This window comes from Parus major, chromosome 3 (genome assembly GCF_001522545.3).
Source record: "Parus major isolate Abel chromosome 3, Parus_major1.1, whole genome shotgun sequence".
Lineage (NCBI taxonomy): Eukaryota > Metazoa > Chordata > Aves > Passeriformes > Paridae > Parus > Parus major.
Window position 1 is genome coordinate 97,473,120 of NC_031770.1, and position 72,089 is coordinate 97,545,208.

Below are 72,089 nucleotides of genomic sequence, written 5' to 3' on the forward strand. Positions count from 1 at the left end.
AAATGGATAACATAGAAACAGGCAGGGCTTTTGGTGGCATGAAAGGACATCTCTAGCTAGCTAACAGGGATAGCCAATATATTCCTGATCCTAAGTGCAATGATTTTAACAGCTGGTCTCACAAAATAGATCCCATGATTAATACATTTGAAACAAACCTGAGTTGCTAGATTAGGGCACTCTGTTCAGCAGTGGGAGCATTCATTAAATTGCACATCAGATACCCATTGTCTGAGCGTGGTCCTGATAGTCACATTGTAAAGCTGATTCTCTAATATTCTTGGGATGCAATGTACTGAATTTTTTTCATCATTTCCTCTACATGTAAACTGATCTCCTGCGTTGAAGCAGTACTATTTAAAACAAAAGGGTTTGATTTATAGCCAGTCCCCAGCCTCATAAATCACACCTGCAGTGTGGTGCTCTGAGCTCCCTGTGTTCTGCCAGCATTTACGTTTTATAAATGATTTGGGTTTACCTCCCATTGTGATGGAGACTAATACAATTGCATTCTACTCTCCCAGCATTCACTCTTGCTGTTGCTCATTATTCCCACTGGGAATTCAGACCTAGTTTTTGCAAGCTTGTCGGGGGGGAGGGGAGCGGAGGTGGTGTGGGTTTGGGTTTTTTTAAATTAAAGAATGTTGACTTAAAAATTTATGTTTGCATTCTGTAGCTTTTTCTATCACTAGACATACTATGCAGTGGATTTTTTTCCTTCCCTATTGACTTTGTTTATATTTAGGCTCCCATTTGCTAAGCTAATGATTTGGAACTTAAGCAGGACAGCAGCTTGAAATGTTCAATACACAGAGTATTTGACCTTCAGAGTAACCCAGGTATGCAGCCTTTCTAAAAACTTCATAAGAAGCTTAAATGAACATTTAAAAATAAGTAAAGAATGAAAAAATAATGACTTAGCTCCCCAAAAGACTAAGTGCAAAGATTTTATTTTTAACTCTCAGAATCTAGTGAAATGCTGAAAAGATGCCTATATAATACTTTGCAATTATGTTTAAAGCTCTCTGTACTCTATAGCTCTAAAGTATATTAAAACGCTATAACAGTTCTAGTTGGCTAAGCACAGTTCAGACACTTGGAGATAACAAGACTTGCTCCTTAGAGCTGACAGCCTAAAGTCTTGATGCAAGGAATTATTCCTAAGTCATAGCACCATGTAAGTGAGATTGATGGGATTTGTCTCTATGCCTTGATTTCCTCTGTATCAAAACAATCAGTGGTTCAATTAATGACTATCACCACTGCCTCTTTTTTGGTTAAACACTGCTATTACTGTACCCATAACCAACAGAGAACCAACTGTAGCTTGAGATTGGTAAAAGCCACAAATTTAAGTTACACTTCTGTCACAAATAAGCAATACAACTTCATTTCTGTTTTGGAGCCCAGTCTTCTGAGTATTTAAATTGCAGCCTGTTATTTGATGAGTTGAAAAATTTAGACTTGAGATTTGAAAGGCTGCAGTACATGTCAATGCATGCTGAGATAAAACTTAGACCTAAATTGTTGCAAAAATATTTCTAAAATTAATAATAGTTATTCAGAAAAGCTACTCCATTTCCAACATAATCTAGAGGTGGACTGGTATGTAGACCTGTTCCAGTTCAATGAAGGATTAAGCTAAACACTGCTATTAAAAGTAGATTAAGTGAAACCAGAAGACATTTTGATTCCTGAATTAGAACTGTCCGCACATGCACTTATGATTTTTGTGCTTTAAATGCAAACCTTACTTTCATCCAAATGTCAAATGAAGGCAGCAAGCCTTGAGCTATTGTGCACATTGTCTGAAAATTCATATAAAAAACTTGTATGAAAAGTAGGATACTGAGGTTCATAGTGTAGGCATAAAGATAATCAATTGTAACAATTCTTGCTAGGTAAAAACCAGCCTAATTTTTAGAACCTCTACTGTCTTTATTTATATGCAACTGATTGTGTAAAAAACAGTGATTCTGACAAGTGCTTACAAAACAGAAGTTAGTAAATTCACACATTCTGAACAATTGCTTTAATTCTCTAGCAGTTCAAAATTATACTTTATTCTGGATTAATTACTGAGAAGTAAACACCAAGTTTGTAATGTCAAAATTTGTTACCTCAAGTTTAAATTTCTTGGGTTTATAATCAAAATATGATAGACCCATGAGAAGTGACAGTAACTCTGCAAATATTGTCCATTTGATATTTTATCTTATTGCAGGAAAAGGTAGCAAAAACACTGCATGAACTTTTCCCTGTATTGCAATTATTGTTTGATCCACAAGTTAGTTTTACCATCAGATTTAGCTGCAGTAAAAACTAATCATGTAAATCCTAGTACACATGCATAAAGTTAAATTACATCTTGCTGTGTAGCCTTGTGTGTGTAGCTCCATACACAGTAAGTCCTCTACTATGATTTGTTTTATGAAACATCTTCATACATATATTCACGAAAGAGATCCAGGACCATGAGCTTCATTCTGAAGTAGCTTCACATGCAATCACATCCACTGAAATATTAGAGAATTTTATTGCAGGTTTGGTCCACTGTTATTGCAAGTCCATTTGATCCAGCTGCATAGTCATGACATATAACATATCCATATACATTTGTTTCAAACAATCCTAAAATTCTGATACTTCTTCCTGAAGGCAATGTCTTTATACAAGGTACTATCAAAAAAAAAACTTCCCATAAAAAATGTTTATGTTAAAATAAAGAGGGTGTGGTTGAATCCAAAAAACCTGCTCCACCATCAAACTTCAAGTTTCAAGCTTGATTTAAATATTAGAAAAAAAGAAAAAAAAAAAAAAAGTTATTGCCATCTTTCCACTAAGCAAAAAGGCACTAAATGTTCCCCAACATCTTCAACGAATGAAGCTCATTTCAGTGAATGTAGCTATGTTTCAGTCAATAGCTTTGTTTATAATATGAAGCAGAAACTAAAAGCTATATCTAGAACACTGATAAATTAATCCAATCACCTCTCAGGTATTGGCACAATCAATTAAAAGGAAATTACTAAATTTATGTTTCCTAAATTTCCATTTGCACACACAACAGCAGTAGCTGAAAATGTGCAGTTTCATTTGCACTCAGTTTTGAGTTCTTCATAGACATTTCTGTAGACAGGTATCTAAAATTTTGCTGGAAATTTGCTCTCCTATGATTCCCTACATGCTAGGATTCTTGACATAGTCTATCCATCTGTTTTCTGAGTTAATCCTTATATAATAAAAAGTCTTGAAATCCACTATGTTATCAGAATCCAAATGTTTGTTCCAAATGCTCCTGTAATAGAGCTGATATTTTGAAAATACATTTGAATATCCAGGTCTAGCAAAAGAGGACTGCCTATTTCCACTTCTGCAGCTCATTTACCCCTGGGAGAAGTCAATAAAGAAAATTTAACCAAGAAACCTGCCAAATAAATATCTGATAGATCCATTAATATATAATAATAATCAATAAAGAGGGCTTTCCTGGAAGTGAATGGCTAGCTGGAGGAACCATTAACTGTGAGAAATTTCCAATGCAGAGTGCAATCTGATCCTGAAAATACTTACTCATTATCAAAACCTATTCTTACAAATTAATCTTGATTTGGGTGAACCAGATGTAACATCCTGTTTAAGTACCATTACATACCTATTGGCCCCTAGATACACTAATAAAGTAGCATTTTTAGACCTTTGTTAAGTTTTGAAAATACTACTTATAAAATTACTTTAAAAGAATAAAAAAATGTTTCCTTCTTAAGAGCTTCTTTAAGTTGAGTTCTACATTCCCATGGATACTCTGCATTGGTCCTATAATGGTCTTGCTTCTGCACAGCAGGGAAACAAGACTAACCCCCAACATTTCCACAGCCTTAGAGCACCTTCATTAGCTAGGTGCTGCTCCAGTGCTGCCCAGTGGAACACACCTTTTTTTATCTTTTTCATTCTGAGAAAGAACTAATTCTTGGTCAAGGCCCCGTAGCTGATCTCAGCATAAAAAAATATGCAACTGTATAATTTCTCCCTAATACACCCCAGGTGCATTTCTCTGGCTAGTTCACACAGTGCCGAGTGGTTGCAAATTAGTTATCATTATCCTAGTTCATTTGTACAACACTAAGTATCATCATCGACCTCCCCACCAGCAATATGAAGTTTTCCGTTCATTCACAGCACCCTGTTTTCCAGAAGAATTCTTAGGACAATGGAATGGTTGTCAATGTAAATAACAATCAAATACCTCTGCTCTAAAAAAAATTACTTATTCTGAGATGTTGCATGAATCCCATATTATCCAGCTGTGAGGAATGACTCTCTGTGCTAGAGGTTGTTCTGCTTTCTTGTTCTTTGAAGAAGATGATCATTGTGGTCCCCAGATAAGTCTCAAAGACATTTTTAAGGAAAGTGATTGGCAAAGAGAGAGAGCAATCTTGGAAGAAAAAGAAGATATTAAAAAAGATAATTTTATTTAGATGCAAAGGAGGCAGAGAAGAGTAACTAGTGGAATACACAGGTTTTCATCTCTATATCAATACCTCAGATATAGCTGAGGTAGTCTGATCAGATGTGGTGAGTCTGCAAATGCTGCAAAACATCCAAGAGGCAGAGATTATTAACAGCAGCATTAGAAATGCAAAAGAGGGAAAATGGGGTTAAATTAATATTAGCTTTCAAAATAACATTAAAACATCTCAAGAGAGAATACAGTTAAGAGAAATCCTATCTTCAGGGTGAGGTGAACTAGTGACCTAACAGATGTTTTCTACAAGATGTTTTCAGATGAGTAACAGGTCTATTGCTGCACTCAGGGCAAATTAAATTTTCCCTAGACTAACGTCTAAGATTGCTGCTGGTCTTTGTAACATTCATCAAAACTCCCCTCTCATCTGTTTCATAAAAAATTCATCACCTGTTTTCTAGGTTCAGAATGGCCAGCAAAGTTCAATGTAAAGTTCTTTCTAATTAAAATATTATTGTTAAGCTCAATATGATAATCACTACTGAATTCACACTTTAAGGTATTCCAAGTGATGCTGCATCTCAATTACTGTAAAGATAGTCTCTGCATCCTGCACCACCACCATCAACACCATTGGTGTTGCTGTTTAGTGTCTTCTTTCAAGTTTCACATAGCCTCCTCAGCCTTGTTGCTACTATCACCCAAACCAGTACATTGGACTCTGATAGTGCCTGTGCTTTCAGGATACTGTGCAGAACAAACCACTGTCATGGCCAATATCTGGAGAGCAGTGACACTGCTAGATGTGAGCTTGGCTCAGTGGCCCCATTAGCCCCATCAATACACATCCAATGGCCATGTGAGCAGCTGTGCAATGTAGCAGCAGTCATTTCAGAAGAATCATTGACTGACTTACTGCACAGACACAGAACTGACAATTAAATGAACTAACAGCTTCAGTTTGCTTGGCGTGATCAGTTCAAGCTACAACGCATTCATGACTGGAAAAGTTAGGAGCAGCATGACCAAGCCTAAACCACAGCTTCCATTTTCTGACACAAAGTCTTCCAAGAGAGAGTTTTTCTGTCAAGGTCAAATAAAGCATCTTAAAAATCGTTTTCATTGGTTAGTCTTAAAGGTGCACTTTCTGACACAGGAAAAAATATTTTGGCTGAGAAAAGTATGGAACAATTAAGTGGAGCAGCTGCTTAGTGGGCTGAGGATCCTTTGCCCTGAGGAAACTCCCTGCATCTGGAAGGGAGTCTACTGAGTATTTGTATATAACCCATACCTGGGTCTGAGTTTTTGCTGTCTCACATAATGGGTATTTATATCCATGCAAAGACTGAAACATGGTCACTCTGAGCAGATTTTTACAGCCACTTTGCAGCCCACAGAGCAGGACTGTGGAAAACACTGCAGATATTACATGCAGTAAAACTTTTATTTACAGTATATTTTTCCATGCTCTTCCTAATCCACTTTTTTTCCTTCATTCTGGATACAGGAATGGTTTATTTACTTTTCATATCTGTATCCTGTCTGAAAAAGATACATCACTCTTTAAAACTGATAAAAAACTAAGTGACACTGAAGTGGTTTTGTGAAACTTATCCAAGTTCTTCAGTACAATTGACGTGTTTTCCTTTTAACATAGATATGGCAGAGTTGAATAGACTCCCTGGAGACTCCACAGTTATTTTCAGTAGCAACAAGAGCCCATCCCAAACATAACTTCCAATCTGTCATCCCTCCTTGAACACTAAAAAGAGCCTCTTCCTCTTATAATGCACTAGCCAACTCTGTATAACAATAACATCTCCAACACTCCAATACCACCTGAATTATTTTCTTAGATATGTATTCCAATGCCACAATTGCTCCCATGTAGATCAAGTCAGAAGGATTGTACACTGCCTTTTTCCAAAACCTACCAATATGGGAAGTTCCACTGGGAGATACACATTTCTGCCAGGAGCAGCATATAGCATCTTGGAATTTAAAAAAAAAAAACCACTAAGGAGGAAAGGATGCAGACAGAAGGAAACAGAGATTTAATACAAGCTAGAAAGTCTGGGGAGTCCTCTCCAAAAAAACTAATTTTTAAAATAAAGCACCAACTTAGTAGTAGTTCTACGTAACAGAAAAAGTTAAAGGTAAAAACAGAGAATTTACACTTTGTTTTGGCCAGTGACTCATATTTGTACAGGCAAACAATTAAGAGCATTTCCCACCATTAGTCTTTTAAACCATTAGTATAGTTAGAGGATCTCTACAGTTTTGGCAAAGTTATGGTTATTGCGGTAGAAATAGCTTTGATTTTATGACAGTAACTCTCTGTACATATTCTCATTAAAGTCTTAAGCTTCAACAATAAAATTTTCATGGTGTTATTATTTCTTGTAGGACTGCAAGACTACTCGAAAGAAAATAAAACAATTAAGATGCACTGTTTGACTGTGATCACTCATTCGAGCAAATGCCTCATTTACAGAACTTATTCACATTTCTCATTCTCCAAGTTTATGTAACAGTGTGCTCCCTCTTTCCCAAAATTTGCATGCAAGGTCAGAAAATTTCTCCTGCTAGGAACAAAGTCCTACCCACATACATATTAGAACCTTTTAAATATTTTTTTCAAAAGGAGATGGGTCTTGGGATAAAACATGAGACATGAGAGGCTGAAAGACTGCATACAATTCTCTTGTGAAGCAGGAGACATGATGCTCTGACAGCACAGCCAGCCCTTGAGCATTAGTGTAGGTCTGCAACCCAACCTGTGTTCAGTCTTGCAGCACAGCTGCAGTCCTGGGGGGCATTCCCCCGAGCCCACAGCGCCAGGCTGGTCACTGCCTCTGACATCCCTGGCACCAGCCCTTACACTACTCCTCGAGCCCCAGCCCCGCTGCCAGGGGCTGAGCAGCCACAGCACCCAGCACAGAGGCACTGTGACGGCACCTGGAATGGAAAACAGGATCTGAAGCTTAATGTGCCCTGGCAGACAACAGAGACAATTAAAACCAGTGATACGATGTGTGTGCACCTATACAGAAATCATGGCAAAGGAAGAGAAATGCAGTCCTGCTATCTCTGCTCAAAGACCAACTTTGTTGGGACTGTATCAGTCAAAAAGTAACAAAGACATAGTATTTTGCTGTCTTAAGATATTTCTCAGTTCCATGGCACATGCATTCAAAAGATAACAACTTTGGTTTCTTATTACTATGAATGCATTAAGCACAGCATCAAACGTATTCCTGAAACCATTTTGTTTATCTTCTGGCATTGAATTTGATATGACTAGAAACAATTCAAAATTTGTTAAAATAATTTCTAAGCCAAATATTATCATCATCGAAGTTCATACAAGCGTTCTTGCCCATGCAGAGGAAAAATAGGAATATCATATTATATTTGTCATGATTATTGATAGTAAAACATTTTAGGACAGGTTGTAAGAACAATTGAGGATGGTAAGGAATGGTTGTATAATTAAATTTCATAATTGACCAAGTGGATTTAAGACAGCAAGTACATAATCTCGTTCTGGTTTTTAAATTATTATTTACATGGACTTAACTGTCCTTTATTAAATAATGTCATATAACCACTGACCAAAAAAAGCAATTGATCAGTTGAACAACATAGGAAGGTTTATCATCTGTATGCAACATTGGAGACTTTTTGCAGTTTGAGTACCTAAAGTGCCACTCAGAAAAATGTGTTGCCAAAGGAAATTAATTAGAATTCATTTAGCTGTCTCATTCTAGGATTGCAGTTTAATATCAAATTCTCCCTGATGTCTTCCTATTCCTATTGCTCAGTGAGGCCAGACAGGAGGTTCAAGGGACAGGTAATTTATTTTGCAATCAGTATTGACTTCTTGGTCTACAGTTTATCATCAGTTTTATTTTTTCAATGGGAGCAGTAACCAAACAGAAGACATGACTTGGTGTCTGATCAGCTCAAGAGGCAATTCATCCTCTGACTACTAAACACAATATAGAATATTAAGAATCAACTTTTGCAAGCACCAGCTGATAAAATCTTTGTTACAAACTGATGTGAAATGTACATCCCCAGTGTCCCTACTAAAAGCCATTTACTAGTGTTCATCCTACTTCCTGGAATCTTCACACTTCCTCCTGGGAGAAAAAGCCTCAATACAACCTTTCCTCCTGCACGCTACAAAGCTTCACCACCAAGAACCAAAACAGTTCTCTCACCTATTCTCTGCTGTTAGTTTCTTAAAAGTGGCACACAACCAACTGCTAACACCAAAAGCAACATTCCCAAAACCAAGACTGGATAATAGATTTTGGTCAATGCCTTGAGGCCTTTGAATAACAAGATGTCATCAGCCTTGATCAGGCAGCCACAGAATCAGTCAAGAATGGCTGGCATTGGAAGGGACCTCTGGGGGTCATCTGACCCAAACACCTTGCTTAAGAAGAGCTACCTGAAACAAGTTGCCCAGGACCATGTCAAGATGGCTTTTGAATACCTACAAGGACAGAGACTTCAAAGCCTTCCTGGGAAATCTGAGAGTGACCACATTCACCATGAAAAAGTGTTTGCTGATGTTGTGATAGCACCTCCTGTGCTCCAGTTTGTGTCTGTTTGAGCCCGTAGCCTGCTAGAAAGATGACCGAGAGAAACTACCTGGAAACTACTGACGAGTTGGAAGACAAGAAGGCTTTGCTAAATGAGAAGATTTAAAACATGTCTATGCACAATTATAGGCTTGATACATATAAGGACCAGTTTTTCCACTTCTTTAGTGGTCCAGTTATAAGCTTTGTGATAAGTGACAAGCTCAAATTGCAACCTTCCTGCTCTTCTGTCTCTATCAAAAGATAAGCCTCACTCTCTGCAATGATGGGGACACATAAATTACAGTGAAACTTCTGCAAACTGTCATCTGGAAAGTGCCAAGAGGTCTGATTTTCTTCATTGCAGAAGCTTTGGGTAGGACTTTAATCTTTGGTGTGGGGTTTTTTTTCTGGTAAAATATTTGTTTAATGCTTTTTAAAAGATTTTACCCTTTTTTTGTGGGCATATCATCAAAGCATATTAGTTTAATACCTGCTATCATTCATTTACTGGAGAAAAATCATTAAACACATGTCACTTCAAAACTGAGTGACATAACATGAAATTGAAATGACCTTTATTTTGGCACACTAGTGCACTGAGTTAGAGTATTACGAAGTCCCAAGTGTTGCCTGATTACAAATGCCAGACAGACTACTAGTATGGCTCTAATGTGCTCAGAGATGGTGCAGCCTATGAGTGACTGTAACTAACTGGAAATAGTGCATTAGCTGTGGAGGAAGATTCACAGTTTACCACCGGGAAAAGTCACTACTTCAAGAAAATAGTTTAATTTATGTTGGATATTTGACCAAACAGAAGTGGAAATTTTGCCCAAGTACTCACTTTTGTTAGATGCTGTTTCAGTGTTGGGCCTCCTGTCTTGCAATCCATAAACTTGCATCTTGGGTCTAGGATACTTCTTCCCTTCCATATGGTTCTCACACCAAGTCTGTAAGAGTGACAGCTGAATGAGTCACAGTCATGCTTAACTTCAAGCACAAAGGTGTCTAATTCTAAGTCTTAAAAATGCACATGACTGCATCATAAAAAGCCACAGGCTGCAACACAGATCTTCAAAGCACTGCCAGGGAGCGCACAGATGTGTACGTCAACCCTCTGCACCCACTGCGCCATTCTCAGGACTCAGCATAGTCAAACAGGAGTCAGATTTCCACTCATTTCCTGAGGTTGTTCAACAGCATCTGATGAATGCTGTGGATCACTAAGATTCTGTCCCCTGGACCTTTTAACATACATTCAACCATCCCCTCTCACATCAGGGGACTTCTCCTGAAGAGGTACAGCGCTTCAAGACAAAGACGTCACTGATTCTCATATCTGTTCCAACAAGGAACACCACAGCTAAAGCAGTTGCAGTGTTTCACTGTGTCCAACTGAGGTCCTTCTCCTGAGGCCTAACAACACAAAAGGCATTTTGTAATAGCTCCCTTTGAAATCAAATTAGCGATGTTTCAAGGCGTGACCCGTGAAGGGCTGCTGTCCAGAATGGACATGTGTTTGACAGATACATGTTCCACCTAGCCGTCCTCTTCAAGAGTACAGATGGAATCAAGATGTGTGAACAGAGCTCCAAAAGGGGAGCCATGGGATATCAGGACATACAGCAAAGCATTCTGCCTCAACACATAAAAAGGAAATAATATCAGATACAGCGTGGAATAGCTCACTCCAGCTGGTGGGACAGATTCTGACAGAATTATATAGGTATGATTATTGCAGAGAAAGATGCTATTCCATATGTGCAAAAGCTAGCAAAATATAGCCCAAATTAAACTATATAACCTTGTGCCAACTCCTTGTAAAAGTCATAAAAAGTCACAATCTCCTACTTCCATTTGTCCATACATTGAAAAATGCTAAAAGTTATTGTGGGCTGTAGCTCAGAATACCCCACAATGAACACAATTTGGAGACTAGGAGTATCTAGAAAGCAGCCTATTTTTACCTGTCTAGCTATAAAATTAATGGAAAAATTAGAAAATATGAGCTTTCAAGTTTGTCACAATATATGGGCTTATGTGACAGAAAACTAACCACTCTCTTGTCCTGCAGGGCCTATTTCTCTGGAGCAGGAATGAAGATGAACTCCCTTCCATAGTATGTAAAACAGGAAAGCATTTGGTCATTCGACTTTCCAAAAATCCAAAGGCCCCATTTGACTGTACAGAGAATTAATTTAAAGCACACCAACTTCCTAATGCAGTCCAGGCCTCAGCTCCACAACTCATTTTCACACAAATTCACAGACAAGAAAAAAAAAAAAATCATGTTTGTATATCAAAAACTCCTACAGCAGCCAAATTAAAAGAAGCATCTCCTGTCAGGAACTCCATCAACTACTCCTTGTTGCCAGTGTCTTCTGTCTGTATAGAGGACAGGACAGAGATTGGCTATATGTATTTTTCAAGATGAAACAGAGTCCAGGGCAAGACATAGGCTGTGCATTCTTCACTATGTGTCAGGATCAGCCATTTCTAAAAAAAACCCAGGTACTTTAGGCCAGGTCTAGGAGCCAAGGCTAAAACACCATAGTGAAAAAAGCCTGTGGATGAGCAGACTTCACAGACTGTAGACGAGACTCCCAAAGGCTCATTTCCTCAATGATCTCCAGGTTCTGCTTCTTCTAAGAGGAATGGGAAGTATTTCGGGAAATGGAACCCATTTCTACCTTCTCACAAAAAGGATAGTGGAGTATGCCATACACTACAAAGTTCAGACATAAGGATACAGCCAAGATTTGGCCCAAGTTCTTGTATATCTATCTTTTCAGCTGCATTTGACTACTTAAAAATCACTGATTAACACTTGTGATTTTCATATTATTCTTTTAGAAAATTACTTTAGAGACCAGGGAACTGTCACAGTGATCACAGAACTACAGGCAAGTGTTGATAAACTCACCATCCCTGAGAGACATACACAATACAAGATTCAAATCCTGGTATATAATGCCAACCCAAAAAATGGTGGGAATTCAGCTCACTCTCCACATTCAAGCAGATCTTCCTTGGACTGCAGAGACAGTCAGTTGTCAGACTGGCATTGATCATTCCCTCAGAGCAGGAGTGAGAAAACCAAACTTCTACCACTAGAATTTGATGGTGAATGTCTTTGCATATGAATACCAATGTGACCACAGTTCTTTCTCTTGGATTATAAGCCTAGTTAAAGCTTTGGTTAAGGAGGTAGTAACTGAATGGTAATAGGGTCATTCTCATCAGTGCCTCTGTATTAGCAGCAGTAACATCCTCCTATTGTTTCTGAAGCAGTAACTATTCATGCTCTCCATGTGGACTATAAATGAACTTGGGCCTGGAAATTATGCTATTGGAGCAGTCCATTAAGAAAAAGTATAAAAACATAATTAAAACACAGCTGAAAGCCCAAAGGCAATGATCAGGTGTCCTGTCACCTGGGTTAGTGAACATGAGCCAACACTTATGCTTAGAGTTCCTCCCTAGAGTGGTACCTTTTCCTTTTCAGTCCATCATGACATATTTACAGCTTTGTCTCTCAGCAGTCCCTACTGAGACTCCAGGGACCCACACTAGCCCATCATGAATGTTATTTTTCTTGTGCTACTACTGTTAAGAGCCACTAGAAGATATTCAGGAAGTAATTAAGAATCTGTGTTAATGCGATTTTTGTCATCCCCAAATATCTTGGATTAGGTTAAACACTCTTTCTCCCCTTCACCATTTCAACAGAGCTTCCCAATATATATGCCATAGAAGTAAACTTGCACTAGCTCTATCTGCATAGACAACTGAACAGGCCTGGGACAGTTCTTTGAGATTACAGCTACTGCCTGGAAGCAGTTCCTACTCATATTATTTAACCTTCTTCACCTCCAAGACAAGATGGTCAGGTACCTGTTCAGAATGGCTTCTGGGTTGGAGCTCATCCCTGATTGGTGCCTATAAATTATTTTAGAAATCTAGTCAGTCCAGGCCTGGACTTAGTCAATCTAAAGCCTGCCACGAACTCTTCTAACACTTAAATGTAGACAATGTGGTGCTTGAGGATTCTTCCTCACAGTTTTCTTTCATAGTATAGATATTGCTGTAGAAAACAGGAAAAGAAATTCAAAATCATACAGAATCCAGTGACCAGTGTTCTGGTTTTACTGTTGTTTTCTTTTGTTTTCATTTAAACTCCTCATCAAAACAGCTTTCCTCAGACTAATATTCTACTCGCTTACAAAACTATTCAATGCTCCTATGAGCGCCTTGATTAGCTGTCAATATATCATCAAACTTAAAGCATTGTATTAGACACTGGAAATATTATGGGTACATAAAACACACCCAGAAATGATACAACCCTTTCAGACCAGAAGGGGTATGTGTTTCAGACCTCTACAGAAAGAGAGACAGAATTTCTTTTAAGGGGGTACCCAATCTGTATCATTCAGCAGATTTAAAACAGTCACATTACAGAGCAAGCAAGCATTTACAGGTCTCTACTCGAGGACAGAGCTCCCCATCTCTTGGCTGAGTGTGAGAGCTCCCACATGAAGGTCACTGGTTTCTGGGTTATTCAAGCATTCAGTGTTGCTGTAGAGTCGATCTGTTCCCACTCAGTTATGCAGTTAGGGCACATCACCCCTCAGTTTACATTCTCAAAAACACAGACAGACACAAGGACAGTAGTGTTAAGTCCTTACAGAATGGAAAAGATCTTCCCTGCTCAGAGACAAAAATCCCTATCTCTCCCTGGCATCATTACTTGGTAGCAATAACTCCAAGGTGTTGAGACCACATTTAGCTTTACAGAATAAAACATAACAAGCTGTCAAAATGTGCATAAATAAATTAGAGTCATTATTCCAGCTTAAGGTTCTGGGGACATAAACAATCCTCTTGAAGTTCACTGTGACATTTTTTGCAGCAGGAGCCAAGCATTAAAATTACGTCCTGTATACAGAGAGCTGTAAATGCATTCTGTCTCAGGGCCTGGCACTGCAGCACAGAAATCAACAGGCCTGCCTTGGAATAGAAAATACAGCAGTTCAGGGCCAATTCCCTGCCCCTGAGCACAAGTTTTATGGCACAGCCCATGTCCATATGGCTAAACTCTGTCCTGCTCATTCCCCAAAGAGGAGTTCTCATTCGTATCTGCCTGCTTGGAAGAGTCCCTGGCTCAGGCTGCTGCCCTGACCCATCTCCAGGCCCAGCTGCAGAGAGCACTGGCTGGCACGGGCAGAACCAGTCCCTGGAGTGTACCAACACCCAAACTCCACAGGTCACCAGTGCCACTGCTCCTGGCCCTGCCTGGTGTACAGATACAGACACAGTCTGCGACTCCTGCTAGGATATTACCCTAAATGTTTACCCTTTTGTAAATGACTTCCAGTTCTATAGTAAGAAACACAGAAAATGAGATCCAAAAGAGACATGAGGAATGAAGGCATACTCATTTTGTGAGTATTGGGATTTAAAGGAGCTGAACCAGGTGAGGCCACATATCCATCATGTCTGCATCACTAACAATTACACAAACTTAGGAAACAGTGTGATATCAGGGTAAGCACGCAGTGTTACCTCCTCAGCACAGTCTCCTGCAGACCTTTGTGACTCAGACTTCCTGAACAAAAACTGGTACCCTGGTATTTAAAACCCTTCTGAGGATTCTTCTCAAAGAAAATGAAATCTGGAATTAAACACCGTATAATTAAAAATACAGTGAAAATAAGCTTCAGCAATTTGAATTATAAACAAGGAGCAAATCCATTCCTTCAGAAAACACTCTACATCAAAAGAACATCAAAACAAGGATGAACAAGAGTAGTGTCATCACAAGAAAACATCAAGATGAAAGCTACAATCTCTAAGAGCAAAATGGCACTGACATTATGACAGAAGGCTTTTGCTTGGGCTCAGTGATAATAAAACACAACAGAATCAAATTTTTTAGTGTATTCAAGACAGAATCTGGGAGAAATCAAACAAATAGCTAGTAACTCTGGGGAAATGCAGGATCCCTCCTATTTTGCAACCAACAATTTTTACAGCAATTCTTTTTTCTAACTTTTTTTGGTATACGCCTTTAAGATCTGAAAAACCACCATAGCAACTGCATCTTTGGGTTCTGATGGGTATTTTTGAGCTACTTGCTAAATCCATATTAGGAGCTAAGGCAGCCGTGGCAGTGTGAAGGATTGTTCCATTCCTGAGTGGGAAATTCCATGAGATAAAACATTCTTGCATTTTGTCCAGCTGAAATACTCTATTTCCACTGAAAATGCCATACTAATAAGCTCACTGGTGATGTTTATCTAGAAATTATTAAGACAGGAAAACTTCTGATTTCTCTGTCTCCCTTTCTCTTCAATGTGGGATCAAGCGGGCCAAACCAAAAACCTAAATGCATTTTCCCCCCTAATAATAAAAAAATTGATATTTTTTTACTTTTGCCTTGATGTATCAAAAACATACCAAAGTAGAATCATCCTGCTTTCCAAAACTCTTTTTTGAAAGTAAAGACTCCCTAGAACTTCACCTAGCACAGAAAAGCTTTTGCGTGCTCTGTGCTTACTCACAGTGCCAAAACAATGTAGATTCAAAGCCTGAACTTCCATGATCTGACCCCTCTGAGGTTTATACTCTCCTCCATGTGCATTGTGAGCATGACACAAATGCAATCCAATCAATCCAATATTTTTATTTGGGAAATCATGGAAAGTTACAGAAATTAATTTGGAACAGAAGACAGAACAATTCTGACTAGGACAGAAATCAGGTAGAATACAAAGTCTTCTGCCAAACTTGGGAAGGAGGTGAAAAAACAACACAGAATTTGTGCTTCTATAGATCACTATCTGATGTATATTAGAGGAATGCTGGTTATGTCACTCGATTCTCTTCTGCCAAAAAATTTCCTCATCTGCAAGATGGTGACAGCAGTATTGCCAATCTCACAGGGATCCTGTGAGGACAATCCCAGTGTTTTTACACTGGCAAAGTATTAGATGAAGGACAGAAGAGCTCATCACCACCCTATGGCCTCCTCAAATGCCAGAGAAGCATTATAGGGCTCCTGGCATGCAGAGCAGATCCATTCATGTGTCACCATTTTGCCTAAACCAGCACTGGCCTGTATTCCTCAGATCACTAATCACCTTCAGCTCAGAACACAACCACTACACCAATGCAAGATAAAAAATAAACTGCTTAAAATTATATGTGTAAAATCAAATTAGCAGAGAAACAGAATAAATTAATATAACAATATCAGATCAAAATATATTTGGATTGCAAAGAATTTAAGAAAAAAAAAAATGGGGGAAACCCCAAAACTGTGTAAAATGATCCTTCAGACTAACCAGCAACTCTAGTAAGCCAGCCATACAGCAAGGCTCAGGGATACACAGTTTGGTAAGGAAAAGAAGTGGGGGTGAGACAAGCCCTTCAAAAATATTCCATTGTTGGTGCAGCAACATCCTCTCTGAAGGAACAGTTTCATAGGACAGTGTCCCAAAGTCTCTCACACCCCATTAGTGATTTCCATGTCTTGGAACATACATGGAAAAAGCATAGGCATCACTACAAGATATCCCTGGAAACAGGTTAATACACAGGAGAGGCAGCTTTACAGAAAGACACTATCAAGTTCCCCATTTCTTTTCTTCTCTGCCTATGCTGTGGAGGATAAAGGAGAGACATAATAAATATGGGAATCACAAAAAAAAAAAATAACCCTAGGAAATGTTCTTCTGAAAATAGTGTGTGTACAAGATTATATCCTACCCCTTTCTGCTCTGGTGGTTACAGTCCAGCTTACACAGGAATGCCTTATCACTAAAGACAAGCAATTAAATATGGGAACAGATGTCAAGTCAGTGGTCTGTGTTCTTGTGAAACCATTTCACCATTCTTCTACAAACTGGAAAATATTTAGCAAGAGGTGTACAAACTGGGCCCAGGTGCAAGAGTGTGCTTGAAAGGTGAGTATCATCTGCTGGAAGCAGATCTAGACAGAAGGATTCAGCATGAAAAATATTTCCTTAGTTCTCCAGATATAGAATTTTGTTCCTCTGGCATGAAAACATGTTACTTTTATTCTGAAACTTTGAGTTTTCTATTCATACTTCCAACAACAAACTGTCAACTGCTGCTACAAAATTTACAGTGTTTCACAGAAAAACCTACTGACCTCAGCAAAATATTCTTCTGCTTGCTCACACAGACCAAAGCATTTGAGCTATTGGAAAACACAGCAGAGAATAAAACATTCAGCCATTAAAACTCACTTATCCATTTAGTTTCTCTCTAACAGCCTTTCAGAGCTTCAGTTCAGTGACATGAAAACCTCCCAAATCTGGAAAGTGGTCAGTCTGCAAAGAAAGCACTTTCCAACAGCTTTGATGTCCCCTGGTGAGACTCTGCATTACTCCAGAAGCCCAAGGGATATACACTGTAGCAATATAAGAGCTGAAATTTGTCCTTATATTTTCGTACCACTAAAATCCAGCATAATCCTCATTTTGAAGACTTAAGTGAGACTTAAGCAGTACACAGTCTCATACCAAGTCTTCTTTGTGTTGGCACAAATTTCACCCAGGCAAGACAATATTTGCTCAGGTGCAGTACCTTGGGTGAGAGTTAATCCCTTTCATTTCTGACACAATACTTATTATGTACAATAACTAATAAAAGCCACTCTTGAGATCGACAACCTACACATTTTCAATTTCCTCTCATGTACTGTAGCCTTTCATAAGCTCCTTTGATCCTGTATAGGTATCAGTCTTTGCATGCATATAGGTCACAAAAAAGTTCATCTCATGTTAATAGCCCAGTCACCTTCAGATACATTGATTTTAAGCCACTTCCATTTCCAAATTTCAGTTTATCATCTTATTTTAGTTATTGCATTCTTCTCAAAGATATGAAGCAACAGAGACTGTGATTTTGCTTGGACCCACATTAAAGAGGAAGAAGTCATGTCAAATATCAAAGCTTCCTTCTTGTCTGGCCAGCTGGAGACACATGCACACAGTGCTTTTCCCTGTCAAGGGAAAGGTGTGCCATCTGAGACTGGGTTGTTGGGGCCTATTGACCCAGGAGCACATTCCGGAGACAGCAATTGCTCTGAAATCACACAAAATGCAGAATCAAATCATGTGGCCTCATGAAATCTGAGCTGAGGACTCAGCTGGGGGAAAGACAGAGGGCTACCTGATGGAAGCACTCCTAGAAGAGCTCTGATGAACATGGAGCTGTCTGCAGCCTTGTCTTCCTCCAGCCCCAGAGGCTGAGCACAGCCCTTCACAAGTGCACAGGCTGGATCTTGCTGCAGCCTGAAATCCCTGCCCAAATTAAAACATCCTCCATAGCTTTTCTCTTTTTTTTCCACAAACCAGCAGCACTGAAAGTTCTGACTTCTTTGGTGTTTCAAAGAGGACCAGAGGCTGCCAGTGACAGAGTGTAAGACAAGACAGACTGGACTTAATCTTTTCTGAGAAGGCAAACCTTACAGAAATGTTTGTTTTCACTCTGCTGTTCAACATTCCAGCTAGTGGGAAGCTTCAGGAACTTGTTCAAATGGCTTGTTTCTCCTGCTCCCTCCCATGGCAAACTGAAATCAATATTTTTAGATTCTTGTCATTCCCTTGAAGACTCTCTCTCTCTCCCTCCCTTTCCGAGGTCACAAAAACTTTGCTTTGGACTACAAACTATTAATTTTTCACATTACTCATTCTAGGTGTCTGAAAAGCTTCTTACTCATCAGCCCATAGAAGGAAGTATTTTCCTTTTTTTTTTTTTTCTTCTTAAGACAAATAAGAAATACAGATCTCAGCAACAGAAATTAAGTCTCTTCCATGCCATTGCAACAAGGTGTCTCCAAGCCTGACTTGAAGTCCCCTCTCCTTGGCACACACTTGCTAGTTTTGCTTCACGATCAGAGCACTTTGCTTCCATAGGCACAGTGAAAAAAAAAAAAAATCTGTGCCAATTGAGGAACTCAGGAGTGCTTTTCTAACCAGGCAAAGTAACTTCAGGGAATTATAGTGAAGCTGAAATCATTTTCCACAGGTCACCAAACACTGTGTCAAACATTACTGACTTTTAGCCATAGCCTTAAGTTAGGCTTACACTCTAACTAGAGTTTAACAGCTGCATAGCCTGGTGTCAGCTTCAGGAGCTCAGCAAGGAATCCTGTCAGCTGTGCCTGGAAAAGAGATGAGCATGTAACAGGAAGTGGCCTGTGAAGCAAGAAACAGCCTTCCTCATTTACCAAAAGTTCCCTTTTCTGCTCAGCTCCTCTTCCAGACTTATTTGGACAAGCAGAGGAGTATACCAGCACAGTCCTACCTGTCAGCAGGGAAGAATGTTTGTGCATCTGATTCCCCTATCTCTCTACCAGAGCTTTGCTCTTGAATCTCCTGAGGCTCCTGATAACCTCCTATATTACTGCAGCTGTTTGTTTAACATAAACCCATAAAATTCTTGAGGTTGCCACATTGCCCTTTTCTCCTGTCCACACCCAGGATCTCATCTTCTGACACACAGTAAACAATTCCCCACAGGGCCCACATTTGTTGTGATAACTCACCAGCCCATTAAAACTTCAACTCTGACGCACACAGTGCAGCAAGCTTGTGCAGCGCTGTCAGGTAAGACTCTGCTGATGGACTCAGACTTCACCAATAAAATAATATTTGTGTTCTCAAAACCATCTACTGAAGTCTCCCAGAATGCCACAGCAAGAGCTACAAAGCATTTTTAAGGGAAAATAAAAAAAAAAAAAAAAAAGAGAGAGAAAATATTTTTCCCCATCGATACTTCAGCAAGTCAGCTTATGTAGATAGGTTGGGAAGCATATTGCAAAGGCATAAAGGCAGTTTTGTTCTGCTCACTTATACAGTTCCTTTGGCTGAGTACAAATTGGATGCAACTAGTACCATAATCAAGTATTTCTGGTTTGGTCCTCGAGTGGGCAGAATACAACTGAAATCCAGATGATCCACATTTTTTACATCAGGTAAGCCAGGATGACATACAGGGCAAAACAAACCAATTTGCAAATGTACCTATCCAGGTGCTAGGTCTGAAAAATCTGCTGAACTCCTTGCTCTTGTTTGGAAAAAGTCTTAAGCCTAGATCAGCAAGAAGGTCTTTCTTTGCTGCTTTCCTTCATGCCTGCCTGGGACAAGGTCCTGTGCAATTACTTCCGTGCTCAGGACGTCTGAGCTGTGAGTCCTAAGTCCCTGCCCCTGCAGACTCTTGAGAATATACTCTGACTGACTTTACTATGCACAGTTTCTTCATTCACTCCTCTCTTAAGATGAGATTCCCTTTTTGATAAACACAAAAGTGTAAATTTAAACAAATGCATAGCATACACAGCCAAAGGAGAGAGAATGAAAGGATTGGCCAATCAGTATTAACAACCTTAGTTTTAATACTACAAATATCTGGAAGCATTTCTTTGTACATACCTTTCTGGAAGTCCACAGCCCATTTCCCCATCAAAGACAACATGTTGCCCTCGCAACAGCAGTAAAGCTGTCACACCACCTTCATCTGTAACTAGCAATCTGTCCATATCCAATACTCCATTGAAAAAGAAAAGGTGCAGGCCCTAAATCTGGATGAATTGACTGGCAAAGGGCTACCTAAAGTTCAGCTCACTTTTTTCTTGGCAAAAGCACTTAAGTCCTCTAATGGAGATTTATGCCATTTTGTCTGAGTGCCCTTCCCACAGAGGTTTCAGAAATTAATCATGCTTCCTCCACAATCATGGAAACATCCCCAAGTTAGCATGAAATTACCTTTCAAATTTTTTTACCTCATTTTTTCCACCTGTTTCTCTTCACCAAAACACCTGTACTGGCTGAAAATATCACATACTTTATTTTACACTTATGGAGAATTGATCTGTGATAGTTAACAAGATTCTGCAAATTATTAGGACTATAACATCTTCAACATTTCTTAAATTGTTTTACAGACTTGGCTGTTGTTTGCTCAGACTCACAGACACCTGTAAATTCAATATCTTTAGAGATACTTTCTTATTTTGCAATTTCAAAGAGCTCCAAACTTGTAATTCGTTTTAGAGACAAATGACCAGCAATAAACTACTCCCTTATTTATTATTTTTTTTGCTATGTTTCATGTTTCATTAGAAGATGCAAAGCATCCTGACAAACAGGAACTGAAAAATAAAATATTGAAGCATGAAGCTCTGTTTGTAAAGATGTCAGTTTATGCATGCAAAATTTAAGATATTTTATAAAACCTATTAATAAAAATATTCCCAAGCTAAACCAAAGTTAACAGCAGTATTTCTGGTCTACTTTAAACGATACTGGTTTCATAACTAATTATCTCACAATTACTAACATTTTTTCCTTGATGAACTCTGTGCTGCCTCATCCTAATGAAAGTGCTGCAAGGTAATACAGCAGTTACATGACAATGCAAATAGGACCCATTCAATTTGCACAAAAAAAGGTTGCAAGGAGCAATTAGCACTTCATTAATATGATATAAAATGCTAATTTGCCATATATCCCAAGTGAATCAAAACTCCTTTCCATCCATATGTGCAAATAATAGTTAATATGATGCAGTGTGTGTGAACCAGGTTCATGGTGCATTAGCTGGAATCCCTATGTCAGTTTTCAGTATAATAGCTATTAGTTAATATGAACAGTAGCTCACATTTAACCTATGACAGCAGTGTTAAATGATAAAAGGTTCTGCTGGCAGCAATATCTCCTAATTCCTCCCCTGTAAAGTTCTCCCTTCCTTGCTATCCAGGATGAAGTATTGGAAACTGACTTCTAATCTAATTTATAAAGCAGATTGAAATGCAGTGCTGGTAGCACTCAGCTCGGCTGCTCAGCATTTTGAGAAGCAAGATCATTCTTGGTGAATTGCACAGCTCAGGCATTCAAGCACTCACTGGCAGCTTCTAATGATCAAAGTATTTGACTTAAATAATTGATTTATTTATACCAGTAAAGAAGCTCCAGGGGGTTGTGAATATTATGAGATATAATCACACCACTAGGGAATTAGAGACCCTCAGATGTGCCTTGTGCTTGCTAATGCCCTACGGGTGTGATTAGGATATCACACATCAAAGGAATTTGCTCTAATTTTTTTTCATATAATAAATTAATAAAAATAATTTATTTAAATAATTCCATTGATTTAACAGGACAGATCTGATGCAAGATACAGTATGCAGAGAACTACAATGAAGTGTGTTGATCTAGGACACTACAGAAGCCCTGACCATCTTCAGTTAACACCCAAGCACCAGCAGGAATCTCTGGCTAGCAGGTCCCTTACGAGGCATTATCTTCACCTCAAAGCTCACCGCCTGCAATGAGCATTCCCAGATATGTCAGTCAGCCTGCATTGTCTGAGATGCAGTAGAATGGTGCTCTCCAGCAAATCCTTTCAAGAAGGGAAATGCTGATTAACAGTGACACACAAGGCAATACAGCATTCTGGCACAGGCAGGGAAAGCATGGGCTGCCATACCTCTTGGAGAACCCAGGCTCTTCTGGCCAGAATCTGTATTCAGATATTTTACACCTACCTTAATGGCTGATATGGTTTGACCATTGCAGACTACAAGGATTTTATAGTCTTTAATGCACTTCTTACCCCAACATAAAAAAAAAAAAAAGTAGGGAAGTGCTCTTATGTCAGTTATAAGAAATTGAGTTACCCAGAGACCAAATAACCTGCTCAAGGGCACACTGACAGTCTGGGAAGACCATGGGATTAAACCCGTACTGATTTTCTGCAATATGCTTCAGAGAATTTCAGAAATACACCCGTTTTTCCATGATATTACAGCAACAAGCAATTAACATCATGTTATCTTTAACCTAGGGTGATGTAAGGGAAGTATTTAGATGTTCCACTTTCAGAAGTACAATCCTTGTCTTTATCCCAGGACCCACAGGGAAGCATTTATTGCAGTGACAGGAAAAACAAAGGCATCTTTATAGAGAAGAGTTGTGAAAAACCCTGTAGATCCTTTCAGAGCCATAGAAAGGCATGAAGACAGAAAACAAAATTTGGGGGCAATTTGTGCCTTGGACAAACTAGTACTCCAGGTGCAAAATACGATTGCTGTCCTTGGGTTGCAGAAAGAATGAGTGAATAAGACTCTTTGAACCCATGTCTTAACTTCCCTGGGGTCAGGCCTGGTCTGTTTTATATTGCTTTAGAGCCCTCCTAAGATGTTGCAAAAGAACTCCAGAAGCGCAATGTTGTTTAAACAAGCCGTGCAAGTTCTAAGTGAAGAAACCAACCACAATTATAAATTCCTGCAAAAGCAACATCGCTATCACTAAAATTAGAAAGGGAGAGGCGTCAAGAGATTTTTTTCATGCCTATGGGAAAAGCCTAAAACTGTGCTTGACTTCTCCACACTAAAGCTTCATTCCCATCCTTGAGTATGCGTTGATTTAGGAACAACAAGCACTGTATGTGCTGGCTAGGCCCATTATCAACTTATGCCACAGAATGAGGTACCCTTGGGCACATCACAAATCAGACATCCATCAAGTGCTTTTATTGCAAGGATCACATCTGAAATCAACTTCAAATGCACACAAAATTCAGTCTCTCTCTCTCTCTCTGTGAGTTCAAAAGAAAATCTCCAGTCTTGGAATTTCAGAATTTGAACTGAGCCTGGAGTCATGAAGTCCACTGCAAGTGCTACATATAGCATGCTGTGTTGAAAATACACGTACACATTCTTCTATGTTTATACCCCTTTTCCTTTTTCTTTACCTCATTTTTCCAACATGCACATAATATATACAGCCTGTCCTACAGATGCAGTTTCACTAAAGTACACAAGAGGACTTTTTTTTCCCTAGCACTAAGGATCCAGTACTGTGCACTGGTCAGGCTGTGGCAGAACTTCAGCAAGGGTGCAAACCCCACATTTAGGTAGGGCTTGATCTGCCCTCATGGTCTTGTAAAATGATTGTATTTGCTTTGTTCTGCTTATGTTTCCCTCTGCCAGGCTTCTCCCTTGTCATTTTACCCTTGTAGAACTGAGTTTAATACAATTACCACAAGGAACCATGAAAACTCAGAAAAAGTCTATCTAGGCCCACCTTTAAAAAAGTCCAAAATGTCTGTAAATCCCTGATATATTTATCACCATTAGAGACAGTCATGTCACCAACTTTGACCCCAATTTCAAATTCTTAGTTTTTTGTGCCAACTGCCAACTACAGCTTCAACAGCTACTGATCTGAGGGAGTCCTGTGCTGACTGTGAAATCTCTGATGTGATCCCAGTTTAGATTATAATACAGTTTAATAATTCTGATCCTAGTGATATCCCAGTATGCATTCCATGGCATGGCTGCCTGCTAGCTCAGACTGAAAATACCAAGTCCACCCTTGAAGCAGACTGTCAAGTTTACAAGCAGCCAGCAGAGATCAAGGATTATTAACAACATTGGCTCACAGAACTGAGGTTTTTTTAAACAGTGTCTGTTTTGTTATCTATATCATCCATGACCTGTGTGTTATTCTCAAGGATAACAACAGCTCTGCCACCTTGAGCAAACCAACTTCTTAGGAGACCAGAGAAGTGAATCACAGAGAGGGCTCACAACAGAAAGCAGCAGTGTCTCAGCAGTGAAAATACCTGTTCATGACTGGAGACAAAACTTGAAAGCCAAGGAACAAAACAGTATTAAAAGCTGAAGCTTATCAGTATACTAGAATTTTCCACATTTGTTTAAAACTGAAAATATTATTTATATCTATACAGGATTAAAAATCCTCTCTCTTTGCATACAACAATGTTCTCTGCTTTAGCTCCAGTTATGGGTGGACAGCATTTCTCAAAACACAAACCTCATCAGAACAATACCCAATACGGAGGGGCCTGGCATCTGCAATTAACATAACGAGAGCAGGCTGACGAGCAAGCCATAACTGAAGTCGGAGGCAGGAAGATAACTGCATGCCAATACAGCTGTATAAACCACAGGGAAAAAGGGATTCAACAGGAGCTTTCATGAGCAGGATCTGACCTTGCAGGCCTCTCAGTCAAGAATGGTATTAACACATGGCTCTTTGCACAAGCTAAGCCTCCATCCTCATCCTCCACTGCAGGAATTCAGTCTGAAGGTAACAGAGACACGAATTGTTGAAAAGTGGAAGATACAAAGTAAAAAAATCAGGCAGGAAAAAAACACGTTGGGGCATAAGAAGCCAAGAATGGACTCAGCAATGGGAGTGGGCTTTGTAACTTAAAAGCAGGATGTAGTTCTCCTGGGAGCAGCTTTCCCTTCTGCAGAAAGCCACTCTTCCTTAGCCTCTCTCACTGCATGAATTCAGTTAGAAGACTCTCTCCTTCATCCCAGTGGTTGTGTCCCAGGCATTGTGAAATATTAGTGCTGTCAGCATTTGCAGCTGTAGGAAGTCAGATATAAGCCCTAGTGCCACAGTATGCTGCTGGCAGTGGAGCCTGGTAGCCCTATCACCAGCTAGGGCATTCAGCACACAAAAAAAACCAGTTAAATAAACCACAGACCCAGTGATCAACAGAAGACCTGCCTGCTCGTTCTGCCTGGAAAGGAAATTCCCTCCTTTTGAGCTGGCTGTTCAAGTGCCACTCTTCTTTGAAAAACACCTGATGTAACATTACATCCTCCACCCAAACCAACAAGTTCCTCAGCAAAAGTTTCAGATCTGGGAGTTAAGGCAGATGACTGAGTCCACACCAGCTCCTCTGCTAAAGCAAGAAGGATTTTTAGGGGCACTAAGCAACTCTGAGGACAAACAATGTGACAGATGTAAAGGTAAATGTGAGACAGTGGAGCACAAAATTATCTCTCTGGGTACTGACTTCCTGCTCTGGACACCCTCTATTTAGGGAAAGAGTCACCCTACCTTGCATGGCTGCCTGCTCTGTATTCCTCCTCCCCAATTCAGGCCCAGTAGGGTCTTCATTCTGAGATCTGCAAATTGAATAAACAAAATGTTTTTCATTGCGAGGCCACATTCAGTCCTTGGTGTATGTTTGTAATGATATAGCCAAAACTATCCAGGGAGGAACCCAATAACATGTTTTCACATGAGGAAGAAAGAGCATTACTTACCTTTTCAGGCCCTTATATTGCTCCTGATAAAATCAATAGGAAATTTGTCTTTGGTGTCTAAGAGAGCAGAAAGCTGCACTATAAATTAAAATTGAGTTTTCAAGGTGTTGAGGTTTTTTTTAACTCCTGCCTTTTTCAATAAACTTGCAAAATGGGACAAGCTTCTCTGCCACCAATAAAAAAAAACAAACACAGAACTCATTACTCCTTAGCAGCCTATGTACATCACAGAAGCGCTGTTTCTTAAAGGGCATCCCCTTTCCAGTGCAGAACTGCAATGCTTTCTAGCAAAATGTCTAAATCTAACTCCTCATTCCTTCAAGTTCCATGGCCAGCCTGGAAGCCTTGGAGCCTGTGAAAGGAGGAATGTAATGAGTATACATTAATATTATACACTTTCCACAGTTCTTCTTCTGGTGTGACCAGATTTATGTATGGAGTAGTTTTGAATGTAATTCATCACGATTATACATTGCATTGACTTCAACATTTCTGCAGGTAGCACCGTCTCCAAATTCTCTTAGCCACGGCTGTATAAAGGAACTGAGAAGTTGAGACACAATGTTCATTTGTTTTGGTGGCAAGACTCAATTAAAAAAACATAACAGAGTCTAAGAAAATACTAATCTGTGAAAAAATGTGAAAGTGAGTTAAGTAAAACCTTCAACTATTCCCTTGTTCATGACAAGCTGTGTGGGCTGACAGATTGTCCCAAGGGAGTGAGAGGTCTTAGAAAAAGCCCTGCTACAAAAGGACTGGCTGTTAAGGCAATCCCCACCAGTCGGAGCCCTGAGGAGGGTGAAGCCCAGCTATTGATGCCCAAAGACAGAGAAGACATTGTGAAGGAAATATGGGGGATGAGAATGGCAGTGGAAGAAACAAAACAGGGACTGCCTCCCACACAGGGGAACAACAAACCTGTGAAAATAAGGAAGTCCTTTTTCACTAGACAGACTTTTAAGGAAGAAAGACATATCCCATAGCTTTCAAAACACTACCTGTTTAGTGTACCATTAGTGATCTCCATCCTACCACAGCTTGAGGCATGGGGGGAGACAAGAAGGCAGGTTATTAAAAGTAAAATGGAAATACAAGGAAGGATTCTTTGATTCTTTTCAGGTAAGAATCAATTCAATTGCTGCTATCTTCAGAGGGAACAAAAAAAAAAAAAATAATAAGGTGACCTTAAGTATTGCTGACTTCCCATTTCCATCCCAAGTTCCGCAATAGCCAGTGCTGTTCCCAGAGCACCAGGCTCCTCAGGCCTTGCCACCAGAGCTCTCATTTCTCAGAGAATTGCAGTTCAATGACACTATGTTCTAAAGCCTTTTTTTCCCACACATAAGCTATAGCCATTAATATAATGAAAACTATTAGAAATAGTCATTTTACTCAGCTGGGAGTAGGTGAGAGAGAGGAAGAAGAGCCATGTAAGGAAATTTGAGTCTCTGAAGCTGAGAATAACATCACAGAACTAGGATTGCTGAAGGGAAGCAAAGCTCCCTCATTGGTTTATACTGTTCAGAGCCATAAATGGATTATAATTGAAAATAATAATAATAATAATTTAAAGTTAGAGAGTGCTTCTAAGAACTTAGAGGTGATTTTACATATTTGCATTTCTCATCTGTTGCTACACCTCTCTTTGTAGTTACTCCTATAGCTGTTTCACGGTATACTGTACAGGAGTCCTGAAAACCAAAATACAATGCCCCGAGACACAGTCAGAGCAGCTAACAGGACCACAAAATCCCTCCTCCTAAGCCCCAAGTCTCACCAAAATCTCTAAGATATCTATACAGGCAATGTTGGTAAGTGATAGGACTATAATAACTAAAGACAAAAGAAAATATTGAAGAAAAATTCAACACTAAAGAAAGACACAGTCTTTCCTTACTAAAGAAAAATACTCTAATGTTGTATCTCTAAGTCTCCCATTCAGCTCCTAAATTCTAATACGTGAGGAGTGAGAAAACAAATTACAAGAGGCCTGCACATGACAGAATATGTCCCATCTGTGAGGTTGGATTTACTTCCCCAAAACTTTACCCCCCCAAGAACCTTCTCACATGAAGTAACCCAACTAAGGGAGAGGAATCTATTTGCAACATCCATTCTTCACACTGAATTGCCTAACATGAAGGTTGTTCCCACAAAGTAAGCAGAGTATTCAGCTGTGGAAGCATAATTAAACAACATTTGTGCGGTTCTTGGAGTTCTCAAAGAGAAGATGTGGCCAGCAAGACCCAGGACAGCCTATTAGCAGCCTGGTTTTCTCATGACATGAAATTTCTTGCATACCCCATGGCAGTTTCCACTAAAAGCAGTATTGCATTTGTTTAAATTTGCATTAAGAACAGAAATACTTTGTTTCTTAGAAGGCAAAATCCTCCCAGCAATTACTTTACTAGATGAGCATCTCTGCTTTCATTTTAAAAAATAAAAGGAGCTGTCTCTGGTGTGTGTCAAGAGCTGCAGGGACTACATGGAGCTTGCGACACTCAATCTACCAAAGAGGTTCAAGGGAGCTCACAGACTTAAGACAATGCCAGCAGGGCACTCAGAGGGAGGTGACAACAGAGCAGCCACATGGCCCTGCAATATCTCAGACCGCCCTGCCCTGAGCCTCTGGTGGTCTCCAAAGAGTCTGTGAGAAGGGATGCAGTGCCAACAAGCATTTTCCTCACTTTTCCCATATTCTACAGCTCCTGTCTGGGCCTGGTAATGCTGAACTTCATCTCTCTGAGTGCAATTTAACAGAATAAAATATCAGGTTTAGCATCAATAATGGCTGAGCCCACCTCCAAATCTCCCACCAAGCTGCACAGCCCTGAACACAATGAAATCCCTCTCACTCACAGAACAGGCCTTTGTCTTGAGACACTGACACAAAGCCAGGAACAGTATGTACCATGTGTTGCTTCAACATATTCAACTTTTATGTGGGAGGTCATGTCCTATGCTGGCCCTTGCAATTCTCTGCTCAGGAACTGACAGCAACAAAAACCACACAGCCCAGCTGAAGTGATGCTGGATGGGCCCTTGCATTGTGAAAATTACAAATTTGCAACACACTGCTGCTTTGGAGCTGCATCCACAGGCCCCACATCACTGTAGCACCCTGTGAACTCTAATACATGTGGCAGAACAGATCATTAACCACCAGACCTATGACAGATTCTTTCTTGCAGAGGCACCACATATTTGTATCAAAAATGGGTGTGCTGCTTTTGAACAAACCACATGGAGAGAGCACCATTGGTTTGCAAAGCCAAACATTTTCTCCACAGAACTACCTTAGCTGACAAAACAAGCACCTTTGTTGATGCTGATACAAAGAAAACTACAGTAACACAGGGAGAGTTTGGGAGCCCCAGATTCTCTTTCCCCAGTTCCCAGTTGCTACTTGATGTCTATTTTCATCTCAAAATCCCAGAGAAAGAGCTGGGGATTTAAAACATATTAATAGCAACACTTGTGGAACTTGGATGTAAGTAGAAAAGTGGTCAAAGGGAAGACTTTGGAGGAATTACTTGAACCTTGGTCTGTGTGCACTGCTGGAAAGCTTAATGCTTCTCCAACGAAGTTCCAGTCTAGTTTTACAAGCATGGCAGCCTTTGCACATTAGCACATGTTATGTGAAACATCACCCCACTTTCCCAAAATAGAGGCTCTAATGAGTTTCATGGTAGGCCTCCCGCTGATCAAACATGGGTTTATGAGCAATACAAGGAACCAACAGGGTGCCTGTGCCCGTGCATTGGCCCGAGTGCAGGCACACTGCAGAATGGCTTCTGCCCACACAGGCACTGTGTGCTGGCTCGTGAACAGGGACACACTAACACAGACACACCGCAGTTCATTCATAAGTTCAGATGAAGTAGTAACAACCTTTTGAAAGTGTTCAACAAAATCTTTCAAAAATGTAGTAGTCTGGATACACCTTTTAATTGGAAAATAGAAGCTAAGACTCATTGGTACACAGATGACAAAGGTTAAGCCTCTCTCCTCCAGTGGATGTACAAGACACAGAAAGAAAAAAGACAAAAAGATAGAAAGCTTTCCATGCCCTCCCTTCTTCCACTAAATGTACACAAGTCCCCCTAGAAATCAGCAGTAAGCCTGGGCTCCACCTGAGGGCATCATCTTGACACAAGGACACACATTAGGTTTATATGCAGTACTCAATCCTAAATGGGAATATTAATACTTACCTTCTGTTCTTTAAGGCTGCTGTAACAAGGCACAGGAGCTGGGAAAAGCAATATGGCTCACCAGGACTTACCAATCATTGGTATAACAGGAACTTTCAGGGCCTAAAGATAAATTTCTCTGGCAAGGTGGATCACATTGCTTCTGTGGAAGTATGAAAAGCAGTCAACATGCTGTAATCCCAACCCCTAACACATGATAAGACAGATACTAATCTTCTATTCTGTCCTGGTTTGGGGCAAATCTGGGAGAAAACCAGTCACCCCAGGACATTTTCAAAACATCAGTATTTTACCACATGACAAGAAACACACTCACATAACCAGAGAGAGAAGTGGAATGACAAAAATGTGACCTTGGTCCATGACCAGTGTGAAGGCACATGGCCATAGCCTGTAACGCAACTGAGAGATCCTGATAATTGCAGCTACAGCAGAAACATCCCAAGCACACAGCTCTAAACCCAAGAGCCTTTATACCAAAGAGTCCAACATACTGCCATCATAGAAGGAAAGAGTTCTTCACATGTGACAATTATACAAGAAGGAGTGTCCCATCAAAATACCCAGGCAGTCTCCAAATCACTCCCTCCCTACAGCTGCAGGGCCTTTGAAGCAGCAGATTGCTGGCTTTGAGCTGGATGGATTGATTATATAGCCTAACTTGGATATGACTGGCAAGACTTCAAATTGGACAAACCTACCACAGAAGGACAAAAGTATTGCCTGTACTAGGTAGTTTTTAAGCTCTCCCCACCACCCAAAGAAGCTCAGCAAGGTGAACTGCTATGTTCCCATCAATTTCTCCCTACAAGATCTATTTCCCAGGAGACAGGAGCTAGGCCTAGTTACTATAATGGAGTCCCAGCTCTTAAGATCTTGCCCTCTTTCTGCACTGGGTGCACATTTACCCTGGTATGCATTTGCTCAGCCTCTCACTATCACACATACAATTAAATTCAGCTTCTAAAAGTTCTACCTGTAATTGGAACCAGCTGCAACCTTTCTGACACATACTAATTGCCAGTAATGATTTAAGTGCAGTCAATTCACATGCTGCAATTGTTTTAAATAAAGGAATCTCTCCTACCTTTTCCCTGAGAAAAATCTGTTAATCTTTGCTGCTGACTTATCAAATCCTCCAGTCACCTGTTTGCCATCATTTTCATGAGCTGATAACGTGTTTATTAGAGCCATAATGTGCAGGTGGAAGCATAAAGGTCTCATTTGGAGTATGAATTCTGTCTCATATATCTGTATGGAAAAGCTTGGTTTCACCCTTCAGCTGTGTCTCAGAAAAGAATAAGCTCCAAAATAGTATCTTTTATTCTTTTCAAATTAAATATTAGTTCTTTTAAGCTCAGTACATATCTCAAAATACCATTTGGATGTGCGTGACAGGTTGGTTTTTGTTAAGCTCCAGATATCATCACTACCTATGGTAAATCTATCTAGCCTTAGTTAATTTCCATTTAATTGTATTCTCCTTTTAATTATTTTTCATATATAAAAGCAAGTTCTACAAAATAGTAAAATGTCATGTGGATTCTGTAAGGCTGGCTTAAGAGTCCTTTCCAAAAATTATTTTAGTTTCCTGCAGAAGACCCGACCTGAGATATTGCAGACAACACACTTCTGGCACAATGAACCCAGTATCTCTTTGGAAGTTTTACTTTCCTTTCTGCAGTGTTTCTGGGTTATGGTTGGGGTTTTGGGGGGGTTAGATATTTTAGGGGTTGAAGTGTCTGATTGTTTTTTAAGGCATGCTGAAGAAATTACTACAGTCTGTGCAGTGGGTTTATCAGTCTACATTTTCCACCACTGAGTTACCCAGAGTGGACAACCAGATAGCAAATGGATGTTCTGCTGCAGCTGAGTTCACTGGCCCTTTGTCTGGCTTATGTGTGTATTGTACTGAATGCACTTAACTCCTGGGGCAGCATATACTAAAACCCAGTGTAATAAATTATTGCATGTATTAAAAATTCGGAAAGATATAAATTAAATATGTTTGTAATAATGTGAAATATAAAATGTAAAAAAACCCCGCTCCGGGTCTGGTCGAAAATCACCTTTGGAAAGCGACAGATTGCCACCAACAACCAAGATAACGAACTCAGGGGAAACCCATCTACTCAGATAAAACTGACAAGATGAGGGCCATCAAGGACACAATAGAGCTGGCTCAGAGAATCACCTACCTCCGGACCCGAGCAACGCCCTACAGATTTCTGTGGGGAACAATCAAGCTGCAAAAAGACAGACTCCAAAAAGATAATCATCACCGGACCTGAACACCCCACCTGTCGGACCAGGGGTGGAAGAAGCAATCAAAAAGGACAAAAGGGAGAAACACAGCCCAGATACTCATCTGTACCAGCCCGGATTCCACTACTCTGCCCTGATGGCACAAGTTGAAATACATATAGAATCTCCTTTGCATATGAGGAGACTCTGCCCGGACACCAGTTAACTCTATTATTCCATGTCAGGAAATCCATTCACTGGACAATCAGAGACACTTGGTGAATGGAACCTGCTTAGAATTTTAGCCCAAGGACATAAAACCTCTATAAAAACCGAAGCCTGGAAACCCTCAAACGTGGATTTGGGAATCCTATACCTTTGGTGTAGACCCTGTCCACCCAGCGCTGCGCTGACTATTTTATTGTGGTATTTTATCATTGTTGCTTTCTGTTGTTTATTAATAAATCTTTCTTTTATTTCGTATCACGAATTTGCCTTTGCATTTATAACACCAGCTTTAAGTGGGGTCTAACCCAGGTATCTGCCATTTCCAGAAAGATATTCATAACCCTTGCCTCACCTGTGAGATTCTGCCGGAGAAAAAAAAAATAAATGTATGGACCAGAACTGAAGCAAGAATGTTCTGCCAAATATTTTTAACTATCTAACAGAAAATAGAAAAGAAATAAGTAAAAAAAGAAAAGTACTGACCAGCCACTCAAGGAATCAAGGCAGATTTTTCATGTGAAAAATAACTCTGAATCAAAAGAGAAAACGTACAAGAAAGGAAAAAAGGCTGTAAACAAAAAGCAAAACAAAAACCTAAATTATGTTTGGGACAGACTTTCCAAGTACAAGAGGAATTTAATCTGAGTTAGGATTCCTTGAATTGGCTCCTGAAAGGATAAAGTAGGGGTCTAATTCTAGGACAGTAAGTGGTTTACTATTAAACAAATCTAGCATGCAATAATTTCCTTCCACAATTCCCATGACTTGTGGCACAGACCCAAACCCTCTTCCATGATTCAAGTCCAAACCTCCCAGGAGAGATGTGATGGCCAGATTAGTTTTAGTGTATGAGTAGTTTGGGTGAAATGACAAATGCTAGCACTCAGTCACACTGTGGAGAAGAGATGACCACAGTTATGAGCAAAGGGCAGAGCTCCGCTGGCACTTTATTATTAGCATCTTGAATATGCGTAAAAAAAGTTGTGTTTTTTTTAAGGTAAATAACATTTTCCTACCTAACTGGCCAGCCCTCAGGGACAATTTGTTAGTCATTCCACAGCATGAGCCAATTCCTCTTTTCCAGTGAGAACAGAATGTCTCAGCAGATCCAGTAGTCTACCAGGCTGATGTTCCGAGGCGCCTTACAACTCCTAAAGTCTGCTTCTATGCCCAGTAATCTCCTGAATCTGCATTTTACACAAACTCTGAGCCAGTGCTGACCATGCCCAGACTAACGCCTCCTGGAATAGCCTTCCCTACTGCTGAAAACCTTGCCAGAGTAAATAATGTACCAGTTTGCTGATGCAGCCTATTCCAGAACTCCTCCTAGCTTTAACCTTTCCAAATAGTCCCTAAATGTAAAATACAGTTAATCTATGCCTCTGACTCATCAGATTATTCACTCCAAATTTTATATTTGTTATTAATTTCCCCCTTTTTCTTTGTGTTTGCAGATTAATCACAGATCAATCCATCAAAACACGTGAGAAACAAGTCCCAGCCTCATGGTCTTTGCTCACAACTCATTGCTCCTGATACAAGAGTGATCATTTCTACCACGTTATTTCCTCCTTTTCCCTGACTACTTGGCTGAAATTCTTGAATTGAGGAGGATATTGACAAGTATCAAATAATGTATAAACCTTTGACACAGCATTGCAGAAAAGAAAAAAAAAAAAAAGGCATTTCTACTAAAATTTGTGAAGAACCCAGATTCACCAGTTTTTCTAAAAATACCTCTTAGATACCCCAGTATTAGAAAATTAAAAAAAAATGGAGAATATAAAGAAAAAATAATGAAGAAAGAAATGGAAAAAGCCTTGCAACATTTGGCTGTAAAAGCTATCATTGGAGAGATCATATTATGCAGTTAGTTCTATCTAACCACCTCACCTAAAACTTGTGGCAGTTAGAGATAATTCAACAGTGGAAAGCAGAAAGGCAGAGGTCTGCCTCAAAGGACCAGCAACATCCTTTTTTTTCCTCTCAGAGCAGTTCCTTCTTCATGTGTGGTGTCCCACATGCCCAGTGGACCACGAGCTCCAAGTAGGAGCACTAAGCCAGTTATTCCTGTTTTTGAAGGGGAAGTGAGGGGAGAGACAGGATGAGGCAAAAATGGTGGTGACTGCTGGAAAAGCAGAATTTGAAGAATCAAGATTTCGTGACCAAAATTAGATGAAAAGATGACTGAAAAAAGAACTGCGTCTCTTTGGATATTTTCCAATATTTCCCAAAATGTATCTAAACAGCACCGGTCTTATCAGATAGAGGCACTGAGAGATGGATGTGAGCCAGCTGACAGCCATGTGAGCAAAGGAGGGCAAGGGACAGGCAACATGAAAGCTCAGGCTACTGCAGAGCAGGGGAAAGCGTATGCTGCAATTTCCCAGGCTGCCCCTTAAGCATGGAGAAAGGAGAGGAATACCACAGAAACAAAGCAGGCCATGCCTGAACCCCTGGGTGATAAACATTTAAGGACAGGGGAGAAAATAATTGCTTAGAGCCATTACAAACCCAGCAGTGCTGAGTTCAGCCTGGGCCAAGCTCAAGCACTGCAACCCAGCTTGCCAAACTTGGAAGTGGCTCCATACAAACCTAAGCAGCCTCTTACCTTCCTATCTGATGGGCTCTTAATGCAGTTCCTCCATCTCCCACGTGTGAACAGTTGTAATGTTATGTTCTTACTTGCTACAGGATACCAGAGCTGTAATAGCAGTGGAAAGGCTGGAGAGAGATCAGGACAAGAACCTAGGATTAAAGAAAAATTTATTAATCGTCATTAATAAAAAAAATCTAAACAGAGTTGCAAGTTTCTGTATTTATCATGTGAACTTCCCTTGAAAACAAACAACCCTAGTCCCCTGAGGACTTTTCCAACAGTCGCTGAAGATATCTAATGAGGCAACATTTAAGAGACCTAATTATAAGAAAAAATAAACCTTGATAACAATCTTATCCCACGTACAGCTCAAATATGACTCAGAGTTTATTTTAATAATCCTCTCAGGTTAACACAACGCAGTCCAAGCTACACTGTAGCAATGCAGCTACTGAGAGATCATGAAGAGGAGCTCAGAAGTCACCCACAACAGGATGCCTCACCAAAGGGAGGTGAAAGACCAGAGATGTGCTGTGGAGGGCTGCAAATAGTAGCCTTGAGAAAACGGGGCTTTGCATTGCAAACTCATATCATTCTATCAATTTTGGCCACTTTGCTCTGATCACCTGTGTCAACAAGGCATTTCCTCTGTTCTGTACCTTGAGCCACATTGCTGCACCTGCCCTTGAGGGAGGAGTTATTGGATTAACCCAGCTTCCTCTTATCTGTGTTTACTCACCAAAATTACTCTGCAGAGAAAACTCCCTGAAATCAGTCCCTGAGCTGCAGTTTCACTCATATGCAAAAACTCAGATGTAGCATTAAGCATGCAGACCTTAAAAAAAAAAAGAAAAAGAAAAAAAAAAAAAAGAAAAAAAGTTACCTCATTGTGAGTAACCACCACAAGCCAAGCTGGGTGAAGTCACTGGGGATTTTTCTTTCCAGCACGCCCACACCGCTGGGACTCTTTCAGAGGGACAGACACCTGCAGTGCTGCTGGGCAAAGGCAAACCTTTTTTCCCCACTTTCCCTGAACTGGGGGAGAAGAAAGTGGGTAACCACCAGAACAGACAAGGGAACAGGTTCAGACATGTTACTTTTGCTGCTTGTGTTGGGCCAATAGCACAAAAAAAAAAAAAAGGTGGAGTCATAAGGAATTCTGCTTGCTAACACTAGTGTTGGCTTTGCTCCAAACCCATGACCCTTACAACATGTCGCTATAGGATTGCTGGGCAAGCTGCTAGAGTCACTGAAGCAAGAGAGAGAAATCCCCAGATTTCCTACTGTGTGTAATTCTGCATAGCTTGAGCTAACCATAACCCCCCTGAGACACCTCTTAGTTTTAGTCCCAAAACGGCCCCCCAAAAAAATGCACACACACTAAAAAATTAGAACTCCACAACATTTATATTTAAAGCAAGTAAATTCTGATAACCCAAGACAACAGACTTCAGCAGCATTTTGTTACTTAAAGCAGCCTTCCAATTCTGAAGTGGGAATAAAATCTGAGAGCTGTATGGTGAGATGGAGCGAGATACAGCTCCTAATGAGTCTTCCTGAACAATCGGCTTCTTCAAGGTGAGCAGAGATTTCAACTGAAGGATAAACAGGAAACTGTTAATGACAACCTTGAAAGGTTAGATAAGGAAACAGGTTCCAAAGTACCTTATATTTATCTACTTGGCTTTCACCTGCAGATACTTGTCGCCACTTACTGCCTCCTCTGCAGGTCATTAATGACCCACCATATTGCTTACAGAAAACTTCACAGTAAGTCATTTGTGTGACAGAACTGCAAACTCATATCAACTTGGGGAAAAAATGAAAATATTCTCCTTAAAGGCAAAGGAAACAGGCTACTTCTCTCACCTGTAGATTTTAATTTGCTGAGACCATTCTCTAATAATATATGCCAAAACCAGTGACTTGCATCTTAAACTCAGGAACCTCAAAGATAGTCCTTCAGCACATCTGCTTAACTTTCAACATACTGTTTTCTGGAGAAATGTATTTTTTCACAGCATCCAGAAGCTCAGAAAGTTCTCGTCATGACATCAGGGCAAATTCAAAATCCAATGAAGACAAGACATACCAATGTAACTGATGCAAGTTAAAGTTGGATCTTGAAGCTTTCTAAGACCTTGTGCAAAGACAAGCAAATCCTGGTCAAAACCAGCCTATACCCACAACTATGCCAAACTGCAGTTTCAAAGAAACATGCCACCATTTTGCAAAAGTGAGAAGGAGAGTATCAGCACACTGAAATATTTTCTTAGCCTAACTTTCTAAGTACATATAGCAGTGCTTCTGAAGTCCCCTTCTTCTGTCAAGTGGAAAATTTCTGAGATTCCAGAGGCCCACATGTGACTTGGCTAGAAAAATGCAAGGCCCAACCTTTTAGCACACAGGCCACCCACATGAACAGATCACTCACAGGACCTGGGATAAGAAGTCTGAACTCTCAAATAAATCAAGAGTTTGACCTTGGATGGGTTTAGCAGAGCTTAGAATCAAATCTAGGGAGTCATACACACATGAATACTGTGGCCCTTTGCTGCTACAGATTTCTGATAGGAGAAGACAATGATCAATGTTGAAGAATAACTCAGTTAACAGGAATGTAGAGGGTTGACAGAGGTATATTGGAATACTAGACATTTTAAGTTGTAGGGAAGAAGAGATAGGAAAACACAATTTCTCACCAGAGGAAAGAAAATTAGGACAAATTTAAAAGAGTAATTGACAAATAGCACTCATAAATACAATGTGCTAAGTTGAGAGGATCTCCATACCTACTACATAGAATGTCTCTAAAGTGTTGTGATTACTTGGTACCACATCATTTTCTGGTTGTTTGTGAGTTTACATAGCTGCAAGACAATCATTTTCCCCAATAAAATCATTCAGCAAGCAAGTTTCTAGTGATTCACTCAACTTCTAAAATAAACACTATCACAGCTGATTATAAGCACTTAGCCGTGCTGTAACTGCTGTCATGTTCAGATACACAGGAGTATAACACTACCTTCAATAACAATACCAGAAAAATGACATTCATTTTCTAAGTCAAGCAAGGTCTTACTTTCAGCTTGAGGGCATTCAGCTGTCTGCCTGTAATATGGGAACTTTTCAATGTCATCTCCAGGCAAGCCCAATGTTCAGGAAAAGTTCTACAAATCAAAGCACAGACCATATGATTTTGATGACAACCCGCTCACCCAAAGAGAAAAGTGCAGGATGCATGCAATCCCTTGCCTCTCCCCAGTCAAACCAATACCTTTATTTCCCCCTGCAATGGTTTATATACTGAAAAGAAAAATAACAATGGCTATTAACCATCTGCTTCTAACCCCATTACAGCTAAAATGTGGTCAACTGAATAATTCACTTCTTTTTGCTCTGCCTGAGAGATAAAACTGGTGGAAAAGAAAATTGTATTCCCAGCTCCTAGGAACACATAAGGGACCTTCAGCAAATGAGAGAGAGATGAGAGAGGGAGATAAGGAGACCCCTATTTTCTGGTAGAGATGGAAGTGGGGATATGCCAAGCACAAGAAGGCAAACCTGCAACCAGCAGGAATGTTTGAAGAAGCAGTAGATGGGACAGGAGCCTGGAGAGACCTCCCAGAGAAAAAAAGGTGGTGCAGGGAGGTCTCAGTGCCATATTCAGGGCTGCAGAATACACACCACATGGTGATTTTCAATATTATTACAGTTTTCTGAAACTTGTTAACAGGGTCCCCCTGACAGCCAGAGAAGTTTTTAAGAGACAGATTTGGTGAAGTGGGCTGAAATTAATTCATGAGATGCTGGACTTTCTCTGAGTTGTGAAGAGCACTGGAGAGGCAGAAAGAGATGGAGCAGACAAAGGTACAAGCTGACTGTCACACCTGGGGACAGCCAGGGAGCACGGTGTTGGCCTGCACGTACACTGAGCGCTGGTGCCTGCTGATAAAGAGGCAGCATTTTTACCTCAGGGTAGCCAACATGCATGTCGAGGTAAAATAACAGTGACAATGAGGCACTACATGTTTTACCAAGAGGTGACTTGCCAAGATGAGTATTGTACCCTGCCTGGGGTTGACCTGAGGGAGTTTACCTCATGGTAAAACTAATGTGTGTTAACTTCGCTGAGATTTCTTATTCAGACAGTTGACATGTACCTTTGTTACCCTGAGGAAAAACCACTCAGGTTTTTCTGACAGTGAAAATATGATGATTCACATCTTGGTGCCCTGTTTCAAGAAACTGAAACCATTTTGCATTTGTTCTGGGTGTCATTAGTAATTTTTCTTCTCTTACTTTCACTTAAAAGCATATAATTCCACCAATACACAGATGCATATGCTCACCAGACAGGTTTCTGCAAATTTTGCAAAGAATTTTTTCATATAATGCAGACGTATTTTACTTTTCATTTCTGCACAGGGCCATATTTCACCATGTAATTTTCTTGTAAACAGTTAAGAGGAAATTAACACAACACAAATTAAATTTTTAACCAAAATCACTCTGGAGGAATAACCCATCTTCTTATTTTAATTAAAATAAACCTTATTGTTCAGCATTTAAAAAAAGAATTAAAAGTCAACACGCAGGTGAAAACGCTTTCATGCATATATAACTCATTATTCTGCTCATGTGCCAGTATCACAACACACCAAATAAATACATATTAAACTTTTCACAAGCATTAATTATTGAGAAGAAAGCTAAATTCTTGCATGAATATTATTAAAACATTATCAGAACCTTCCACACTAAACTCACTGGGAATCAGTTTCATACTCCTTGCATCCCTCAATACATATGCTGGGCAAAAACTGTAAGCAATTTGGGGTAGGGATGTCCCTTCCTTGTTTCAGAAATGGTCAGCATTGTATATAATTTCACTCCTAATTCACTGTAAACAATGATCCATGACAATTAATAGCAATCATAATGGTTTATAAATCCTTTATAAAGGATTTTAGAAAGAGGTATTTTAATTAATCTTTGCTTCTCTATAGAAATATAGCATAGGAATTGGATTGTCTTTAATGTGCCTTCTTCAGTCATGTGAGACAGAGTAGGCTGGTCAAGTTTTCTCTGACCTTCTTCCACACTCTTCTACCCCAGTAAAATGACCTTTCCCACTCCACAGTACCATGAGCAGCCAGCAGATGGATACAACTGATGGATGCCCTCCCACTACAAAACTCCACAAGATTGTGCATCTGCACACAGCAGTCAGAAACACGTGGTGTGCCTGCATTAAGCATTTTGTACTCAATGGTAGATAATCTCTCAGCCACTACCCCTGGCATTTCCCACCAGGATGACAGAACACATCTGCAGGCACATCCTGGCCAAGACCCGACATCTCACGTCCACCCTGCAACACCATTTTGGGTGTCTCTGCCCTTTGCATGATCACATTAGGACTTCAAGAATGTGGGAGACCTATGCAGCTCCCTCAGTCTCCAGGAGACACTGGGTCACATACCAGGCAGGAGTTGAGCAGGCACACATGCACATCTAGCTTTGGGCTTAGATACTCCTCTCAACCCTCTCTCAAAAGACTAAAGCTTTCCAGGCTCCCAGCTACATGAACACTGAATGTTTTTGCAGAAATAGTTTTGTAGTCACAACTACTGCAGAGATAACAAGCTAACAAGCATGAAAAACACCTTCTTATCCATCTCCCAAAGCACTTCAAAGGTCAGAAGTGTTTTTCCACGTGATAAATTTGTTTTTGCTATAGGACAAATTTATGGATTACATAGTTGCTCTGAGTTGGAATATGCAAAGACAGTATTAGCAAACAAGGCAGTAAAAGATGGCCTGGGGTTTCCTATATTTCACAGGCTTGGGTGATGCTTCCAACCTTTATTGTACTGATAGGAAGGTTAAAAAATTAGTTTCCTAGTGAAAGTCAAGATCCTCATTGCCATTACCTTCATTCGGGAGCTAGAAAAATGTCAAATATTACAAGAATCAAAATGCAAATCACAAGGGAAAACAACCAACAAGCCAAAGGAAGGCCAAATCTACCATGCCAGACCAGGCCAATTGCTCATGTCCAGCATCCCACTCCTAGCAGAAGCATTTAATCACTGCCTCAAATTTTGAGAAGGACAATAACCCCATAATGCACCTGACCAATTACAAAATGCTGTATATGGATAAGGGAAAATCCTTCCTGATCCCTACAGAGACTAGCTAATGTGTTCAAATATGAGATTTAATTAAGCCTGTATTATTACTTCAAATGTTACAATTGTTCATAAGGTTTTCTAGGCCCTTTTCAATCCAGCATGGCATTCACATTTACAGCCTCCTGTGGCTCAGAAGTCCACCAGCTCAACCTCATGCTGTGAGGCACCTTCTGTGGATGAATAAAATTTACTGGCCCTTTTGCCTCATTTTCTTAATGCAATACTATGCCAGGCAGAAATCCATGGTTTTCTTGATGATGTCACCCACCCCAGGCAGTCACCTCCAAGTCCACATGGATGTTGGCTGGGTGATAGCATAGGGAGGTTGAGAGGGGGAGGGAAATAATTGAAAAGGTGCATCAGGAGTACCAGCACAATGCCTTCTCAAGTTTTCTTAGACACCCTGAGTTTGCCTGCATGTGCAAACTTAAGATTATATCTATAATGGTGCAATTATTAATAAAAAACTATAATTAATTATATTATTGTTACTTCAGCCTCTCTTCTAGAACATCCTCTGCTTTCTGCCTCTGCAATCCCACAAAAATTTACTTTTAACATGTTGAAAGCAGCAGATAAGAGAGAAACAAAACCTCAGGTCCAACTATAAAGAGAAAAGGAAGGAAGGAAGAGGGAAGGCAACAAGTTAATAATTGTTCAGAATGTGAAGTCTACAGTAAAGAGGGAAATAGTTTTGTTCTGTTAAACAAACACCTTACTAATGACAGGGTCTCCTGCCCATTTCCCACAATCCTCTGGATAATTTAGAAAAAAAAAAAAAAAAAAAGGATCTGTAGGTTCAGCCTGTGCCTTACATAAAGTCAATTCTGAAGAAAATTACTTGGAGGGGGAAGGAAAAAGGGGAACTGACAGAGAAGTCAATTCAGAGAAAAAAACATTGTGTTTTTGGAAATTCTCCTCCCTAAAATTACACAGTACCTCATTTTGGAAACCCCAGAGTAATACTTCAGCAGTCCTGGAACAGAGTGAGACCCTTGGCAATGCCAGCCAACAATCTGCCCCAACTGTGGCTGCAGCATGGCAGAGCCCCCGGCCCAGCAGCTGACTGCTGGGGCCACATCTGAACTGGAAACAGTATTCTACAGGGGAAACAGAAATTCCCAATGGAAGGTTTTGCTTTTGAAGAAATTAGGTATCTTCCTGTAAGTCCATATGACTGCAAAGCACTTCATCAATAAACCAGAGTGAGTTCGGCAGAAGTCCACCAGCACTGAAGCACTTGCCCAATGTACAGGGACTGAGGAAGGTGGGCTTGTCCAGCTTGAAGAGATGGCTCTAGAAAAACAGCAGCCCCCCCAGTGCTTATGAGGATAACCAGCAAGGAGATGGAGGCATGTTCTTCACAGTGGTACATAGTGGGAGGGCAGTGAGCATAAGTTGCAAGTAGGGTTCAGACTGGATTTGAGGAAAATATTTTTTCACAATAAAAGCCTTTGAAATCAAGCAGGGGGAACAGGATGTCCAAAGAGGTTATGCAATCTTCATTCCTGGGGGTTTTCAATACCTTACTGGACAAAGCCCAGAGAAACCTGGTCTGATCTTTTAGCTGACCCCATTTTGGGAAAAAGGTTTTACGTGAGGCTTTCTAAGGTCCCTTCTAACCTGAATGATCTTATGATCTCAAACCTCTTCTGCCTGCCCCACCATACACTGATTTAAGGAGTGAAACGTTTGGAGCAGAAGAACTCATTCGGATGCAAATCACACCATCCCCTTGCTTCTCCTTTAAATTGTATTAGAAATCATTCAGCTTATCATCATCATCAGTGCCCATCTATCTGCAGTTTGTGTGACTAGAGAGCTCATAAAGTAATTCTGTTATCTGACACTTGTTTATAAACCTTTCTACAGCATTTACAAATGCTGTGCAAACAGTGCACTAATGATAATGAATCAAGGCTCCTGGAACATCCAGACCACACCCTGCAGCCACCGATTCCCTGCAAGGCTTGGAGAGGCTCTATCCCATTCCTTTAGCTGTTTTAGTTCTGTGTCTTTATGAATTGTATTGCTCGTGATACTGAGGGACCTGCTTGCCCTCCAGCACAGTATCATTGGGCTTTACCATCATCACCTATCTAAAATTTTGAGGAGAGAGCAGAGCAAATGTTCTGCTTTTCTTCTGTTAATGTCAAACTTGTGAAATCTGTCAATATCAAACAAGCACATAGTATCTAATGAAAGACTTTGGCAACCTCTCAGCAGTATTGAGATCAGCCTCTGAAATGTGAGGATGTTCAGCACACAACAATAAATGCACTTGGTCCATATGGGTCCTGAGGTCATTAAAGTCCAACACAAAATATATGAAGTCACTGCAAAGATTCTAATAAAACTTTACAGGCTTTGGAACAAGCAAACAGAGCAGGAATAGCAGATTGCTATGATTTTGGAGAGCTTTGTGAATTTCCCCGTTTGGCAAAGCAAAATGTTAAGAATAGGAATCCAGGGAACAAAAGTATAGGTTTCAAACTTTTCACTGTCCTATAACACAGTAACATCACACTCTTCAAAGTACTAATCTCTGCAACAACCTGCAAGGTAAATACAGCACCCCTGTCTCACAGATTTGGAAGTGAGGCACTGGAAAGCTAAGTGGTATTTTAAAACAAACAGAAAACTGAATCCAAGTCTCCCAAATCCCAGGCCATTATCTAGATCTGGTAGACATTGTTAACATATATTTTCTTACAAAAATTATGGTGTTTTCATCCTCAGAACAGGTCTGCAAAGATTTTCTTAAACAATCTTCTCTCAATTTACCAAGATTTCAATTTTTCAAAATTTAGACAAACATTTGACTGAAATGTAACACAATATGTGTTCAAACTAGATCACTTTCGAACACTGTGCAGGGGATTATCTTGGAAATTTTTAATTGCATGTGCTTTTCCTACCATTTCATTTCTATTTTTGTACAAGAGTAAACCACTGCTGGTTGAAAAGATGCAAAGACTGGGGTCATGGTGTCTAGAAACTACAAGATTAGACAAGTAAAATCTACCACAACACCTGCTGCTCTTCTAGATGCCCCACACACAGCACTTTCAGCAAGAATTACTGAGTCAAGAGATACCTAATTAGCACTTAGTCTGCATCTGACCTTCTGCATCTGACCCAGGTGCAGAAATGAATGATAGCTGAAGTTTCAGTTTTCTAGCTTTCTGTTTTTAATGAAAAAACTGTTCTTCTGTCAAGCAAAAGTTTAATGGAAGTTTTTTTTGAGCAGTCCCATTTTCAGGTACTCTCAAGGCCCATTAATTCACCCAGTAAGGGCATTTAGTGTTTCTAAGTGCTCAATACTTTTGTACTTGACCCTCTGGGATCAACATAACATGATACTTAGAGGCAGAAAAGTAGTTCCAAGTAGCGCAAAACCTAAAAGTGTTGATGCACATTCACTGGCAGATTTAACTGAGATGGACGAAGCATTCACCATTGCCAGCTGTCGCCTCCATCCCTTTTCTGGAAGCTACCATCCCAGGAGGCTTTAGCAGAACGAGTATCTCCTCTTGAGTCAGCAGGGTTTACAGCCTGAAGGAGCAGGAGCTCCCAGGAGGACAGCAGGCTCTCAGCTCCCTGGCCAGGGTGCGGGCACTGAGCACATCCAGCCAGCCCATGGCAAGGCACGGGCTGGGGAGGGAAGGGAGCTGGGGCCTGTTTCTGCTTCAGCTGCCTCTGACTGAACTCTCACCAAGCATGAGTCAACACCCAAAGCCGGTTAGCGGGCTGCCAGCATACGGCTCGGCTGGTTTATAAAAAGGAATGACCCTATAAAAATAGTTAGGGCTCAAACCTTCAGCATGCACATCTGCTCTTTGAGACAGACTCTCAGGTCACTTTGAATCACAAAATTAAATACATGGCTAATGAAATCCAAGAAAAATTACTGCCTTTCCCCTTGAGTCTGAACTTTTATCTGCTCATCTGAACATTTTGCAAAAAACAACAGAAAACCTATTACAAAGATTGCTGGTGCATGAAATGATTGAGAAATATTTGCAGTTTGAAAGCAGTTTCACTTCCTGCCTGATACCACAATGAAGCTTTTTAATAAAGTTAACATCGCTATTATTTGTTTTACATGTATGGCCTTATTTTGTCTGTTTTATATTTCTTGAATACTTACGTTAAAAAAAACCCCACATATCCTAAAGCTAGAAGTTCCTGAGTTTTCATTGTAAGTCACACTGTTAATAATGTAATAATGTTTCTAATAATAATACTTTATGCTTACACTGTAGAGCAGCTTTCATCCAAATACTTCAATGCATCCTACCAATTTTAGCTAAGCTACCTAAATATAAGCATACCATTTAACAGCTGGGCAGCCAGAAAGATTTTGTGACCCTCTTTCCACAAGCATGGATGCTGAAGTATGTTATGGAGTTAAAATACTCCAGGAACCATTAAACTATACTGCCTGTGCAACACCTATTCACAGTAGTTAAGCTCCAGAGCTGATAGAATACTAATTAAATTAATTTTGCGAATGCTTGTGTGCTGCTATTTGTAAGGTTGTGTTCCAATATGCAGACAAGCTGTTAGATAGTCATAAAATGTATTTGTGAGTCGAGAAAGTAATGAATTTCAGCATGAATAACTATCTAAAGACTGTCCTACGGAATAGAAAACATAACAAAAAGCTATCATATGTCGCTTACTATTATTTTTGGTTACTTAAAATGTTTCAGCTGCCCACTCAAAAAGCCACGTGAGCACTATCATAATCTTGCAGGCTCAGTCTCTTTCTAGAAACTACTTGCACAGTGTCCAGAATAAAAAAGCTAAATTTGCTCATTACATTTTTAACCAGTACAGTTAAATACAAACCCAAATACCATTCTGACCCACAAAGGAATTGCTACAGGGATGGCTGGCCAATTGTTCTTGCTTTTATTTCCAAAGAAGGCTCTAGTTTCTTTGACAGCCTCTTCCAAGGTGGTGTAATTGGCAGTGGTAGCACAGCCATTACCCCATTAAAATCACACAGCCAATCTTTGGTAATAAAGTGATAACCCAGCCCATGCTCTGTACTGCCTCAGAGGTCATGTTTCTTGCATCTTTTTCTGAAGCCATCTGGGGGCACCTGTTGGCTGTTGGACTTGCTGGACTCTGGGCCAGTTCTTGCAGGATGATTGACATTCTTATATAAATAAATAATGGGACATATATGTTAAAAGTCTCTTCTTTTTAACCATTTTCTTCCTATATGGAAAGTTAGACATGCACATTTAAACTAAAGGCTTTTATTCATATAGGGCTAAATGAGTTGCACACCAAAATATGTTTATGTTTAGTGGCAAATATGGGAAATACACAGTAAGATAGGGCATGAAGGGCAGAAAGCAAAGATGGTATCTGGGTGATTCATGTGTGTCTCTGCCTTCCAAACAAAAAAATTACATATATTGTACAGGGACAATCCCAGTGTGAGCTGGTGTGAAACCTTCATAAGATGTTCATTCCTTCTGCCTAGGTAGACTTATGTACTTTAGATCCTTCCAGTGCAGCACACTGAAAAGTTTATGTACCAGGACCTGAAACAGCAGAAATAACAGAAATCCTAAAGAAAAGCTTTTTCTGATGTGAAGAGGTTCTTTCCCCTTCAGGGAGTCTTGAGAGCAGTCTGAGGCTTTCCCTGTGGTCTGTCTCAGCTCATTGCCCACTGCCCCCCATGACACAGGGAAGGGCTGAACGGCCAGCACACACGCAGGATTTGCAGCACGTTTCCAGGTGGGCATCGTCACTGTGGGACTGCAGACTCTCCAGTGCTTTGAAATTTTGCTTTTATCCTCCCTTCTTTCTTTAAGTATACTATTTCTTTTTTGTTTCCTGATCTTGACTATGCACTCAAACACACAGAGATCATCGGGTCACCAGGGCAGGGCTGGGCTGGCAGTGTTCCTCTGTGCACACAGCCTTGTGCACACACATGCCTGGCAGGATGTCCATGTTTCAAGCATGACACCAGCAGTGGACAACAATTCAAGCGGAATATACAAAAGGAAACATGGAAATTGGAGAACAACTTTTCCCTGCTTCAGGAGGAAAAACAGGGTCAATTTATAACAAGGGATAAGGTTTTTTATAAGGATGGGATTACCACTGTATACTTTTTTTCTGATAATTCCCAGAATTTCTACTGTCTGTATGCGGATATCTTCTATACCCATATCCCTCCTCCTTGCATTGCAACCCACTAACCTTACTCTTTCCTAATATCTTCATATCCATCACTCCAGCTTATGGCTTTAAAAACTCCATACAGACCTACATACCTGGAACATACAGAACATACCAGTCTTTATTCATTTTCAGGCATATAAAGAACATTTAGGCAACATTCCACTTCCCTGAACCTCCTGTGTTCTTCAAATCCTTTTCACTGCATTGCCCAAGATTTAGAACAAACCCTTGTATCACCTTTTAAAAACAGAAAAAGGCACAAACTGCAATGTTAAGAGTGCTGGGAATTGCATCTCTCCATACCTTTTTTCCACTAGAACTGAGCACTTGTCAGTCAGGGTACTAGCTTGGCTCCTCTTTGCTCCAGAGAGGTCAGGCTGTATTTCTTCATCCTGTTTGGCTAACATATAAAATATATATGCATCTATCATATGAAGAATGGATGTTACTATGTTGATGAGCACTGTAATAAATTACAGGTCACACAATAAAACAAAACAATGATCCATGTCATAGGAATAACTATCAGTAAACATGCTGTCTCTCTTTTTATGGATCATTTCAGATTTTGTCTGGGATTTACTGCACTGCAAGCAACATTTACTTTGTGTTAGGTTACTCTTTATTCTCCTTTAAAAATCAATGGAGATTTGTTCTAAAGTTACCAAATTTTTGTTCTTATCTTATATGCCACTTCACTATCCACATAAATGCTGCAAGATCAACCAGCCAAGTGCAACTAAAGCAATCCTGGTAATAACAGGAATAAGGTGATATATTCCCCAAACCTTGCTTCAGCACACAAACAAAAAGTTGCTAAACAGTGCAAGCCAGCCAACATGAAAATCTCCAGCATTGTTCTCTTCCTGATCCTGATTTAAAAGGCAAAAACAATTGGAAAATATGGGAGAGGAAAACAAAGGCATGGACAAGTACAGTTATAAGGACAAAAAGGCATTCTCATGTAGGGCATTGTATCAAATTTCCAAAGCCTTTTCTGATGTATACCAAATACCTCCTCATTGATTCAACTAACAGAGGATATAGCAATCTATTGATCCGGTTAGCATAGCTGCAAGTTGTATGTGAGTACATAGACACATATTAAACACATTTTGGAAACAAAAAGTAGTTTTTAATGCATCACCCTGTTCAACATGGCTGTAGCAATGCTGCCAATTGTGCTGCAGTTTAATATAGATTTCCTATGGAAATTAATTCCACATGCTGAAGGCTTACTGGTTAATGCCTATGAGTCACTCATTTATCTGTTTCACATTTATCGACTGTCAATGTCACAGAATAACCCCCACCTTCTCTTGTTATGAGACAGTGAATAGTAGCTCCTCATGTTTCCTCTATTCAGTAGTTTCCAATAACTGCCTAATGCTTCTCAAGAAAATTTTATGTCTTTTTATACAGGCCTCCTAACTAGGATCATTACACTTACTTAGTCTATTTTGTTTCATTCAAAGTTTGTGAGGCAATCAAATATTTATAGCATATTAGTAACCTCCTAATTTACAGAGTTTATTGTTAATATTTTCTTTATCAATCTGCTTCTTTGCAGATAAAAAGCAGTTGTTAGGTGAAGACATGTAAACATAAGTGCTAAAATGAGAATGGATGTTGTGTATTTGCTTTCTCCATGTGATTTCATGTAATTCTGTAGGGCTGACTGGGCATTGTTAAGGTTATAGCTTGGTTTGAGATGGAATTTTGCAAGGAAAGCATTATTAACCAAAGCTCTTATTCTGTTTTTTATTCTACTTTATTCTACTTCAGCAAGATTTCACCTGAGAGATTTGTGGCTCAGAAACAGCCTGAAGTCATTGTCTCACATTAAGGAAGCACATCTAGGGAGACCAATTTCCCTTCTGTATTATCAGTGCTCTTCATGTAAGGGATAATTATAGGTCAGGGCCTGATTCTCAGCTTACCACAACAATCATGAAACTATTAATGTCCACTGAGCTTCTCTCAATACAATAGAGATTTCCAAACCCTACAATCAGTTAAGATAAATATTACAATTTTGTAAATGACCTTCTGAGGATCCTGGTGACCATATGTTTGAATCCTAACATGTATACTGGACATAAACATCAACACAATATTTTCAAACAAATTATGAAATTTGTTTTGTTAAAACCAACATTTGGTAAAAAGTCCTTTAGTGAATGAATTTCTGCACTTAACAGAAAGCAAGAAAACAATTGTTTCCAGTAATTGGACAGTTTGATTAGAGGCAGGTGGTGCAGAGCTGAGAAAACTAGAGCCATGAAGCCAATTTTAACATCAAGTATGCTTCCTTTTCTTTAGGATCCAGAAGCATAACATGCAAATTGCTTCCCAAAAAAAAATTTAAAAAAAAAAAAAATCGGTTTCTATTTATTATTCCTTCTGGTACTCTATCCGTAGTAGAAGCTTGCAGCTTGGAAAGAGTTGCATACTTGATGCTCATCATACACAATGACACAGGTATAAAAATAACAGAGATTTAGGAGACAAAAAAAAAAAAAAAAATATTTAAGATTTCCTTGAAAGGGAAGACAAGTGATGTGGTGCTGTGGCAAGGACCTTTCTTGTAAACCCCAATTCAAACAACACACCCTCACTAATTATCAACTGCAGCTTTATTACTTTTATTACCACTACTCTGAGGAGTCCCAGTGATGAACCACTGCTCTGGGCAGCATACAAAGAAGCACCTTAGACTGCAATAGAATTAAATTTAATTTGGTTCTTGCTGAAATTTCAGTGTGTATCAATCTCAATTACCACACAAGCAAATACAATAACCAGGTCTACTCAACCAGTCTCAGCCCACATTAAGCCAGACACCATATTTACTCAAGAAGAAACTAAAGTCCTGCCATGGCATGGGAAAGAGGTTGACCATTATATATATATAGCTGATTTAAAGTACACAGGATACTGAACACTCAATTGAGACAAAATTAGTTTTCTTCTTCATAGCCCACTTCACACTGATCATTCATAAGAGTACGGTTTAAACAACTGAAGGATAAAAGCCCCAGGCACAAATTTGCTGCTCGTGTAGACCAACATATAACTTTGATCAGTATTTGGTGTAAGAAATAAGTCTGAATCAAAGGAACTTCCTCCTCAGAGGATGACAGCACACCAGGAACTGCCAGTGCCACCAACCTCTCTGGAATCTGACTCCTCATGTTTTGAGGTGGAAGATGCTCATCACTCCCATTCTGACATGGTACAGAGGACGTGACCTCATCCCACCCGCTCCGACCGAGAGCCTGCTGCACATCTTGACAGCAGCGAGAACAGGAAAAAAGCCCTGTGCTGGGCCCGGTGCGTGGGAGGAGGAAGCCGCCTTGGTTAGCTGTCACCCAGCGCGACTGCGAGCGGCTGCACACTCCCACTCCCACCACCTGCATCCTACAAGCGAGCTACACCTCTGATCTGGACCGAGACGCTGTGTGAGCACAAATTTACCACCCCAGTGCTGCCGGGAAGGGCTAGGCCTGTGCAAATGGTGGCACTAAACCACTAAGCGTGGTGAGCAATGTGGTGGCAGGAGGGAGCTCCCCAAGTGCAAGGCAAAACTTTCAAGGGCCACTCCCAAGCTGGTGAGCCTTCCCTGTCATGCTGCTCACAGCTGGGCCAAACTCCCCCACCTAGACATGAGTGTGGCAGTGCCTTTGGACAAAGCTTCATCCAGAAGCACTGTTCAGTGAGGCACATTAGCGAAATGCACACAGATCAGGTCAGAAGCATCTGCAGTGTGATCTGTCCCTGCAGATGAGGGAGGGCTGACACTTGTGCAGAATACATGGGTGATGGTGGATGACTTAAAACATGTGATGGGGTAGAACAAACCAGCCCAGATGGTGTTGGAATGAGAGACAAATAACACACATGGGTATGTTGGTACTATTACAACACCAGTATTTTCACAAGGAAGACAAGTACTGAACAATATCTTTACTGTACCAGGCACAAACTTAGCTTCAATCAACATCAGCCATGCATGACCTCTTCTCCATCTATTCTTTCCCTCAACAAGGGAAATATTGCAGGCAACAGCAGGCATACTTGCAGGGCAAGTGACTTTTTGCATCAGCACTTCCACCTTTTAAATGAGAGTAACATGCTGTGTATTATATCCCAAATATTTCCACGTTAGGCTTAGTAACAGCATAAGAGTAAGGGATAACAGAAATTCCAAGTGGCTGCTTAATGACAGAAAAAATACTCTTTGTTAAAGAAAATCACTAATTCTGAGAGATAGAAGTGAGGTTATATGAAATCTAGGACTGTCTACATGTCTCTAACACACTTCACTGATCAGTGCTAGTAACTTGCTAGTTCTAGCTCAAAATATAATCTTTTTCTCAGTTGTCCCAAAATTGTCTTTACTTTGCCATTAACTCTTCCAGAGTAGTCCAACCAGGATCCAGCAAGATGATGTATAGGCCCAATATTGGTTCAGTAGTGACTAGAAAAAAAGGATTTTATATAATAGGAAGAGTCATTACCTGCAAGATGGGAAATAGAGCTCTTTCTGAGCAACTCCTGGAACTCATGCCTTCCTTGTCAAGTCTCTAAGACACCCACTAAGATAAGAGGAGAAGGAACTGTTCTCAACATAGCACTCTGGATGCTGGTGTGGAAGAAGCTCCCTGAAACTAGAAACCTTCTCAGCACTGAATAAGCTTGATCATCCTGTTACATTTAAAATACCCACATATTCCATGTGAATTTAATTTTAATCCCAATATCAATCCACCAAAATTCTTTCAATTTCTTCAGATAAGTCAAAACAAAACAAATTCTCTTTGATAGACACTGTATTTCTCAAGCAATCATTCTGGATAATCCAATGGATAATCCAATCATACTATTCAAGCTCTCTCACTGTACTCCTCTTCAGGTTTTCCAGCCTTCTCCATGTGGATATTTCCTCTTTTCATACTACAGTATTTACCTAAATGATGAAAAAGCACAGGAGTACACTGGACAAAACTGGAATAAAGTCAACACAGATTTTAAAGCTGTTCAGGCATTTAGCTCCCCTGGCATTAGGAACAGGACATCTCACAAAATCTGGTTATTAGAGTGGGACTGGAACAAAACTGCAAAAACTGCTCTGTACAGCTGGAGTCTGATGGTCATGTTTGAAAATGGTCTTTTATCACCAAAGTAGAGAGAAAGCAGGCACAAATCATCAACAGCTATGATGAGGGAGGAGGAATTCCTATCATTATTTTATTTAATCTCCAGAAATTGCAGTCTAACTAGGCCTAGTCCAGGAGCAACTGCTACTGAGAAATGCAATCTCCTCCTTAACCTCCTATTTTCCACTTCAGGCACAAGACACCTCTCTCAGTTCATCCTGTTGCAACAAATATTCTACAAAACACACACTATTAACAACAAAAAGATTCTACCAAACAAGGTCCTCCAACAAACACTGGCTCTCCTAGGAGGAGAAACTGAGAGAGCAAAGACTATGGCCGTTCCTACTGAAGGTGCTCAGATACTACAGCAATGAGTGTGATGCAGGAACACAAATTAAATAGAAACCACCCAGCTGACAAGACTCTGATGTACTTGGATTCTCTCTAAGTCATCAATGACACTGCACACTTGCCAGTCCTTTAGCACCTCCCAGTTTTCTCATGTTGTTCCAATTGCCTGAGAATCCAGAGAAACTTGTTACCTAGGCATGAGTTATATCAACCTTGAGAAATTGAGTTTTCAGGCATTTTGATTTCATGATCACCTGTGCAGGTCTGATCCTGATCTTCTCTCGTAATTCTCTTTTCTCCCTTGGGAAATTTCTGCCATCTGTTCCCTTATTCTTTCCTGAAAATGGAGGCAAAAATATAGCTTTTAGCAACACCCTCAGTAAATGCTTCCACTTTCTCTCATAGGCCACATCATCCTTTTCAGTAGCCTGTTATTCCAAATGCACTGCAAGCAAATACATTTAATTGTATTTTAAAGTGAGCAAAGGTTTCAATTACCAGTTTCATTCTTGCCCAGTGCATTTTTTATTTCAAACACTTATGCATGTTTCCTTTCATTCACCATCTGTCTTATTTTATTTCCATTCATTCTTTCTGTTATGCATTGTCATCTAATGTAGAGCATTATAATAGAAGTCAGATCTTCTAATTCAACCGCTTACCCCTCAAACTCATGGTGTGACCCTGTGTGTGTCATTAAGCCTTAATAAGCCTCATTTCCTACCTTTAAAAAGGATGCTGTCTGTTTGAACCATTACATTAAATTTGTTCCATTTAGAGTAGCAATACTTTATAAATGTTAGGTACTATTTCCATTTCATGCCAATCATGCCACCCACATTAATAAACTCCTTTGTGTTTACTTCTGGGCTCACACATATGTCAGAATCTACTCTCAGGCTCTGGGTGCACAATGAACAGGTAAATTTCTTTTTTTTTAGAGAGTATCTGAATGTATACATCCATCCAAAGCATTTTCAACACAATGCAATCAACACCAAAATGAGGAATGAGACCATAGGAAAGATCATTTAGGGATGGAACCTATATATTTTTTTGTGGCTCAGAGATGCAAAAAGCCTGTAACACTCAAATAATGGTAATGTGTTGAAAATTGACACAATGTGTTTTGCTTTGTTTTTTTGGGGTTTTGTTCAAGTTTGGTTTCTTAACTCCAGTATGATATAACTCAAAACAGTTAGCAGAGATAGGTTACCCTTGTTTTAGTTTTGAAGTGTCTCATTAATATTTATCTCCAAAAATTCTAGTTTCTTTAGCAAAGCAAAAATACCTTTCCTACTCAGAGTAACTCAACAAAACCTCATTTGGTTACTGCCACTGGAAACTTTGCGGTCAGGAGTCCAGGTGGCTTTTGTGCTTCAGGCAATAATTTGCTAACACCTTTACACATTGAACCCCAGCTACATTCCTGACATGCTCAAAACTCCTCTAAACATCATTTGCACATTAGAACATTCAAGAAATACAGAATCAGACCCAAGGACGGCAGAGCATGTGTTGTACAATTTACTGGGCTAGAAGCATTTCAATCATCATTTGTCCTTGCTTACAGGAGGTTATATCAGCTCTTCAGGTCTGGTTGTTCTGGCAGAGAGAATTGCCTATCAGTTGTTTTCTGTTATGATGTCAGATAGTGTCTGCACCTTCAGTAGCACACATGGGTGGGAGACAGTTTATAAGTGGAAGAGTATGGGGATTTTTTCTATTCCTTCCAAGTATGAAGGCTTGGTCAATGGCTTGATCCTAGCCATTGAAAGGAGCAGAGTTGAGTGCCTATTTCATGTCTGATACTTCTTTCCTCTGACCAGATAAAAAGGAATAGAGAGAAAACACAGTCATGACACTGCTGCAGTAAAACTGTAAGGCAAAATGACTCACATTTGGGCATTTAATGCTCCACAGCAGAAAACTTTAAAGCTCTGACAACCACACCTTTTTCTCTAAAATGCACTTCACCTCTTTTTTAGTGATTCCTTACTACTTGTTACAAAACTCACAGTTACCATGTATACCTCCATAAGAATGCAGCTACTTTTCTGTCCTGGCCCCTTAGATATTTCCCCTGAGCAACATTCATGAGTTTTTTCTAGGATTTTGTTTTCTAAAATTTTCCTTCTTCTACAACACCAAAGCTGTCTATTTTTTAGGTCACCTGGTGTCTCAACTGCTCACCACTAGTTTCTTCCTGTTTGATTGTCTAAACGTCCTGCAGAGCTCTCTGCCCGCTAACCACTATTAAAGGGCAGGTAGGGACTGCAGAAGATCTGACACCTTAGCAACTATTCTGTTTGTTCTCAAAGACTGACTACTATCTTACATTCATCTCCCAAAGATAATCATACACATTTACCAGCCAAAAGAGTATTGCTACACAAATACAAGTGTTAGCATTACACAGATTGTTACATCTGTTCAATATGGATACCATTTCCCTGTTGTCTTCTGCGAGTCTTTCTTTGACTTCAGGCCTTAATTTTTCCTTCTTCCCTACAGAAGGATATTTCCCCCTGTGTTCTGTTTCACAACAGTACAGCACTTCCCAAGAGATTATGAATTTATTTGGCAACATCAGTCTCTACTCCATCTTTTCCACAAGTTCCTTAAACCTAGAGCTCAGTCATCAGCCTGCTGTGACTTTCACTCCTCAGGCTGCTCCATCTCCAGTCCACTTAACTGACTTCTTCCCATATATCCACTTGAGAAGTGCTGAGTAGCATAACTTGCTCAAACCTCTCAGTTTTGCACTCATGCAGCTTTGGAGGACTTGTCCCAAGGCACATTTCCCTGCTGTGAAATACCCACTTCTTTAGACTAACATGTGGCAGTCTCATCCCCTGGAAAAAAAAAAGAGAAAGGGCTTGTTTCACCTACAGACCTTACAGGCTCAGTTGATCCCCTGGTAGAGGAAGACATTTACAATATGTATTGCTGCCATAAATTGTAGGTAGTTAAAAGAAAAAAGAACCCTGTGGAGATATCCAAAATCTAATCTCAGACAGGCAGCAATCTAAAATAAACTACAGCTGGTGTTTCAGCTTTGATTCCGCTGCCACCAAAGGCAAATGGCACAATTCCCATTGATTCCAATTAAATCATAGACTAGGTTCTCTTCTTACTCATCTTTCCTTTTTTTGATGCCTCTATCTGCTTTTCAGTTGTAAATTTCCCTGCAATACTGCTCTCAGGACCATAAAAAAGTTCTGACAAATCCATACAAGTGCAAATCTTGATATTATTTTTTAATAAGAAAGTAGGCAAGATTTTTAACTCTCCTAATTAATGGTATGGAAGAAAAATCAGCATGGTTTTGTGCAAATGGTTTAATTGGTTTCAGTTAGGGCTAGAATCTGTCCTAAGAACCAACATACCTTCTGTACATCTCTGTATTTCAGAAATAAAGCACTCTCTTATGACAGTAAATACACAAATGCAAGAATGCAACTGTTAACCATTTTGCAGTGAGATGGGTGTTTAACCCTTTTGCATTTAGCTTGACTTTGATATGCCTTTTCTCAGAGCAGAACATGCACACACTTGTTTTTAGGCTGCACTCGCACACGTGTACAGAGGAAGCTGTGGTGCTGTGCAACATCCCTGCATTGGTGCTGCCGTTCTTGTGGGAGTTGCATCACCACAACTTATGCAGCTTTTTGTTTCTCTCACTGTTCTTACAAGGACAGCCAGAGGGTCTCCTGGTTTCCTCTTCAGTGGTGACACAGAGAATGACACTGAATCTATGCTGTGGGCAGTTCAGCTGCAGCTGTTTTGAGACACTTGGGGACAAAGTTGCAGGGCTCTCAGCTCCCACATTTTGTTGTGCTCTTTGTCCTCTTTCCTGGATGTTCGCCCTTGAAATTCTGGCCTTCATGGTTGCAGGGAAAAGCCTGAAAACACAGAATCTTGCAGTATTTTTAAATGTGACTCATGACTTTTTGCCATGAAGGGCACATACAATTGCCTCCTTTCAACTTCCCGTTGTCTCTTTGCATGCAGCCGCACCTGCAGATGTTCAGGGAGGAGTGCCTACACTCATCCACCCTAAAAGCAGCTTCTGTGTATGCAAAAGTCAGCACCCGCTTGCACAGGTGTCACTATTCCCAACGGGCGGGTGCAGAGGTTCTGCTTGATGGGGCTACATGTGTATAAGCAGTTGCCCCTTTGAGCAAACTAGTCTCTGAACATCACATTTTAGCAAAGTAGCACAGCTTTCTCCATGTGTTCCATCCACAGAACATTTTTAAAGTAGTTTTACAATGTTAGATATACAGATCTCAGACTTTTTTTCCACTTTCACTATCTGACCTTCACAGTTATTTCACACAAAGCACAGAGCTCAGTCAGCTGTTTCTAATGGCTGCTGCTCAGAGTGCTCAGCTCACAGAGGAAGAACCAGCCCAAACACCAGGACACAAAGAATTAGAAGTGCCCACCAACATTACCAACAGGCCCTGGTACATGGCCCTGGTACCACCACCAGTGTGGCTGGGATGCTGGCAGTCCAGTTAAGGAACAAGCCACTATGCACTGTAACCCCTCCCAAAATAACCTTCCCTCCTGACTTCACAGCATGGCAGGGTCATATAGCAACACAAAACCAAAAACCTTTGTCATTTAAATTCACCTTAAGATAGATTTTAAAAAGATATACCAACAAAAATGTCAGAGAGTTCTGTCATTTTGCCTCAAAAACAGCAAAGGAGGTTTGATCCTTCTCCAAATGAAAAGGCCAGAGCCCTGACCCCTCAGCAGAATCCTATCCTGGGACTCTGCAGGCAGAAGACCTTCTGCAAGCTGTAGATCACCCAAAGCACCTGGCTGCTTTCAGAGCACTACAGAGGGAGCACGGAGCCTCATTTCTTTTCAAACTCCCTGGCTCATTAATGTAGAAATGACATTAGGTGATGACACTGACACCATGGCAGCCCCAAGGGAATTTGCCCAGAAATGGCCTCAGACAGCTTCAGCACAAAGCTGCTGCCCAAAGAAAAACATCTCTCCAGCTACCTTTAATAAAAACACCTATGACTCAGAGAGCACTTAGCAATGAGTGTCGAAGGTAGCTGAGCATCATTAACCCATTCAGATGGGGAAAACCAGACTCTCTGAGCTAAGTGATTTGCCTGTAGCCCTACAGCACCTGGCAGACCTCAGAGCAGGAACTAGGGCTTGGGCTATGGTGTGCTAATTCATGGCACAGAGCCAGCACATCCCACCTGCCTCAGAGGGGTTACAGCCCACTTGCTCCTCTGCATGCATGAGGTGTGTGTGACCCCACAAATGCTTTTGCCTGGAGACAGGATGAAATATAAATTTAACTGCCTATTATTGCCATTAAATGTGTTCCACCAGCCCAGTGCCACCGTATCAGTATGGAATACATGAATACAATGCAAAAGAGAATGTTAAAAATTAAAGTGTAAGTGGCTGAATTCAGTAACGCCAACAGTTGCATTCAATAAAGTAACATGTTTGTGATTATGGAATTTAGCTAGACACATTCTGAAGATAACATCTTATTTGTACAATGAATGGTTAGGCTAATCAGTGCAAGGGTTTAAATAGTCTTAAGTACATTAGCATAATCACTCATGAAGCACATGTAGTTTATAAATGAATTAACAGTTACAAATTAAAGAAGTGCCTGCTTTTTAAAGTATCTGCCTTTTTTTTGCTAACGAGAAAGAAAGGAAAGTTGGGAATTCTGATTTCCAAATGCTCTCAGACTGTGCAGTGTAGAAATGCCTGCTTGCACCCTCCTCCTCAACAAGCTCAGCCCCCCAGGAAGATCCAGGGGCAGCTCAGAGGAGGTAGGACTCTGCATGGATGAACCTTTGCAGATCCTGGGAACTCTCATCAGTTGACTCATTCCAGTTCAAGATTCTTTTACTCTGTATTAGGGTTAAACTGTTTAAGGTTTCTAAAGTGTCTGTAACTTCCCAGAATTTAGAAAAAGTGTATTTTTATTAATAGGATGATTTTACAGACATATTGAGTTTTCTGAAGTGAAAAGGATGCAAGGTTCCCACTTTGATCTCCCTACACCTCTTTTTCATGTATTAAGCAAAGGAGGATGACTTCTTCACTTCTCCCTGAGGTCAGACATACCTCAGCCAATCCGACTTCTCATTTCCCTTGGAGATGGGGAAAAAAAGTGCCTAAATGGCTGCTCTGTCAGGGTGATGATACCTTAAGCCTATACTGAAGAAATCCCAGCTGGAAAGACCCTCTCCAGCCCCATGTCACAGTCTCCATTGAACATGATGGAAGTACAGATGTTCCCATTTCCTGGTATAGAAACTGAAGGGGTAGGATTCTTACAAAAAGTAGCATAGAAAGGGGAATAAGAAATGGTCACTAAAAATGAGAGACACAAAATAGGAATGCAAGGACAGACCCAAAGCAAGGCTCTTCTCAACAGAACTGGTAGTGAAGTGGAGGAGTAAGTCACCAAAGAACATTGTAAATAGGGCATGGTTTCAAGATGCAGTTACACAAATTAATAATACACATATCCATTTGGGTACTAGACATAGACTTCAGTGGCTTAGAAAGGCAGGAAACTGATAAGGAAATATACCTGCTTTTGTCCTGTATACCCTTCTCTAGGCATCAGATTCACCATTGTCAAAAGACAGAGCTGGACCAGCCATTTTATGTTCTTGTATTTTTTACTCCAGAGTGGCACAGGTGGAAGTTAAGAACAGCATTTTCCAAAAGACAAAGCACAGGGGAAAGTTTTATCCCAAGGAGACAGGCTTGTCCCTTAGTCTCTTGCACAAGATCACTCGAAAAAGCTTATTCACCTCCTTCCTTAACACCCACCCCACCCACAAAACACAGCAGCAGTGGGTGTGTTGGGGCTGTGGTAAACACCTCTTGTCCCCTCACTGTCCATCTCAGCCTGCACACAGTCCTGATGGAGGACACCAACAGGCTCATGAATCCTTTTCATGCTGCAGTTTCATTGTGGGCAATTGTCAACTACTTGTGGGTAGAGCAAAAATTTAGTAAACACATTTCTCTTTTGGTTATTCCACTACTACTACTACATTTTTCTGTATGGAAAAAAAAAATACTAGTAAAGCATATTTAGCCCCTCATACACACCAAGTCTTCAAAGGTGAAATTGCCTTTTATTTTGATGGATTGTTTTTTTAATCTTCCTGACTGTCTGGGAGCCACTGTGAGAGTAATCAGGAACCTTGCACTAGAAGTCCAACCTTCTGGCTCAACTCCCTTGTAAATGTACTGCTATTTTCATCTTAGGTTAAGGGCAGCCCAGTCACCTCTCACACTGAGAAATATTAAAAATACTTCCCTCAGTTCTCAGAAAGAGAATAATCTAAACTCTCAAGCTAACTGAACTTAAAAAAAAAAAAAAAAAAAAGAAAAAAAAGAGGAAGCCTTAGCGTGAAGAGCTATTATTATGTCTTCTCACATTTTGCTGTAGCTAAAAGCATGAGTTGTATATATAACTAATGCACCACCCACCCAAGCAAAAATACTTGCTTGAAAAAGTAAAGGCATGCCTGTCAGAACTCATCCTCTTCCATTCAGTCTCCATTGTATATTTTTGTTCCTGTGATAAATTAGCCCACTACTTCTCAGGTGATTCTGGCATTTTAAATTTGAACACAGGAGTTGCTCAAGTAAATTAATATAGTAGCTTCACTAGCAGCCTGAACTCAGAGGGAGCTGATACTCCACAAAGCAAAACCGAAATATGAAGGTAATGGGGTGAAAGTTTGAGGCCTGCCCTCCACTTGCACTCACTCACATGCATTAATGTTTCTGTCCTGGCAGCTATAAACACTGTTTACCATCAAACACCTGCAACAGATTTCCAATACTCTCATGCTTGCAGTCTAGGTTCACATGTAATCTGTTTTGTATGCTAGTACACAGCAGAAACTGCCCTGGAGCGTTATGGTTTGTAGGTGGAGCTGCCTGGTCACATCTTTTTTAGTGTTCTCATTTCTGTCTTTCTCTTTCAAAATTCTAAATGTCTTTCTCAGTGTCAACACCAACTGGACTTTTTTTTTTCATTAAGCATAGCTAACATCTACATCAGCCTAAGTAGTAGTCATTTTCTGGTTACACAGGCAGACTTTCCAGCCAGTGACTAGGAACACAGAAAGATACACAGAGACACCTCTCAGTCAGTCAAATAGTGTCTTTGCACAAGCATCTTGCAATTTTAGCCCTAGAACCAGGCTTACAAAGATAGAGAGGAAACAAAATAAATTCTCATTTATCTTTTCGTAAAAAGATGGCACAGTCTGTGACCAGCCAGGCTTTTGGAAGGCAGTGGTGACAAATTCTTGGAATTTCCTTGAATTGTAAAACAAGGTTGAGAATTTCTAGGCAAGACTCAAAATATTTAGCAACTTTACAGGTGGCTTTACAAGGATATTCCAGTAGATCTTGCACCTCTGCTATACACCATTACTAATGTCAGGATAAAGAACGGATCTTCTCACTAGTTCTGCTGCTTTCAGAATCTAAGTTCACTGCAGTTGGCTCAGATCCAAACTTTCACACAAAAGGAAATTATTATCCTGTAACATAATGTGCAGGAAAAACCCTAATGCCATGCATTATTCCTGGACCAGGTGACCTCCCCAGTCATCATTTCTCCATCATGCCCTTATGATGCACCCTAATTCCTGCTTTACAACCCATGACAGAAACCTGGGTAGAATGGGGTGAGAACATAATTTCCATAATTTCTCATATAACTGTTCCTCCAATATATCTGACATACAGGGCAATGTTGCCTGGGCTCCGAGTTTTAATAATTTCTAGACAGAGTTAGCAAAGGTGTACAATTTGGGAGCAAGATGCTCCAGCAAGCACCATTATGTACATATTTTGCAACTTGTAGCTGAAGTCAGCATTACCACATAGACTAAAAAACTATAAATAACTGCTGGCATGCAAGGACATAATAAGACATTCCAGATCTCATCTAAGATGAAGTATTTGAGTCTGCTCACTAAGCACTGCAAGGTATAATTGCATTCAGGTATTTATGAAGTTCATGAAGTTCAAAGCCATTACAAAGCTTTGCTGGGTCACAAGAAGTGATAGATGTGATGATACAGTAGAGTAAAACCCTGATGGAAGGCTTGCGTACTGATTTGATCTGAAACCACAGACACAGGTCTGCTCAACATAGAAGAAATCCCTGGGATTATTCCCTGCCATACAGAGCCTATGTTTCCTAGGGTTGGGGTGCACAGGAAGGCCCATGTACTACTGAGCCCTTCTGAAAAGTGGGGTATAGTTTTCCTATCCTGATTTTTCTGTTTGTTATAAGTTTGGGGCTTTTAAATCATGCTAATGTGTCTAGAGATTGCATTGGGAGTGTGTTTGAGAAATCCAAAAATAAAATAATGTAATGCAGCCAAATACTTAATTACCAACATGTGCATCTGTTGTCAAACCATACGCTAAGTGAGTGGCACTGCTCATTAGTTCTGCTTTCAGGAGCTACCAGGCGTTCGTGTCATCACTACCAAGAGTCTTCTGAGTCTGAATCATCCCCGGAAAGGACAGATTCTGTCACTCATGCAGTCGCTGTTAACAAGAATGCTGATGGCGTAGCAGGTGTTTCCTCCACTTCTCTAAACCTGGAAAGGTTCTGGCACAGCTTCCCTCCAATTTTCCCTCTTCAGAAAGGAAAAACAATCTTTCTCTCCTGGCTCACATGAGCAGGCAGGCATGTTCCAATAACTCAGGTATTGGATACAATTGCTCCTATTCACTCTGTTGCCTACAATACTGTGTGATTATCGTGCTCTGCTAGGTCCTCAGGAAAGAATGCTGGTTTATCCAGTCCAATCCCTTCTCATGCAATAAAACTCTAGCCCAGTGAAACAGAAGGGGGTCTGTGATACACAGCAGTAAAAAAGGTCCACTTACTATTTAGCTGACCCATTCATTTGGCAGTGGGTTTGAAATGCTGTCCCAAAGCTGCTGACTGATAAGTCCTTTCAAAGCTTTAAGGGCATCTGATATTCTGAAATGGACTTGGAAAACTTTCTGCACTTTGTCCACATGCAGCAAATGCCATTTGGGATCTAAATAGCAAAGTGTTACTACCACAAGCACCAAAGGATAGAAAGGATCCGAGCAACCCCCAGCATGGGTCACAGCCTGATAGGACATTACAGAAAAAGCTCTACAGAAGTGGCTGCTCCAGTAGACACTGAAGGTACATCCTGTTTGGCTCTTGCAGTATGAGGGTCTAGGGCTGGCTCACTCCTTTCTAGGGATTGCCCAGGAATGGGGCTGACCCCCATGGCTCATGCAGTCAGTGTAGCCTCCTGTGGTTTCAAGTAGGCTGTAGAAGAGCACAGCTTGCCTACACCTCACTCTTGCTACTCTCCTTTGGCTGCTGTCCTACCTGTCCTGGTGTGCAAGAGCTGATCCAGCCCACGCTGAGGATGCAGCAGAGAACCAAGGAGCCATATCTGGGCTTCATCCCAGATACAGTTTTGTTAGATTCCAGTTACTTCCCAGTCCAGATCCATTCAGTTCTACCCATTTCTCTGAACTAGAAGGGCACAACTTAGGCCTCTTCCCTCACTTTTAAAATTACTTGTGGCCTTTTAGACAGGGTTCTTTATAAAGGAAAAACTCAGCAGTTAGTCAACACTGAATGTGGCCAAGCCCAGTCTGAGGTAGTGGCATTTTCACAGGCACAGCAATTTGAGGTTGTCCCCAGGTTGCTGCTACAGAGCTGGAGAGAGCAGGAATTCCCCTTCCTTCCCTGTGCCCCACTTTTCTATTGAACAAAACAGCCAAACCAAATCCTTCTCTTTTTTTCAAACGGCTGAAGACGGCCCAAGCACTCCTTTCCACTCATAATCAAATACACATTTTCTTTTTAGTACAGTGGCTCCCAAGAGCTGAAGTTCAAGCTGGAACATTGAAACACACCACTTAAATCACCAGTAGGACACCTCCAGTGCTGACACTGATGTACCCAGCTTGGGGCTCTTCAGGGCTTGGACAGCACTGGCTCTCCATGCTCCAGAATTACCCTCTGCAAGCTTTCCTGTCCCTGCCAGCTGCAGCAACCAACGCTGCCTACAGCAAATGTGTCACATATAGGTAGGTCACTAAATATCATGCCCAAATGCAACACAGGATCAGATGCCATTAAGGAGGAAAAAAAAAATATATATATAAAAACCATGTTGATGTAAGCACTATGCTTTTACTTCCCCAAGTCTGACAGGCCTCCTACACAGCCAGCAGCAAGTAGCTATTTCCCTTGTAATATCATCAACTTCCAGTAATGTTCACTTGCCTGTTTCTAATACCCTCTACAGCCCTTCCTACCATCCTGTGATAAATCCCTTCCCCTCTACCTTTTCATAACTGTCCAGATCTTTTTCTCTCTCCCCACTACATCTGGCTTCTAGACCATTCTCCACTTCTTTCTGTTAGCATTTTCAAAGCTTATCTAGGGCTGAACAGACTTTTTTTTTCCTTCTTGGTGGTGGAGGGAGGAGGAGGAGGGGGGACCTGCTGTTTAGCTGGCTTTGGCAAGCCTGGGCAGCTCTAGCTGAACTCCCCAGCCCTCTGCCAAGAACAGTCTAAATAGGAGCACCAGAAACATCTTTTAATGTCATTTGTATTAATATTTTTGGAATTAGGCAGACTTGAAATTGCTTTAAAAACATTTAAAAACAGAGGGAAAAGGTTGGCAACCATGTGAAGCTCAAACTATCACACACAGTACTGTCATAAGAAAGTGGCTATAACACGAGTGTCTAAACCATTTGTACCGAAGAACTACTTTTCCATCACTATATTTGAAAAAGATGTTCATAAAACAAGACTTCTCTCAGGTTTTGAACAGAAGAATCCATTCCTGTCTTTGCTCATCCTAAGCAATGTACAACAATAGTTCAATATATGACATGTTCTTAAGAAGAAGACCCTGTCCCCTCAAGGTATATCCAAAAGGAAAAAAAGGCAGGCCAGGATGAAAAGGACCTTTGTGTCTTTTGCCTCTCCAGCTCCTTTCCTTAGTCACACATTCTTCATGCTAGAGAAGCAGGGTGAGCCTAAGAAAGGCTCCTGGCTTGCTACCTACTCTCATCACCAGACCCATACAGTTCCCTAGAATTTCATTCTGCCTGCCTTAAACTTTCTCCTATGACCATCAGAGATTTCCTCTGTACTCACTGGACCACCAGCTTTAACATCTTACAAGATCAGATGAAGGATCACTCAACCAGAATTTTCAAGAAGAATTAAAGCCAGCCAGATTCCTGGCACCTTCCTTCCTTCTCAATCTTTGGCTTAGATGCAAAAGATCACCTTTAGAGAAGCACAGTCAAGGTTTTAGGCAGGTTTTCTGAAGCAAATACAAATTAGGCCATGAAAAATTCAGGTATGAAGGAACAGGAGACACTTCTCACATAGAAGTGGGGCTGGACAGGGAGAGGGGTTGTCAAGCCTTGGACCTTGGGCACTGCATAGTTCACAACTTAACAACACCTTCCTCTTCTTTGTCCCACACACAATGCAGCACAAAGGCTTCAGACAGTGCTGCAAGGATGTCACATAAGTGTCCCAGTGAGAAAAGTAGATGTCCCCAGTAACAGCAGTCTGTCACTGGCTATCCTCAGCTTGGTTTTGTGTCTCTGACATGATCACAAATGCCTGAGCTCCAGTATGGATACAGCCAGCAGGTCTACTTTGGGACAGTATCCACAGCAACTTGCAACCACAAGTGAAAAGCCTCCTTACAATAACAAAACATAGGTTTAGAAGCATGAAGGAAAGCAAAATAATCTGTAGGAGTAATCTAGAGATATATGCACACTTTAGGAGGGAAAACAGATAAGAATCTTTCAGGTGAATTAGAGGGCATACACTTGCATAGGAATACTGCTTCTTGAGTCTACAATAATTTCATGATTAACATCTGCTTTCTTGGCCAAGGAATTCTGGTTTCTATTTTTCCATAGCCCAACCCTTGTTCCTAGCTTCTAGACAGATTTTTGCATTTCAGTTGTCTCAGTAGGAGAAATGATACTCATTTCAACTCAGTTTGCACTTAATAAATTTCTCAGGCTCTTATTTGTCCTCTTAAATGTGTTCCCTCATTTAAAAAATACAAGGAAATAAAAATTCCTAGATTTCTTCTAGACTTCTGATCATCTCTCTCAATTGCTATTATCAATACGAATCACAGCGTAATTCATTTTGCCACAGGCAGAAGAGAGGACTCTATGCATTTCACAATGATTTAGAAATCTCCCAGAGCTTAAAAGGAACTTGTCAAAGTCTTTAAAATGTTTCGGCCTCATCTTATGATGTGTTCTTTCTGAAGAGAACCTTTCTGAGGAGCTAGCAAGACTAAAAATTTTCCTTTTTTTTTTTGGTTTTTTGGTTTTTTGTATCAAGGTGAACACCTTTCTCCTAAAGAAAATAAAAGCTGCCGTACAAAAAGTGTCATTATTTGAAGGTTGGTTTGGGATAATGTAAAATTTGCCTTTGGCTTCTCTGACAAAAGGCAGCCCAGTCCTGGAGATCATCTAAGTATGTGCCTCATTTATAAGTGTGACCTGATAATCTGCACTGCTGAAAAGCTTTTCTTTCTAGGAAGAGAAGGTTGTACACTCAGACTCCTCTGGGAAAGCTTAAACATGACTGACACAATCTGCACTTTTCCAGAAAGAAATGAGTTTTGTTTGGTTTTTTAATTTCTTTCTGCCATATGTTAAACGTGACTACCATTTTACATTATTATAATATTTTGAGTTGGTTTGATATGCTGTGCATTGTTCCTTCTGTAAAACAAGATTTATGCAGGAAATTTGATAAAGTAATTTTATGTCTTCTCTTCATTGCTACTACTTTTGCTTGCTGACAAATTAAATTCCAGTCATCTGAGTCAGCCTCTTATTTTAGATCATCATCCCATTCTCCACATTTTGTCAAATAAATACACTTGTATGTGTAACTACACATAGAAACCTACAAATGATCTACATGACATTCTCTCACTTTGCAAATTAGAAGAAATTAGTTCTAGAGTAAGTTACTTAGGTTTCAACAATCACTTTCCATCCCACTTTTCAAAGCTATATCATTACCAAACTGCTGCAGACAGAAGGTATTTTATTAGCTGATACCCACTTCTTTGCTTCAAAGTTATTACAGCCAAAGAGCCTGGCTGTGAGTGGGAAGTGAGAGCTCAGAGACTAGCCCTGTGAATGCATCCACATGCTGGTCTGTACCAGCACAAGTGTGTGTGTGTGTATTGAGGCAGAGCACTGACCCTTTTACTCTTCACACGCCGTCCAGCCAAGCAGTCAGCCCTGCACTTCCCACCGTGCCCAAGGACTCTGCAGCTCCTCTGCTCATTACGCAGCCACGGATGGAGCGGGTGATCTGACCTGTTCCAGAAGGCAGCTCAGATCCTGGCAGTGCTGTTCTAAGACAAACAAATAAAACAAAAATCCAAGCCAAGAATTCCAGGAAGGGCTGAAGGAACAGTACGATGGCCAAGTGTCAGAGACATATGGGCTACTGCACTAGGCAACCAGAGGGCCAGGGCATGGGCCCAGGCACTGGCACAGCATCACCCACTGCTCGACTGTCAGTGCTGTCCTTGGCACAGACTTGTTCCAGGCAACTAGATCTCCCTCACACAATGCTTGGACACTTTCAGCAATAACCAGGGACCATTCCCAATACACATTTTGGATGGGCCACCTTGTTAGGGTGGGAGAGGAAAGGAATTTATCTTCAAAAGCAGTGACACTCTAGCTGGCCTTGCAGCCAGTGAGTAGTTCCCTGGCCTATTTTATTCATTAATGTAGAAGCAATCTTGAATACCACAATTCATTCAGCGCAGGGAACTTGCCAAGATGGGAACTGCCTCTTACTAGGACTGCCGCAACCACCCCAACACAGTAAACTCAGCTTTTTTCTATTCTTTTGCTCCTTGAGACATTTCTGTAGAGTCTATTTAATCTCCCCTCAGTCTTCATGCATTGTCTGGACTAATTTTTAATTGACCAGAAAATTACATGACTGCATCTCTTAGGCCAAAGCCCTATTTCACCTTGATGCAGCCCTCAAACTAAAATTGTAGATTGCATCTCCAAGAAGCAATCTTCTACCTTACAAAACCCTCCTTCTCTCTCATGGTCATTCTGCCCCTGAATCTAAGCTTGTCCTATTGGATTCAATTCCAAATACATTAAGTACCAGCTGAGATCAGCAGAGGCAAGTTATAGGAAAGATAAAGATCCTGTTTAAAAGAAAAACAATTTCTGATTAAGGTAATGCTGCTTATCGATTTCTATTTTCAAAGAGCATTACAAACATGAAATAATTTTTGCAACAGCCAGGTTAGAGTTAGATATATAAGCCAGGTGGCAAACAAGAATACAAAATCACCTGCTAATTTAGGTTTTCTTTGTTTTTTGAGCCTTTCCATTCCAAACAAAACTGAAGCGTCTCACATCACAGACCACATAAAAAACATGGCTTTCTTGTCATTTTTCCATGACACTATGACACCACTGTCCTGACAAAAGTCTCCACTGCTTGACACATGCAAAAAATACTGAATAAGTTAGGAAACTGATGTTTTCAAGCTGAATTATCTAGCCCCAGGCTGAATCTTCTTACCTTTTGTAAATGTAATGTAAATGTAAATGTCATCAGATAACTTCTAGGAAAGGAATTTATGCCACTTTCTCACCTTTTGTAAATGTAACTAATGTCATCAGATAACTTCTACAATAGAAGTTGCTTAATAAAAAAAGTACTTTGTGTTTCATACATTGCATAAGATTATGTCACACAGATATGCATTAGGTAGTCAGAGAATATGTATTAGACAGGAAGGTTCATGTAAATTTTACTGTATAAAACATGTAACCTTTTACCCCTTGGTACGCTTGATTTGTGGAAACCTGCACCTTTCATCACCCTTCACAGAACAAACAGTGTCTCCTCTCTAAACTAGACTATGTGTCTGTGTGTAGAGAGCTCCTAAAATCAGCAGCAAAAGGAATCAGGAAAAGACATCATCAGGAACTGCTGGCACTCAGCTCAAACCACTGGACAGCGTTGCTTTTCACAGCTCGAGAGATTCACAGGTCCAAGAGGAGAAAAGGCAAGCATGCACTAGAGCAGAAATCTGCCTGATGCAGACCATAAAGTACATCTGCATTAGTTAAAAGAATAGATGTGTATAAACACTGAAGCAAGTGGCTGGACAAACACTGACTAATAAAGGTGAGATAGGTTTCTGCAAATGTAGCCCAGGTGTTCTTTGTAAAACTGATGTCATAGGGACTTTCTCATAAAGTATCAAAGTGAAACAGTGTTCAGCTTAAAATGTATTTTAGCAAATGCATATCAATCCATTTTCCTTCTTGGGTGCTTATCATCTTCCCTTTCTGTGGTTGCAGTGATTCCTTCCACTGCTCTGCTACCCTGTCCCACCTCAGCCCCAGAGTTCTGCTTAATTCTGCTGCTGCCCTTATCAACCCTGATGCAGTCTGGTGTTTGAAACCAACTGAAGGTGACCAACACAAACTTCCCTTCCCTCCCCTTCCCAGACCTGCAACCTTTCCTGCGCTGCAGTCTCTTGCTCACCCATGGCTTGAAATCATTATGCACTAGTTGCAAACAAATGTGAATATATTACAGTAATATTCAAATAAGGGGAAGAAGAAGAGGAGTAACAGAGAAGGCAACCAGGAAACCAAGGAAAAAATGCTAATTAACTCAAGTAGATTGATTTGCCCTGTTTGCTCAAAAAATTAATTACCAAAAAAATTGTAAATTAAGAATTAAAAGCTCACAATAAGAGGAGCCAAAAGGTTTTTCTCTGGAATCTATTATGAGTATCTGAAAAGGGATTGTGACTAATTAGACATTATTTTACATCAAGATGACCTCATATTATAATTAGAGATATGCTAAATTACTTGGAAATAATTACAATGATTGGATATCCTCCATGACTGCCAGTTTGGATGCTTTCATGTTCACATTGATCCTACACACCTCAGTTTCTTTTGGCTAGGAGTTGGATCTTTAGCAGGTATCTAATATGCAAAAAAGACAGCATTCTTCAAAATCTCCATCAGGTGACAGACACTTTAAAAGACAAGAGAGATATACAAATTTTCATGTAATAAAACCATGATCTAAACATGTGACAGGCATTCAGCACTATTTGTACTCTATTTCCTAAGCACGACATTCACAATGCAAACAAATGTTATTCATTTTTATCTTTGAAACCAATATAACCACAAATGCTTTGGGCTTCTAAAAGATACTGCTCTAGTATATTGCATATTGCCAAAATGTTGGCCCAAGTTCTAACAAGTGTCAGTTGCTACTTCATTCCTTTGGGCTAGCCTGGTGAGTCAGTCAAACTCCAATTACATCAGTGGCTGCAGAAAGGGAGGGAAGACACATCTAGCACCCTGGGCTGCAGACATGCTGGGTTGTGTGATGGGAGTAAGGAAACACCAGTCATGCTAGAAAACACTCACAAAGAAGGCATGTCAGAAAGTCAGGTCAATGCTAAGGCGAGAAACTGGAATAAAGTAAGGAACAGCTACAGGAGATCCTCTTTTATTTCAGCATCTTTCTGCTCCACATGGAGATCTGGAAGGATGGAGCCACAGTGAGCAGAAGACACAGAGATAAAAGGGAGCCTGCATACCCTGGAGTCTGAGGAAAGGAACAGCTTCAAAGTTGCTTACAATGCTTTGAAAGGCACAAAGGATTAAGGCTCACACAGCTACATCAGCCCTTGCATGGGGGCAACTGCAAATCTGTCTGGACAGAAGAAATACAAGATCTCCTCCAGAATGAAAGAGCATGCACCAGCCTTCATGTCAGTGTGGCAGCCAAGTGGGTGAGCTGGGAATCTTCATTTTTGTGAGAACGACTAAAGGGTGCCATAGGCTGGGTGCAGCTGATTCAACTTCATGTTCTCAGGAAACATGACTACAACATATCAGTCCTTCTCAGTCTCCATTTTTGAGACTGTTCTATAAGGCATGGATATGGATCTTCCTGAAGTCAAGCACACAAAGATGACCAGCATACAAAGGAAGGCAAGAAACTCCAGCAGACTAGTACCACCCAAATACTCAGCAAAAGTGCAGGTCCACACAGCTCAGATTTGCAGAGGTACCCAAATGCCTGAGTATCCATGCTATTCTGTGCCCTGAAATTTTCAGTATGTAGAGTAAAAAGTCCTGTGATGTGTGCAGTTGTAAAACTGGTCAGCATCTGAGCAGGGAAGAGAAGGTACATTTTCCACATCCAGGCCCACATCTCACAACCACAGCTCTCTCAGTCTCACCACTGACGTGTGTTACTGGTGGCATATCCCAGTCACCATAGCCTCATTCGTTTCCAGAATGGCTCTGTACATCTTGGCTGCAGAAGTTTAGAAACAATGCTTTTAATATTTTGTGGTATTGACTTACCCATTTATTGTGTAGTGACATTAGCACACATGAATAATCATAAAATAAAAAAAGGATAATTAATATTTAACTTTGCCAGAGGGATGTACTTAAGGGAGAAACCATGTTTTAGAAAGCAGCTGATATTTGTCAGCTGGAGAACAGGACTAATTAGATGCATCAGGCAGTGGTGACACGA